This window comes from Lolium rigidum, chromosome 1 (genome assembly GCF_022539505.1).
Source record: "Lolium rigidum isolate FL_2022 chromosome 1, APGP_CSIRO_Lrig_0.1, whole genome shotgun sequence".
In the NCBI taxonomy this organism is placed as follows: domain Eukaryota; kingdom Viridiplantae; phylum Streptophyta; class Magnoliopsida; order Poales; family Poaceae; genus Lolium; species Lolium rigidum.
The window spans coordinates 288,804,845-288,862,336 of record NC_061508.1 but is presented as its reverse complement, the minus strand read 5'-3'; the positions used below and the strand labels follow the sequence as shown (position 1 = coordinate 288,862,336).

Genomic DNA, 57,492 nt, shown 5'->3' with positions numbered 1-57,492 from the left:
TTGGAAATCAGAAGGGCGGCCAGAAAGAGGAACCTGTGAATAGAGGAGCCGGCAAAGGAAGAATTAACTGGGCTATGCGCCGTGAAGAATTAATAGGATTTATTGTGCGAGTGGTGGCCATGGATGAAGACGAACGGAGGCGGAACGTGGTGGGGGAGAGATCGATGGGGAGAGACGGAACGTACGCGAGGAAGAGGAAGACTGTCGGCCGGATCATGTCGGCCCATCTGGTCCACGCGCGGTTCTGGCGAGAAGGGCAGCAGAGATCGATGGGGAGAGGGCGATCGAGCGTGGCGTGCGTGGCGTGGCGTCTGGAGCGTGTCGGTCTCACCAGATTTTTAATCCAGTGACGTGGCTGCTTGTGAGATCAGCAAATTGGGGCCATCTATTAAGAAAGAGAAGATACTGATGTGTTGTCTCCCTGATGACGCTTTGAGAGAAGAAATATGAAGAAACAGAAACTGCAAAGGTTCTGACTCATAGTCATGCTTGTTTGTTGGAGCTTATGGAAGCAACAAAATGCATGGGTTTTTGAAAACTCAAAAGCAACAAGAGGCGTCAATTCATAGTAGATTTATGCTTGAAGAAACAAAACAATGTTAACTTGGAGGAGAGAAAAACTTAATGATTGCTTTGGTTGGGGCGAGCCAGGCCAAGTCTGCAGTGCAACGACAGAGGCGACGCTCGAGAGCCTGATAGCAAGCTACCTTGATCTCTCCCCCACAAAAAATTAATTTAATATCATGTGGACACGAGGGCCCACATATCAGATATTAAACTGATAAGAACAGATACTACACTTGATCTTAGCCAAAAGGCCGAGAAAGGTATGAGTTGTAGCGTTGCCTTGGGTCGCGGCTTCCTCGCTGGTCGATGTGGGACTAAACGAACGAAGCCAGAAACACAGGCACACCGCAGCGTATTGTGTTCGGCTGATTGGGCCTTTGATCCGTTGAGGCCCAGTATAGATGGGCTACTTCTTTTTGTCCAGCCCGGTGTATAACACTATAACTTGAAAGCTCGGCCGTTCACTGATCCACATAGCTGGATGTTGGTTTTTTTTCTTAAAAAAAAAGCTGGATGTTGGTCTTCTCTCTCAAAAAAAATCTGGATGTTGGTCTCGCTCAAACAAAAAAGATGGATGTTGGAGTGTATTTTTGGTGTGAAAAATATTTCTATCAAAATATAGATTCTTTGATGGAAAAGGAAAAAAGATTCCTACTTAAAATAAAAGGGACCCTGCTCTACAAAATTGGGATGTCAATATTGAGCCGATGTTTTCCCGAGCAACCAATTTAGACCAACCCAAAATTGCCAGGTGTAAACTTATTTTACCTTGTTTTGATGACAGTTGCCATCCACCATCCGCTAAAAAAATGGGATGGCTGGCAAGTCATCTACTTCGGGACACAAAAATCGGAAACCCACGTTATAATTTTTCAAAAATTATCCCCAAGCTTGGTATTCCTCACGTACAAGATAATGATGTTCCTTCAAGCGGACTAGTGCAACAACAAGTTTGTTCGCCCTCGATGTGATGATCACAATAGCGAGAAATCATAAATTACAGCAATACACATAGGAGAACGAATTAAGAAGGTGTAGTGAGGTGGAGCAGCACCACTGATCCAAGTGTCAAGCCCACACTTACTATTGCAAGTAGGGTTGAAAACGGAATGGGAGCGTAGGAAACATGTTTTTATCGTTTTAGTTTCCAAATGTCTGGCCGAAATCGGAAATGAAAACAAAAACCCAGAAAACAAATATGTAAGTGAAAATCACCGGAGATGAATACGAGAGAGTACGATACGAGAATGAACATTTGTCAGAACACATAGCCGTACAATACATCCGTTTGTACAACAAAAACGATACATAAAAAAGTAGACAACAAGACATAAATAGCTCACAACTTCAACAAGGTGGCAGTTGGACATAAAGTACATACCTTAGTACACCTACGTAGCGTGGCCTGGATACAAATGTGATGTAGGCCCTAGGCATGGTTGGGTTATATTTTCGGAAAGTTTCCATATTGGTTTTTTGGAATTTCTTTGCTGTTCTTGTTTTCGTCCCATCTCCCATGTTCTCTTTTCTATTTCCATTTAGAATATTCTGTTTCCGTTAGGTCTCCTCAAAATACCCTTTTGGTATCCATTTTTGCTCTGTGTTTCCCTTTTCTCCGAAAATGGTGTAGGAAGTTCCCGTTCCATTCTCAACCATAGCTGCTAGTAGGATGTTGTGAAAAAAGGAAATGGTTGGGAGAAGGGATTATGGTGAAGTTGAGGGTTCAGCCGTACCATTTTCAAGGAAACCCAAAGAAATACTGGACTAAAGATAAGAAGAAGCTCTCTCCTGTAGAAGATGATGACGACGTTTTGTTAGAGCATCTCTAACAGGCGCGCTATATAGGCCGCGCTGTAAAAAAATGGCCGGTATGCAGCGCGCGGGAGGGTTTCGGGCGCTCCAGCAGGCGCGGTAAACAGCGCGGCGCTGCAATTTTTTTTGGGCGCGCGTTGTTTTGCACAATCCGGAGCGCCATATGTGATGCGTCGGCTACAGCGCGCGGCATCGCTCGTCCACACGCGAAAAAGCCAATGGCAGGAAATTCCCCCCCCCCCGCGCCGCGCCCTCATTTCCCCACCGCCCGCCGCCGCGAAATCCAGTAGCCGCCGGTCGATTCCACCGCCGGCCCCGCTGCTGCGCGCCGCCGCGGCGTAGATCCGCCTCACCCACGCCCCCTCCCGGCAGCGGCGGACGCTCCGCCGCTCTGTGACGCCCGCGTCGCCTCCAGCGACGGGCAGTAGCCGGCGCTCCTCCTCCGCCTCCTCCTTCCCGGCGTCGTCTCGTTGTCCTCCGCGCCGTCGTCGCCATGTCGTCGTCGTCTTCGAGCTTGCTAACAACATGGCGCGACCATGGTGCTCGCCGATTTGCTCGCAAGGTATGCACCTCCGCCGGCCGGCCTCAATTAGGATGTGATTTGTACTAGCCAATTAGCTATAATAGTTTCATATGTATGTTTGTAGAGTTCATCATACGATTCATCGGACGACAAGTTCGACCAAGAGGAAGAGGAGAACATATCGCTACTATTAGCATACCACGTCGTTAAGAAGCCAAAATTTGGTGGATCGGTGTTCGATAGACAGAAGTTGTGGAGAGAAAGGATTGAAGGGCATGCGAAGTTGATGCGGTCGTATTTCAATGAGAATCCGATATTTCCCGAAAGCTATTTTCGGCGGCGTTTCCGGATGAGTCTCAACTTGTGCAAGCACATCGCAACGGAGGTGACCAAGTATGATCGCTTCTTTGAGCAAAGGAGGAATGCCGCCGGAGAACTTGGTCATAGCACATATCAAAAGGTGACCGCCGCCTTGCGTATTTTGGCATATGGTATACCGGCGGATCTTGTTGATGATCATTTGGCCATGAGAGAGAGCACTTCTATCTTGTGTGTCAAGCGCTTTGTCGTTGCAATTGTCAATGTCTTTGGCTCCACATACTTGAGAGCCCCCAATGCTCAAGACATGGCAATGCTTTTGGAGATCAACGCCAACCGGGGGTTTCCCGGCATGCTTGGTTTCATTGATTGTATGCATTGGAGTTGGAAGAATTGTTCGGCGGCATGGCATGGACAATTCAAAGGGTACAAGAAGGATGCCAACATAGTCCTTGAAGCGGTGGACGACCAAGAGACTTGGATATGGCATGCTTTTCTTTGGAATGCCCGGGTCTTGCAATGACATCAATGTTCTTCAACGGTCACCACTAATGACAAGACTTGCAATGCGGGAAGGTCCATTGGTGGAGTTTGAAGCAAATGACCACAAGTACAGCTATGGCTACTTCCTCGCCGACGGAATATATCCAAGGTGGCAAATATTTGTGAAGCCGATTATTCAACCAAGAGGTAAGAAGCAAACCCAATTCCATAATGCTCAAGCGGCGGCTAGGAAAGATGTAGAGAGAGCATTTGGGATTTTGCAAGCACAATTTGTCATTGTTAGAGGACCGGCTAGATTTTGGGATCAAGAATGCCTTTGGTATATCATGACCGCGTGTGTCATCATGCATAACATGATTATAGAGGATGATCGCGGGAAAGATGTAGATCATACCCACTACGACTTGATGGGGGTTCCCGTGCAAGTGAGGAGGTCCGCACATAGGATTGCCCGGTTCATTGCCTCATACCATGTCATTCGGTGCAACGACACACATGATGAGCTTCAAAAAGATCTCATGGAAGAATGGTGGAATTGGAATGGGCAACAGTAGTTGCATACTTGTTGTATTTGTTTGAAAACTATGTGTTGTATTGTCTCAAAACTTTGTTGTATTGTTGTATGTTGGACGTGTTGTATTTGGTGTGAACAATGTATTTTATTTGGATGATATATTTTATCTGTGAATTTATATGGTTTTTTGATCTTGTTCGAAGCATAGTTGTGTTTGTTTGTTGTTTGGGCCGCGCCCACGCGCTGCAAAATACAGCGTTCGGCGGAAGTGTTTTTTTTGCGCGCCAAGGCGCGCTGCAAAATGGACCCTCCGGCGGGAGAAAAATCGCTCCGGCCCGCGCCATCGATTTACGGCGCGGCGGCAGCGTGGTATAGCGTGCCGATTTATAACGCGCATGTTGAAGATGCTCTTAATGCAGCGGATAAGTCCCTAATGCTCCCCCACCTTAATGTCCCATCGCGAGATTGAGCAAAGAAATGCGGCTCCAGTATATTGTTTCTCCTTTGCTGTCACAGTCTCTTGTTTCTCGAAGGTCGTCTAAAAAATCTATGTGCCTCAGTCGCCCACTAAGTCGAGAGAAAAATGATTTGATGTCACAATCACATAAACAGACTTCCCCCAAAAAGAAAAACATGAGAGCGAAACATCTACACGCAATTGGGCAGACAAGTAAATTAAGCACCTATGAACAAAGACAGAGCAAACAATAAGCAAGGTGTCGCTGGAACGATGGAAAACGACTGTGCAGCCCGTTCAGTTCAGCTTCTGTGTGCCCAAATGCCAACCCCAGCCTTTTTCTTTTTTCAAAGTTACCTCATCTTTGCTTTTAAAAAGGCAAAACGGTGGAACCATAGCGTGAAGGAAACGAAGTGCTGGTGATATCCAGAGCTGTAACGTGTACGCTCGTCGGTCTCACTCATGGATTGTCACGGAGCGAAGCGCCCCGAGCCGTGCCGTCTCGTCCCTTTTCTGTTGTTTCCTTGCACAGCTTCACACCCACGGCCACGGAGAAGGGTTACACGCCATGGTCATAGAAGTCGCACACTTTTGTTTCCTTTAATTACGCGGTACAATATTTGATCCGGAATCTGGCGGTGCTATATTTGACATCTGCATTTGTTTCTCTATCTAGCTGGAAACGTAACGAAGAAGGCATGTGTATATATTTTGTACTGCATATATGCTATGTTTCATCACCAATAATAATGGATTTAAAAGTTGACGTGACCCTCACATATATGCTATTTTGTTGTATAACAAAAATACGATCATCTTTTCTAGAAGGCACACACTAATACTGTGAAGGACGGTAAGGCCATTCCTAGAATTAATGCCCCCACTAATAGGTATAAACATCTCGATTGGGCAAGCGTCTGTTTTACCTATTCTTTCCTTTGATTAAATTTGGACCTCCACAGCAGAAACAACACCGACGTGCCACACGCTGGGCCTCCAGTGACATAGACGTTGATGCCAAGGCCTGTCGTGGAGGTGGAACATGAGCTCCACCGCCGACACGAGCACATCACCATGCAATGCAAGGACAACACAATGAGCGCCAACGAGCCCGTCCTCAAACACAAAGGTGGCCGCACTCCAGCCTCACCAGTCCCTCTCCCCCACCTCGACGGGCTCCTCCTAGCGCTTCTCAGAGCGGTGGGCGTGTACGCGGTGTAGATTCACGCAGCCAATGTCGGGTTCCACCACCGTCGTTGGCGTTGCAGGAGGCCGGATAGGGCTGCCCCTCCATCCCTTCTTCACTTCTTTTGTGTCAGAGAGAGAGGCGAGAGCCGATGTGATGCCCATATAGTGTAGCGCACCACCGATATTGAACTACACCGCAATACTCTGCCTCGACCTCACATCCACAACATGATCAAGGGTAGCAGAGGAGGGTTGGGCCAACCAGATGGATGGATGGATGGACCGCGGGGTGGTTGCACATTGAGATAGATGAGTCACAAGAGAGATGATAAACAAGGGAGGAGAGAGAGAGGCTGACATGGGCCATTGGGTTAATTATGGGGCCGGTGTAAGGGAAAACCTATGTGGCACATGCATCTGGACATGTCAGCGCACACTTAGCCACCGCGGAAAGTTTGGAGCTTTTGAGAGCATCTCCACCGGCGGCCCCCAAATAGTCGCTGGCAGGGGCGCCAACACAGCTGTATGGGGCCGTCGACAGTGCATCCTCCATTTGGGGACGCTGTTCCCACACCGGCGCCTCCCAAACGGCGACCCCCAATCTTTTTTTCTTTTTACAATATTTTGAAACAACATATCAATCACATTTTATTCATACAATCACACAATTAGAATTAAATTATTCATGCAAACAAATAGTACTTAAATTATTCATACAATCAATCAAACAAATAGTACTTAAATTATTCATACAACCAAACAAACAAATAGTACCTAAATTATCATACAACCAAACAAATAGAAATAAAATCATGCATTGTTGGCGGCTCCTCTTCTCGCCCACAAATGTGCAGCTAGATCCGCCTTCAGTTGTGCATGGACATCTGCATCTCGAATTTCATTGTGCATATGAAGAAAAGCGGCAAATTCTTGGGATACATGCTCTACCTCAGCGAGTGACCCTTGATAATCAAATGGTTGAGAGTCTCTGTATATGTCGACTATGCCATCCGTATGTAGTCATTTGCTGTATCTGGAGGAGCTTCGTATGCAAGACAGCGCATTGCAGCAGTGCACTTCTGAATTGAGGTGAAGCCCCACAAACCTGTGCAATCTTTCTTGGACATGAAGTACTTGTCGTACTCCCTGACGTCGTGGACAATCTTCAAGAACAGCTCCTTGTTTATCCTAAACCGGTGCCGAAATTCCTTTGGCGAATGAGTCGCGTCGTTGTTGAAGTAGTCGACGTCAAGCAACATTGCGCCGGCTTGACGATGTCGATTGATGTTCCTCCTCTTGCCTGGCTTTGAGCCGCGGCGCCGAGGCACGACGAAGAAAGGCTGGCGAATGCGCATCATGTTCATCAGAATCAGCTGCTGCTGTTGCCACCGAACAACCTGGTCGTTCTGCTCCTCCGTGAATAGCTGCACCATCATCTCGCCGTCGCTGTCCATCGCGGCAATCGGACGAACACCTTGCGGGCAGGGCGGTTGTGCCGCGGTGGCGGCGAGCTCTGTTCCGGGCGAAACAGCGGCCGCTGGTCGAGGGGGTGGCGGCCGTGTCGATGGACGGCGGTTCCTAAACAAGCGGCGGTGTCTATTGCAAGTAGGGGCGCAGCGGCGACGACGACGGTGGCGATCTAGAGGGGTGGGGGTCGGCTCGGGCGTGGGTAGGAGGTGGGAAATCGGTGTGTCTGGCTGCCAGGCGGAGCCCACGCTCGTTTTCAAACATGCCGCGAGGCGCCGACCCGCCCGATTCGCGCCCTTGGCGAAGGAGCCGGCATAGGGTTGCCAGCGATTCTATTGGGCCCGAAAACTAGCCGGCGCCGTTTGGGGCGCACCGGTGCGATCGTATTTTTGCGGCCGGCCCCCAAAACGCTATCGGGGCCGCCGGTGGAGATGCTATGAGTGGTACCAACACTTGTTTGTCCAATCTAGCATTTTTTTCCACATACTTGACAGGCGGATGGTGGGTGTCTTTTCTGGCCTGCCTTGGAGTGGCCTAAGAGCATCTCCAGTCGCGTCCCCCAAAGCGTCCCCCAAAGGGATTTGGGGCGCGCCGGACCAAAAATGCGTTCCAGCCGCGTCCCCCAAAGCCCATTTTTGTCCGGCGCGCCCCGATACGGTGTCCGGCGCCCGAGCCCGTCCCCGTCCCACAGGGGACGCACCGGGGACGCCGGACACAACGAAAAGCGAGGCGGGGAGTGGCGGGGCCGACCCGTCAGCGGCACAATTAATTTTAACCTAACCGTCGCCTACCTCGCGACGGAAGTTATTGGCGCGCAGCGACGGTGCAGCTCCCGCAGAGCAGGGCGCAGCGACGCGTCCTGTCGCGCCTAGCTCTGCGTGCGGCGGTGAATGAGCGCCACCGCTCATCCGCCTCTCTCCGGCCTATAAAAAGGGGCGCCTCTCATCGTCCCTCTCACACACAAACCCTAGCGCCTCTCTCCCAAACCCTAGCCGCCACCATCTCTCAACAAGACTCGACGCTATGTCTGGTAGAGGCGGAGGCCGACCTCGCGGCCGTGGTCGTGGTCGTGGACGTGGCCGCGGCATAGCTGAACGCTCGCCGTCGCCTCCCACGCCGTCGTCTTCATCGTCGGAGATGGACGTGGAGCCGGGCGTGCTGTTCGAGTTTGTCCTCGTCCTCAAGGGCGACCCGCGCGGCATCCAGAGGCTGCCGGACTCCTTCGCCGAGTACGTCGGCGGCGTACGCCCGCGCAAGATGCATCTGCGGGAGCATTCGTGCGGCTACTACCGATGGATCGTCGACGCGATCTACGACGCGCGCGGCAAGATGTACCTCAACATCGAGCCGGGAGAAGTTCGCTCGCCACCACGAGCCTCCAAGCCGGCTTCATCCTCGTGTTCTCCTACTTCGGCAACAGGGACATGAGCGTCAAGGTCTTCGACGAGAGGCGCCGCCGCCCGGACTACCACGGCGACGGGGACTCCCACGACGACAGCACCGACGAGGGAGACGACTGATGAGTGTTGTTTCTTCGCAGCGAATACGTGCACGGAGGTTTCTGCCTGTTCGCCTCATCGGTAGAACCAACAAGGGCACCATCCTCCCGCTGGATTTTCCAGTTTAGGTGACTGGGTGTGCCCTCGAGTGTTCTTTCTTAGCAGCGAACACAGCAAACCTCCGATGCACGGCCTAGTTAGGTTTAGTTTATTTGCAATATTTTATATTTGTGTCCACCACAGTTCCAACTATGTATTAGTTTGTGGAAACCACGTTCCTAATTATGTATTAGTTTGTGGAAATTGAAATAAAAATGCCAAAAAAAGTATTTTAAATGTTTGGGGGCGGCGTTTGGGAGACGCGGCTGGGGAGCGACGTCCCCCAAAGGCGGCACGAACAAAACACGTCCCCCAAACGCTCAATCCGGCGCGGTTTGGGGGACGGTTTGGGGGACGCGACTGGAGATGCTCTAAGGAGGCAATGTTTTTACACAAGAGTCTCCAAAACAATTTTTGATCTTTTGAACCCACAATTTTGCAATTTTTGTGTAGCAAAAAATATTACATATTATTTAGCAAGACACTGCAAATATGTAGAGAACATGTGCATTCTCTATCCAATCAACATATTCTAGATTTTTCAGAACTTTAAAATAGATAAATCTTGAAATATCAAGTTCACTAGAGCCGAGGAGCACGAAACGCCGCACTCTTGAAATAATCTTTAGTATAATTTACGATTTACGTACTCCCTCCAATTTAAATTAATTGACTTAATTTTATTTAGATACGAACACATCTAGACATGTTTTAGCTCTAGATACATGCATATCTATACAAGTTGAGTTAGTTAATTTAAATCAGGGGAAGTACTTTTTAAAAATTCCTTGTTATTGCGAATCTCAAACAGGTCCTGGGGGTGGGCAAAACTTGTCACACAGGCCCTTGGTCCAAGCATAAAGAAATGGACGGCAGCGTCGCCCCACTCTCCGTCACGTGCTTGCCCAATGGCCCGCACGCACTCGTTGCCAATCGGGTCCCACCCGTCGCGCGACATCTCGGCCGGCCTCCCGTGCTCTCGAACCCTGTCAGAAACCGGACCCCACGACTCCTCCTCTCAATCACCTCCCACTGACATCGGTGCCCCACACGGCTGACCCCCCATGTCATAACCCACACACGGCCCACCGTCGCGTAGAAAAAGCAGAGGCGAAACCCCATCGTCTTCCCCGAGCCAGAGCCGAGAGCAAGAGAGCCTCACCCTCACGCCATTGCCGGCCGTTCCAATCCGCTCCCCAACCCAGCCCACCCGCGCGCGATTAATAATCCGAGCTCCACTATTCTATTCCCACCTCCTCGCTCTCGTCGCGCCAACGCCGCACTCCAAAGCAACCCCCAGCCCCGTCCCTGTCGCCATCGCCGGCTCGCCCTCCCCGGCAAGAAACCCCAGCTTCTATAAGACAAGCCTCCCCAATCCCCACCCATGGCGCCCGCATCATCAGCACCAACATCCCTGACCACCGTCACCCCGCGCGCCCTCGCCTCCCCGCGCGTCTCCGCCTCCATCTCCGCCGCCGGAAGGACCAAAAGCGGCGCCCTTTCCCTCTCCACCGGCCCCCGCCGCGCGCCCGGGATCTGCGCGGCCAGCTCGCAGCCGAGGAGGAGGATGGTGGCGGCGGCGGCGGCGACCGAGATGGCGCCCGCCGCGAGGGGCGAAGGAGGGGGCAAGCCCTTCGTGGAGGAGATGCGGGCCGTGGCCATGCGCCTCCACACGAAAGACCAGGCCCGGGAGGGCGAGAAGGAGCCCCAGGCGCCCCCTGTCAACCGGTGGGAGCCCACCGCCGAGGGCTACCTGCGCTTCCTCGTCGACAGCAAGCTCGTCTTCCAGACGCTCGAGGACATCGTCGACCGCGCCGCCGTGCCCTGGTGTGAGTGGACCGCTAACCCTCCCGAGTCCCGATTGGTCTTTCTTCCGTGTCCTGCTTTTTTACCAGTTGGATTTTCTGCGGCCTCTGTGCGAACGACGCTTCGTGTGTGGTGGGTAGAGGTTTCGTGATACAGTTTTACTTTCTCAAAATAATCCACACATAGTTCCTTTTGCTAAACTTAAATTGAAAGTACGGACAAAGAAGAGCCAGGATTCAGAGCCAGGCAATTGTTTTGCAGTTCCTGGTTCTTCTGATGTTTACAAAACATAGGTTATCCTAATACTAATCATGCCGTACTAATCCAGATTAAAGTTACACAAAGATTTTGAGCCCATGATTATTGCATATGCTGTCGAGATAATTCATAGGAATTTTGTAGAACCGGGTATTATACTGAATTCTCAGTAGAATGTTGTATGATATCTTTGCTGCTATAAACACGTGATGAGATGTACGTCAGTATTAGGACTGGCAGCATATCGAGGGCTTGCAATGGTGGTGATTGAGGCCACAATTTTTTTTTATAAAACGTAGGTGTTCACCTGTTGCAAAGAGACCTGCTGGATGCTGGCATAAGACTAGCCGCAGATCCAAATATATGCCCAGCAGGATATCATGTTCGATTCTTTAGGTGATTCGGCAACATTTATTTGTATCTAAAATGCTCCAGGGGAAACACTTCGCTTCAGTTTTTCACACTTTCAATTTGAATGATTTCGTCAACGAGTTATAGTGACAGATGCTCATATATCAACTAAAACGTATTTAGAACTGGTGCGTTTTCATTCGCATTTGCTTGTGATATGGGTGGTGTATTTTTAAGCTTCACATATAACCGTAGTGGTGTAGTGATTTTTTCTCTACTTGGCAAACATGTTGGATGCTATATGTGCCATCTTATTTGTGTATGGTGAAGTCTCTCCATCTGGAATGATAATTGAAGACCTATTTCCATTGGTGTCTTTCAATGCCTTTTTCGCAATGTTTATGTTTGAAAATCAGTGCTCCAAAAGGCACTAGGCACTATGACGGCGGCAGGGTGGTGCGTAGCGCATAGCCAGTGCTAGATGGCTGGCTTATTTTACATCACTGTTTGCACTGCAACCCTCGTCTCCTCATTGTGTGCTTTACTGTTCTATATAGTTCATTGTGAAACATGAAATCAGAAGTCAATATATTGTCTCTTATTTTTTACATGAATATATTGCCTCTTTGACATAAGCACATAATGTCCAAATTGCCTAAGCATGGTTCAGGGTTGTTACACAAACTATTTATTCCAGCCACTACAAAAACAGTTTTTTCCCATGCTATTGGCATCCTGCTAGTGCTATATGATGTCATGCAATGCAACATTGCTTTATTTCTGAGATGTTAGGAAAGATCAAAATAAATATGTTGAAAATGTTGGATGGCTAATTATTTACGTGATTGTGATAATAATTTCAGTTGTATCTGTCAGGAACCCTTCTCTCATACTAAATTTCAGTTTTACGATGGTGTTGTTAACTTGTTATAATGTTTCCACCAGCTATTGGTTATGGACTGGTTTCGTCTGTTCGATGTGAGAAACTTTGTTCTTGTTAATTATTATGTTTTTTGGAACAAAAATAATACTTTGCTCAAAAATAGCAAATAAACCAATGGTTTATAGATCGGTAGCAGTACCTAGTACAGTTGTAGTTTTAAATTTGAAGACATATCTGGATTGTGTATATCCATCTGGTTCGATGAACAGATATTTTACTTGCATATTTAGTTTTAATCTTGTGAAATCCATGGCTGCTTAGTTTGGCCACCTTCAGTTATGCAACAAATCTTGAACAAACAATAGACACCTTTAGTAACAACTTGTGAAATCCATGGCTGTTTACTTTGGCCACTTTCAGTTACTTTGTCCACCTTCAAGATTAGTTGGACACCAAGTTGCTTCGCATAGTTCTATTAACAGTAACACCATGTGGTCACTCAGTTGGAACTGGAAATTTCTAGCTCAATGGATTTTACTTTTTTAGTCTGTTTGGAACAATAAACATCGTAATTTACTGAAATCTTGAAGTGGTTCTATGAAAGGGCTGTTCAACTTTTCTGCCATAAATTAAAGTTCTCTAGGAAGAAGCTGGAACGCTTCTTTCATCATGTTTTACTAGATGCTGCTGTTTGACATTCTACTTATCTATACATTTCAGATGCAGAGTTTCGGAATACTGGATTGGAGAGATCAGAGGCACTGAAGAAAGATTTGGAATGGTTCAGTGAACAGGGTCACACAATTCCAGAACCATCTGCTCCTGGCACTACATATGCTTCCTATCTGGAAGAATTGTCTGAGAAGGACCCACAAGCATTTATCTGTCATTTCTATAATGTGTACTTCGCTCATACTGCTGGAGGCCGAATGATCGGCAAAAAGGTACCACTTTTCAGAACATAATCTTATACAAAAACGTTCATGTGTGTTTGAATGGCTTCCCATATGTTGTAAAGAATTTGTTGTCGATACGGGTTCTTACATCTCAATAGTCTGCTTTTGCTGATTGAAATTCAACATAGGTAGTAGTATGATATAACTGTATTCACCTCGTTGAGGGTCATCTTATACACATCTGTTTTATATCTCAAACTTCTGGCAATGTAGATATTTTTACATTCATTCTATAACTGGCATTTCGTTTTGGAATATGAATCTTGTAGTATTTTATTTATCCAAATCAGGGCATCTTGGCCACCTGTAATCTGTCTGTGTGGTGTGTGTGTGTGAGTTATTTGTTCCTCCATACTTTAACCTGGTAAGCATGCCCTCCATTCATTTCAGGTTGCTGAGAAGATTCTGAACAAGAAAGAGCTGGAATTCTACCAGTGGGAAGGTACCCTGTCCCAGCTGCTGCAGAATGTCCGCAGCAAACTTAACCAAGTTGCTTCTGTAAGTCCCAGAGCCTCGATTCTGTGTTCTTATATTCTATCTGCTTGTTTGCTCCGAGGATGAATTGTCTTAACCCGATCACATTTCTGCTCAGAACTGGTCCCGGGAAGAGAAGAATCACTGCCTGGAGGAGACTGAGAAATCATTTGCCTATTCAGGAGATCTCCTACGCCAGATATTCACCTGAGTGAAAAGTGATGTCCATTTCGTTTTATGATAAACATTGTAAATATTAAGCCATGTATGTGCACTGGGGAGGAACATGCTCTGCTGGGCTGAACTGTCTTGCAATCAAATTGTCATATACTGAATAATCCTTCATTGCATCTGTCTGGGCTTTGTTTTCTTGATCATCCATTACTCGGTTGTGCTCCCTGTATGAGGGAGTTCTGGGCTTGTGCACAATCTCTCATGGCGCTTACTTTCAGTATGGACTGATCTCGTCTCTGCCTGATTTTCTTTGACAGAGTTGCTCATTTTGTGCATAAGCTACCAAAAGCATGTTTAGTTAGGATTCTATATGGGCTTAAACTTCTTTTCAAAAAAAAATATGGGCTTAAACTTCTTGGATAAGCTTATACAGGTGCAGCTGAACTCTTGTCTCTGTTCCTCTCCTGTCAAAGTAGGGAAATCATAGTTGATGTAGCACAACAACGTGGTCGTAATCCTAGTGGCTTCTTGAACGCACGCACATTGCAGCGTGCATTATCTGCTGGGTTGGAAGATCATAACCACTTATATGCCTGGTTAGTCGCATTGCTTCAGGCATATGCACCTATGTTTCAGAGATTGGCCACTGCCAAGGTATGAGTGACCTCTTGTCACCTAGAATTGCAATGATGGAAGAAGACCCTGAGGCATTTTGTTCTGTGCGTTTCATGAAGAAAGCAAGGCACAACAACATGCTCGATGTGATTGGAATCAAACAACTGTCGTAGACTGTTTTTGGGAGTGATGTTTTGGCACATGGGAGCATATGCTCCCTTTATTTTGAAATACATGTTAAACACATTTTAAAATGTTAAAAAAATTGAAACAAAAATTTCGCGCATACATCTTCATGTGGTACGCGCTCACAAAGTTGTTTCATGAAAAATCGACCTGTCATGTGACGTGTGTAAAAAAGACAAAATTCGGCGCTGAAAAAAAGACTTGTCACAAGACAAATTTTCTCTTTTTCGCTTAGACTACAAAAAATATCATTTTTTCGTGAAACTTGACGAATACACATATATTATGGAGATGTACATGTAAATTTTTTTTTCAAAATTTTTTAACACTTGGAAATATGTTTTTATGGTAGAGGGATCATACGCACCCGGGAGCTGAATTGAGTTTCTGTTTTTATTAGGCCTTCCGTCATAAATACACACTTGATTTACAGATATTCTGCAGGTTTTGATTTTGTTGCCTATTTATTTCTATTAGTGGTGTATAGTCCCTGTACTGTATATTCCCATAGTGTGAGGGGTTCTCCTGCATATTGTACCCTTGTACATGTACTGGCCTTTGGCCCACTGTGAATACTAGTTGCTATTCTAACATGGTATCAGAGCTCATGGTCTAGCTTTTTGCACGTTGCAACTCCGTGCTCGATCCGCGCCGCCGCCGATGATTTTTCCGGCCGCCGCTGCTCCACTTTCTTCTTCCTCTCCTGCTCTTGTCGGGATCGAGTTCTTTTCCAAGTAATTTAGGCCTTTTTCGTCCAAATCGAGCTCCAAATCGAAATTCTGTTGACCGCTGTCTCCGTTCCGTCAGCCATCACGCTCGCCTGCGTCCAGCTGTCGTCGTGCTATCTCCGGCCGGCGCCGGCCCGAGCTGCTCCGGCTGCCACCGCGCTGCCCTCGACCAGCCTCGGCCCACGCAGCTCCGGTCGCTGCCGCGCTGCTCCCGGCTGGCCCCGGCCTGCGCAGCTCCGGCCGGCCCCGGCCCGCGCCGCCCCGGCCGCTGCCGCGCTGTCCCCTGGCCGGCACCCGCCTCGTCGCGGCCAGGTGCGTGCCTGCCTCGTGGCCAATCTAGCCTGGTCACGCACGGGCTGTTCTTCGTCTGGCCCGATCTAGATCCAGATCCAAAAAAAAAAATATCGTCCTCTGCATCTGGCTATGTCAGTATTCCTCGGTGCCCAGTGATATTTGATGGTACCAACTATGGGGAGTTTGCTGCCTTTATGCGCATTCACATGCGTGGTCTTCGGCTGTGGGGTGTTCTCAGTGGCGAAGGACGAAAAAAATCTAAGGTAAGGCGAACCTTGAATGATGCAAATATCAAAATAGTCATAAAATAGTAATAATATCTTAATACGATAAAAATAATAACAGATTTGATTATAAGTAAAAACATACCAATAATACTAACTCAAGGGCAAAGCTTTACATATTTTTTTAAAAATATAATGTAATTCAAACTATCAAGACATTTGATTATCCCTCGTTCGCGCAACTCGATTTTGATTATTTTTTTTGCTGGAAAATTCTTTTCAATTTTTGATGTCACAACCCAATGTCACCTTAATGGGATAATAATGTGGTCGGAGAAAGTATGACGTGCATTTCAAATATATGAAAATCTTTGAAGTCTTTAATTCTACATGTATGTACGTATAATGAACAACTCAAGCTTATCTTGTATATATTAGGGTACATTCAATGATACATCTATGTAATACAAGCAATGTTATTTACATTGAACTTAGAATACGATTCTATGATTGGAGGTAAAAATAGTCTACGTTTCTTTTGGTTTGTAATCGATTTTGCGCAGTGTTCATCGAAACACGCATAACTTTCTCATACGGAGTCTGTTTTCGACGTATGACCACTCAAAATTTTCAGAAAAAGCACGCGCATCTAAGTAAATTTACCAAAAATCAAGGTAGGGCGGGTGCCCTACCTTGCCATACTGGGAGCTTCGCCCCTGGGTGTTCTTACCGGTGAGGTCTCTTGTCCGCCGCATCCCACTGCTCCTGTGCCTCCTATCTCGCCGTCCGTGCCGCAGACCCTTGCTGCTGATGCTACTCAGGCTGATCGGGATGCAGCCAAGTCTGCCGAGGCTACAACTGATGAGACATATGAGGAGCAGGTACTTGCTTATTCAGAGGCTCTTGGCTCTTACCGTGACAGTTTGGCTACCTTTACTCAGTGGTGTGATGAGGATGCCAGGGCTGCTGCCGTTCTTTCTCAGAGTGTTCAGCCACAGTTTGCTTCTGAGTTTATGGGCCTCGCCACTGTTGCCGAGATGTGGTCTCACCTTCGCCAGCGCTATCAGCCTTCTGGGGATTCTCTGTACTTGTCTGTGTTGCGTCAAGAGCATCGTCAAATCAAACAGGAACCTCGTCAAGTCACAAACAAAAGAGGAGACATCCATCGTCTCCCCGGGAAGAGAGCCTCGCCCTCGTGGCCTTCCTGTCATCTCGCGTTAAACAAAGACAATCCCATCGTCTTCCCTGAGAGCGGAAGAGTGCCTCACCCTTAACGCCCTTACGCCATTGCCGATCGATCCGATCCACTCCCCAACGTAATGGTGGTGAATAATCAAGTACTCCCTCCCAGTATTGTATTCCCGGCCATCCCGCCGACGTTACAGCGCTCACGCTCTCTCTCCACCGCCTCCTCCGCGAGCTCGCGTCAACGCCACACTACCTCCTCCGTGTGCTCGCGTTCCAAATTCCAATGTCCTCGCTACCGTCCCGTCAGCACCGCACTTCGCTCCTCCCACGGCGTCACATGCGCTGCCTTCCCGGCACGAAACCTAGCGCTATAAGAGAAGCCTCCCTATCCGATCCCATGGCGCCCACGCACTTCCCTTTTGCCATCGTCGACTCCTCGCCAATCCGCACCCATGGCGCCCGGAGCAGCAACCAGCCCGCACACCCTCGCCTCTCCGCACACATCTTTCTCCGTTTCCGCCGCTGGGAGGAACAGCAGCGGCCTGTCCATGTCAGTCGGCGTGCGCCGTGTGCCGGCGATTTCTGTGATTCATTTTCGGTGGAGCCGGATGGTCGCGGTGGCTGCGTCGACCGAGATGCCTCCCGCGGCGAGGGAGCAGGAAGGGAAGAAGACCTTTGTGGACGAAATGAAGGCTGCCTCGGTGCGGTTGCACACCAAGGACCAGGCCAAGGGAGGGGAGAAGGAGCCCGATAAACTGCCAGTCAATGTGCGGGAGCCTACCGTTGAGGGCTACCTGCAGTTCCTCGTTGACAGCAAGCTCGTCTTCGAGATGCTCGAGACCATCGTTGATCGCGCCGTCGTCCCCTGCTGTGAGTGATTGCAAACCCTTGCAATTGGTGTTCCCTGTCTTTTTTTTGGGGTCTGCTCCAGTACGCCCCCCCTCCCCCACACCCCCAAACTCAGTTTGGGCTCCTAAGCCCAAATCCAAACCCACACCCATGTATGGGTATACCGTATATTTGACAGCCACCAACAACTTCACGATCTATATGTGCAGCCGATCTCCACTTCCACGCTCGTAGACGCCGGCCGTCGTCCAGCCGATCTCCACCTCCACGTTCGTAGACGCCGGCCGTCGTCCAGCCGATCCACACGTTCGCATCTCCAAACCCTCGCAGACCACGTCCGGCCATAGGCCGCCTAAACCAAGGCCGGCCAGACCGGCTACAAGTCCGGCGGCATTCGTTCTCAACAGCCCAGACAGTCCGGCGAGTGGGTGGCCGGACAGTCTGTCGGACCGCCGCGTCGCCGCCGCCGTTTCTGCAAACCACCACGCCACCGATAATGCACGTTGTTGTAGTTTGATCGTGCCGACCATCACCGCGCCACCATTACTACACGCAGCCGTACGACCTGATTGGGCTGGCCATCACCGCTAGTTGTGCCTACTGGTAGGCACACCGCTGCGTTGCCCTGGCTCCCGCCGGCCACGAATGCCACCGCCCGGAAAAACCACTTTGGATGAAACGACGACAGCGTACCTATACGTACCTTGCATCTTGTACAATTTATTTGGGCCATACAGGTTTTATACACCCGTTATGTTTTAATGACGAAGGGGTATCAAGCGATCTCAACCGTTCTTGTGTTTGAGTTTGCTATGAGTTTGGGGGAGGGGGGTTGTACTGGAGCAAACGCCCTTTTTTTTTCTCGAAAATTTCACTAATCTATTAATAATCATCAATACAAAGAGATCTAAAAATAACAAAAAATACAAATAGATCACTGAATCTGGCGAGAGGGACGAAACCCTAGATGAATTATGCAACAAGTAATTTGTGAACAAACAATGGGGACCTTTAGCTCCATGGTTATATTAACACGGTTTTGCTATGTCTCAGTCAACTGAGATTTTCTTAAGTTTAAGTCACTTACAAAAATGTGCTTTGAGTTGCACTTTTCTGTTAAAAAAGTGCAATTGCACTTTATCAGCAAATGTGCAACTGAACCGAGTTGCACTTTTCTGTAGTTGCACTTTTCTGAGTTGACTGAGACTTAAGAAAATCTCAGTCAACTGAGACATAGGCACACCCATATTAACAACACATTGTCGAGGGAATTGTTTATAGACTAGTGCTCGGTTGGCTAGCGATTAGTCACCCAAAGAGTTGGGATAATTAATCGGCCAGTTAATCGCTGAATCGATGGATTTTTGAATACTACAACTGTGTGACCACTCAGTTAGAACTGGAAAGTTTTAGCTCAATGGACTGTACTTTTAACAATATATGTCGTAATTATTGAAATCTCATAGTGGTTCTCTGACAGGTTATCTAACCTGTTTCTGCCGTAATTTATAGTTACCTAGGAAGGGGCTGGAACAGTTCTTTCATCGTTGCTGGCTAGATGCTGCTAAATTAACATTTTAGTTATCTATGGCTTTCAGATGCGGAGTTTCGTAATACTGGGTTAGAGAGATCAGAGGCACTGAAGAAAGATCTGAAATGGTTCAGCGAACAGGGTCACAAAATTCCAGAACCATCTGCTCCTGGCACCGCATATGCTTCCTATCTGGAAGGGTTGTCTGAGAAGGACACGCAAGCATTTATCTGTCACTTCTATAATGTGTACTTCGTGAGGTGGAGAGCTCGTCTAGCCTGAGCGCGGACGCGGAGCCTTTCACCCCCAGACGGTTGACGAGGAGTGCGGTGGTTGCTGCGGATGTGAGAGGGAAGAAGGCGCCCAAGGCCTCGGCTGCTGAGACAGTGCTTCTCAAGGCACTGGGCATCTGCCCGGAGGAGTTGACCGTCGATGAGGGCCACCTGGCTAGCTTCAACGAGATCTTCGACTCTCCGCTTGGGGAGCGACACGTGAGGGTCATGGCGTCCATCTTTGGTAAGATGGTACCCTGCGAGCTTTGAGCAGCAGGAGGGCTGCACAGTAGCGGTAGCGGCGCATTAGGCGTTTGGTAGAGTGGAGTGGAGTTGTATCAATATTTATGGATAGTAATCTTGAGATGTTGTTCTGGAACGTTCGCGGTACAAACGATCCAGCTAAAAGGAGTGCGATTAGGGAGTTTGTGGAAAGCTTGCATGTAAGCATTGTGTGTATCTCGGAGTCTAAAGTTATGGAGGTGGATGAGTTCTATGTCTCGCAGTGTTTGGGACCGTCCTTTGATAGATTTGTGTTTCTCCCAGCGATTGGGACTAGAGGAGGGGTGGTCATGGCTTGGGACTCCTCAGTAGTCCAGATTGAGCAGGTGAGCTATGACACCCATGCCATTACCGGTGAGGTGACATCTAGAGAGGGCGCCAAGTGGTGGCTTACCACGGTTTATGGGCCCCAGACAGCGGAGGAGAAAGTCTTGTTCCTGGAGGAGTTGGCGGAGAGGAGGACCCTTTGCCCGGGCCCGTGGATGGTTGCAGGTGATTTCAACATGATCCTAAATGCGTCTGAGAAGAATAATGAGAACATTGACAGAAATATGATGCAGCGATTCAGGACCTTTGTACATGAACATGAGCTCAAGGACTTGTATATGCATGGGAGGCTATATACTTGGAGTAATGAGAGGGACAGTGCAACTCTCACACGCATTGATAGGGTTCTGGTTTCAGTGGATTGGGACCTGCAGCATTTTGACGCAGTGCTGCAAGGCCTCTCATCGTCGGTGTCGGACCATGCGCCACTTCATTTGGCTCTTAATGCGGCATTCCGGCCCAAGAGGAGGTTTAGGTTCGAGAACTGTTGGTTAAAGCTGGAGGGGTTTGATGAGGCTGTCAAGGAGGCTTGGGTTTGCGACCCTGCAGTTGTGGACCCTTTCCGGAGATTGGATACTCTATTCAGGAATGCCGCGGAGCATTTGCAGGCTTGGGGTCAAAGGAGAGTTGGGAAGATCAAGCTGAATATCGCGATCGCTAATACCCTCATCCTACGCCTAGATGTGGCCCAGGAAAGGCGCGCGCTCTCACACATGGAGTTGTGGCTAAGGAGGATGCTCAAGCAAACAGTACTTGGGCTTGCTTCGCTTGAGCGAACTATGGCGAGACAGAGGTCGAGGATACGCTGGTTGAGAGAGGGAGACGCTAATACGGCGCTATTCCATGCAGTAGCCAATGGGAGAAGAGTGAAGAACTATATCGCCGCGGTCAGAAGTGGAGAGGATCTTGTCACGGATCAGGAGAGGAAGGTGGAAACTTTCACTGAGGCCTTCTCTCAGCTGCTTGGGAGGTTGCAGCCCAGAGAGCACACGATGGATCTGGAAGAGCTTGACATACCGACAGCTGATCTCCAGGACCTTGATGATATGTTTACGGAGGATGAGATCTGGGGTGTAGTCAAGGACCTACATCCAGATAGAGCGCCTGGGCCGGATGGGTTTACTGGAGCTTTTTACCAGAGAGCATGGCCTGTGATCAAGGGGGACATTGTGGCTGGGATCCTCAAACTCAGCGTTGGAGATGGTCGAGGCTTTGCCCGCCTAAATAGAGCCTTGATCACGCTGATACCTAAAAGGCCGGATGCTATGGAGGTCAAGGACTACCGCCCCATTAGTCTGGTGCATAGTTTTGCCAAACTTTTCTCCAAGTTAATGGCAAACAGGCTGCGGAGGAGGTTGGGGGAGGTGGTGAGCACCAACCAATCGGCGTTCATACGTGGACGGTCCCTACATGACAACTTCGTCTTAGTCAGACAAGTGGCAAGGAAGATCAACCTACAGAGGCAGCCAGGAGTGCTGCTGAAACTTGACCTTACTAGAGCTTTTGATTCCATCTCCTGGAGTTTCCTTTTTGAGGTGCTACGACGCATGGGGTTCGGAGAGCGTTTCCTAAAGTGGGTTTCTGTGCTTCTATACACGGCAAACACCAGAGTCCTTGTGAATGGAGTGCCAGGACGCAGATTCGTGCATGTTAGGGGGCTTAGACAAGGCGATCCCACTTCACCGATGTTATTTGTTGCGGCTATGGAGGTGTTGACAGCGGCCATTAAGAAAGCCACGGAGAGTCAGCTTTTCTCTAGGCTTGCGGGGATTACGGAGCTTCAGAGAATTTCGGTTTATGCAGATGATGTGATAATCTTCTGCAAGCCTATGAGCTTTGAGTTGGATGCGGTTAAGGCCATTCTTCGGGTGTTTGGAGAGGCCTCCGGGCTATGCGTGAACTACAGGAAGACTTCGGCCACGCTGATCCGTGGACAGATCGGAGATGCTGACAGAGTTGCGGAGATCCTGGGCTGTGAGGTTGTGGACTTCCCCATAAAGTACCTTGGCATGAAGTTAGCCTTGAGACCATTGTCGAGAGCGGAGTGGCAGCCGCTCATTGACCAAGTCACACACTGCATCCCAGCTTGGCAGAGGGGAATGATCCAGAAATCTGGGAGACTGATTCTTCTTAAGGCGGTGATAAGTGCGCGACCTATCCACCAGCTGATTGTAGCGGAGGCACCGGCCTGGGTGCATGAGGAGCTAGTCAAATGGATGAGAGCTTTTTTCTGGGCCGGGAAGAGTGAAGTGAATGGAGGTAAATGCATGGTTGCTTGGGACACTATTTGCATGCCGACTCGGCTTGGCGGACTGGGAGTGAAAGACCTGAGGCTCCAAGGTCTGGCTCTTAGGGTGAGGTGGTGTTGGCTACGCCGTACGGATCCTCGGAGGCCATGGCAAGGGATTCCTGCGTTTAATGACCCGGAAGCGAACGAGGTGTTCCAAAGCTTGGCGATTTTCATAGTGGGCAATGGTGAGAGCACGCTCTTTTGGACAGATAGATGGATCAATGGGAGAAGCGCAGGAGACATTGCCCCAGAGGTGTTGAGCTTAGTCCCTACTAGGAGGAGGAACTCTAGGAAGGTCAGTGAGGCCTTGCAGGAGGACGCCTGGATTTCAGATGTCGAGGGGGATCTGTCCATTGATGGATGGATGCAGTGCTCCCTTCTTTGGGAGGCTATTGAAGGAGTACCTAGGGCTGGTGACAGGCCGGACCAGTTTGCCTGGAGGGGCGCGGCGTCCGGTAAGTACACCACCAGGGAGACTTACGGCATGCTCTGCCAAGGGAGGATTTCTTGGGCCATGGCCAAGCCGGTTTGGAGATCGCTAGCACCGCTTAAGTGCAAATTTTTTGGGTGGCTGGCGCTTAGATACAGACTCTGGACTTCGGATAGGAGGGTTCGGCACGGTTTGCAGGATCACCCGGACCCCTGCGCTACTTGTCTACAGGAGGATGACACCGTGGATCATATTCTTGTGCAGTGCCCGTATGCTAAAATGGTCTGGTTTGGTTGTCTGAGTAGGCTGGGGTTACAACTCCAGGAGCCACAAGGTAACATCAACCTAGAGAGATGGTGGACGGAGGCAAGGAAGAGGCTTCGGAAGGAGGATAGGAGAGGTTTTGATACCCTAGTCCTACTGATTGCCTGGACGCTTTGGAAGCAGAGGAATGCTAGAGTTTTTGGCAACCTTGAGAGGCAGATGTGCACTGAGCAGATCATTGAGTCAGTTCTAGAGGAGATTGCCCTTTGGAGGTTTGCGAGAGGAGGGGAGAGGAGGGGAGCGGAGAGTCATGTTGCGAGAGTAGGTTCCTAGGCTAGAGTGGTGTGTGTGGGTTGCCGCGGGCTGATGTTCGCATCCCCCGTTGGTCTCTTGTATATCTGTTTTGCTCCCTTCTATAAAGATTTGGCACGCTTTTCGCGTGCCCGCGAAAAAAAAATAATGTGTACTTTGCTCACTTTTCTGGAGGTCGAATGATCGGCACAAAGGTACTACTTTCAGCACGTAACCTTGTACCAAAACGTTCACATGATGTCAAATAGTGTGTGTTTGAAATGGCTTCCTGTATTTTTGTTAACAAGGTGTTGGTGGCACTGGTTCTTAAATCTCAATCTTCTGATTTTACTGATTGAAATGCCAACTGAAAATAGTAATATATGTTATTACTGTATGCACTCCGTTGAGGATCACCATTATATGCACATCTGTTTTATACCAGTTCTTGTTCCATGTAAATAAATACTTTTGCATTCATTCTATAGCTGGCCATTTCGTTGTGGAACATGAATCCTTGTATTTTACTTATCCAATGCAAATAAATGTATCATGGCAGCCCGTAATCTGTCAGTGTGGTGTGAGAGAGAGTTACTAGTTCCTCCATTGATGGATATCATATAACCTAGTCATCATGTCCTCTTTTCATTTCAGATTGCTGAGAAGCTTCTGAACAAGAAAGAGCTGGAATTTTACAAGTGGGAAGGCACCCTGTCCCAACTGTTGCAGGATGTCCGCACCAAACTTAACCAAGTTGCTTCTGTAAGTCCAAGAGCTTTGTTTACGTGCCCCCATTTTCTTTTCTGCCGGTGTGTGTCTCAGTGTCTTAACCCAATCACATTTCTGCTCAGAGCTGGTCCCGGGAAGAGAAGAACCACTGCCTGGAGGAGACCGAGAAGTCGTTCACCTATTCCATGGACCTGCGCCAAGTATTCACCTGAGCGGAGCCAATAGCGATCTCCATTCCACTTTATGCTGAACATTTCAAATATTAAGCCCTGTATGTGCACTGGGGAGAAACATGTTCCTCTGGGCCTGAACTGCCTAGCAATCAAATTTTCATATTCAAATAATCCTTTCACTGCATATGCCTGGGCTTTTTGTTCTTGTCGATCAATTACTTTTCTTTGCTCCTGGTCTGCGGAAGCGTGGGCTTTTTCAGAAGCTCCGTGGGCCTTACTTTCTCCAAGGGCTGGTCTCATCTCTTCCTACTTTTCTTTGACAGAGTTGCTCATTTTGTCCATAAACTAATACAAAAGCAGGTTGGTTAGGGCATATTTGACGTGGGCAAACTTCCTGGATAAGCTTGACTAGTAAAAGTGCCCATGCGTTGCATCGGGTTGTTATTCAATAGATATTTTGTCATCGTGTGTGACACCTTGTCGCTGACAACCACGAGCGACTCCATCGTTGCTCTCGAGCAAAGCTTTCACACTTATTTTCCCTCTCTACGGCAGGTCATGCTTAAGAGCTGAAATTACCCGCTCGATAGACTTTTTATCCATTCACGGAAAATATAATTTTCATGTTCCATTGTTGGTATGCATCCCTAGACGTATCAGCCTGCCTTTCTCATCTCCTCCCTTTTCTTTTTTCCTTGTCGCCCACCTTCCCTAGTAGAGGCCCAAGACCCAGTCAGCCAAGCTCTCCCTTAACTCTAATCCTCTCTCTCCTTACCACTTTCTCCAGCATACGCATGCTGCTAGCCCGCTGCCTCTATCTGATCACCCGAATCGACCTAGCGTACCGTGTCTCATGGCCGTGCCCTTCCCCACGCAGCGCGAAGAACGCAGTCGTCGCATACCCATCTATCAATCATATTAACTAACGCGTTACAAAGGAACAAAAAAATAAAGTTTGGTGCGGCCCATGTCTTGTGCAAAATCATCAAATTTAACTCTATATATCAAGAGATAGGAGAAAATCCCTCACGGGCATATGCAACATCAGCATTATTCGATCCTGTTGTTTGCTCGCCCAAAGCACACCACCGTAATTTTTTCATTCATTTTGCACATGCCACCATATATTTGCTCATAATCGATTCCGTTCAGCTATTATCCCAACAGATGCCACGTTTATGCACAATCCCTTCTACTTTTCCCACCATCAGCACATGGGTAATTTTATTCCACCTTCGTCATTAGATTTCAGATGCGCCTTGATGATATCCTGAGAACCTTGCGAACGTATATAAACTGGTAAGACTGTGTGTAAATACACGATGTGGGACTAACCTCTCTCTATGTGATATGCATGGTATTCTTTTTTGTGACTTCCGTGCGTCGACATGCCTGTTCTGGGCCAGCCCAGATTTAAGTCATGGGCTAACGTGTGGTGGGAACGATAACTCGAAACATACTGAGCGGAAAGGCCTTTTTAGCCACCGAACAAAACAACCGAACGTAGTTAGTCTGAGTCCACCATCTCTAGATATTTCCTTTCTCCATGTACTCTGCCTTATCCGTTCGTCTTCTTCCACCAGAACTTGCCCGAGCTCCTACCCCCATCCCTGAAAATTTCTTCCAATTTTGTGTTCAATTCCAGTTTCATGATTAAAATCAACATTAAATCTTTAAATTCGAAGTCCAAATCCACCAATCCATCCATTACACAGCCGCTTTGCTCGTGTCTTTGCATCAATTGAGTTTGAGATCCCATGAAAGCTGAGAGGATGAGAGGAAGTAGTGGGACGACCTGTAACATGCCTCTACCGCCCTGCCCTCCATCGTTGTGCCGCGAGCTCCGGCTCCACCTCGTAGACCCGCTGCCTCCACGCAGCGCAGATTCGTGTCGTGGCCAAGCATGCGAGCGCCGACCACCACATCCATGGCGGCTGTCATTTTTCCCCGTCGACCACCGACCGTGACGTCCGTCTCCACCTCGTTGACCTCCCCAGTCCCCACCTCGCGCGGCTTGGTGTCGTGTCCATTCCTGCGGGCGCCGGCCGCAACATCCATGGCCTCCGTCGGTTCTTCCACGTCAACCAATGACCGTGCTGTCCGGCCAAGCCCCACGCACGCCCGAGCCGCTGATGTTTGGGATCCCAGATTTTCAGAAGAGCCAGTCCCAGGACGTGGCGATGCGAGGAAAGGGGATCAGGAAGTGCGGGGCCAGGAGCTGTGCCGGCGTCGAGCAGATCGCGGGCGACGCCGAACTTCAGCTCACGGGAAACGCGTCGCACCTGATTCCTGCCGTGTCTTTCCCGAGCAGCTCGCGGACGACGCGCCGCACATACTTCTTCTACCGCCTAGACCGACGGGACAGGTCGACGGCGGGTGCCGCGCGGCAGGGTCCTAGCCAGCGGCCTGTGAGGATGGGGTGCACAAGAAGCCAAAGCACGGCGGAAGAAGGAATTACTTCCCTTTTGTAGATGGACGGGGCGGAGGAGCTCAAATGTGGGTGGAGGAGAACTAATCGGGCGGTGGCGCAGAGGATTTCTGTTCGGAGGTTATGCCAAGGAGAGGAACGAAAAAGAAAAACGAACCGGTATCATGGCATTTTGATGTATTACGTGGTTTGGTGGGAGGACTAAACAGTCCAAAAAAAAAGTTGGACGAAAAATTTGGCAGAAACCTTAGCTCCTTTATTATTAGGTTTAGATTTAGATATAGATATGCCAGACATATGAGCTCTTGCTTGTCTTCTCCTGCTCTACCAACAATTTGTTTTTTCAAGAAGACACCCTAGAATGTGTATTAATCATATAAAAGAAAGATCAAGATAGCCGCTACAATGGCACGGATGGCTACAGCTCCACACAATGCAACGAATGGCCACAAGCCTACAACTCCATGTGGCACCACACGGTACATGGCTTACAACACAAACCCAAGACAAACGACTACGAAGGCTCGCCATGCAACGTCACCAGCCAAGAATGACGAGGGAGTGGGCCACAAAGCCACAGAACCGCGTCACGTCCGAAGATGGAGACCTCGGTAGAACAACACCAAGAACGCCTGGATCAACGCACTTCACACTCATAAGCACCTAGAGGAGGTCGGCGAGTGGACGGCATGAATGTGTTGTTTATGGTCAGGTGTTTCTGTTTATGAGAATGTATTGTTGTTTATAATATTTATTTATTTATAATTATATGTTGTTGTTTACGATGTGTTGTTTTTATAAATTATATGGTTACATGCATGTTGTTATTTACGACTATTTTTTTGTTATTTTTACCTGCGGTTACCTATTTATCCTATCAGGTATGGAGAAAACGTGTACCCGTTAATGGGCATAAATGCGGATAAAATCAAAGACGATAGGGTATGCTTATGGAATGGCTCCACTCATACACATAGTTTGTCGGGTGAATGCCACCCCTACTCACCGTGTCGTGTTAGAGCAAGTTTAATAGTACAACTTGCTGATGGCTATAAACAAGATGCTATATCTTCTATAGATAATTTATAGCCAACCAGTATAATAGCTAGCTATAGAAATGTACTAGTTGATTAATATATGGCCCACATTTCACTCTCACAAAGTGCCTAGTAGCACGTGCTAGAGCTAGTTTTTGCATGAGAGTCCACTTACATTCTCTCTCCTCTTCTCTCCTCCAACTAAATATAGATGTAAATTTTAAGTCCTTATAACATGGTGACTAAGTAGAGCTGGACTAACGAGCTACTCGACTCGTTAAGGCTCGGCTCATTAAAACTCGTGATTGTTAAGGCTTGGATCATTAAACTTGCTATCTTTATCGAGCTAAAAATGAAGTTTTGCTTGGCTCGTTATGCGCTAACGAGGGCTCACGAGTGCTCTCTATGAATCGTTAAGGAGCACACATGCTTAACATACAGAAAAAAATGCTAAGTTAGTAGGTTAAAAAATATGGCAACTTCATCACCAATTGGGAAGCCAACAAGGAGTGCACGGGGATGCAGTCAATAGATACCTAGGGGTATGCCGCTGGTGGTTCAAGAAGATGAGAACACGAGATAATGAATATACAAGTAAAAAGCAGTGGTCGTTATAGAAAATGCACTCACACCAAGGGCTTCCTTATTTGTCATAATGGGTCAAGTACTCAAGTTACCTAAGATTGGATACATGTCTTAAGACATTCATTATACTTACCAATTGTTGGTTGCTAGCGAACTTAACGAGTAGCTCACGAAACTCGTTAGCTCGATTGTTTAGCTCATTATCATTAACGAGCAAAATATGATATTTTCTCGGTTCGTTAAGAAAACGAACCAAGCTTAAACGAGTCAAGATAATGAGCGCTCATTTAGCTCACCAAGTTTCGAGCTTTATGTCCAGTCCAATGAGCCTTATTGTATTTGTCAACCCCATCATCAAAGAAATCTCCATCATCAAGTCGAACAGGAATGGACGCCCACACCCTTCTCCCTCGTTCTCCACCGCCTCCGCCCCTTGAGAGTCGTATGTGATTTCCCGGCTCGCTCCTTGATCCTCTCCGGCGGCGCTGCCGACCGGCGTGGTGAGGGATGCGTAGCGCGGGTTGTACAGAGTAGCTTTAGGTTTAGATTTAGGTTTTGTTTGTTGTTTACAGACTGGCATGACGCCATCTTGGAGCTTGATCTTGGCAATAGCGAGCGGTGTTGAGGCGCGGAAGAGCAGATCCTCTAGTCGATGTCCATGGTGGATGGTGGCGCAGACTGATTCTGGCCGGAGCTCCTCTCTGAATAAGCTCGTTTTCTGGTGTCTAGCAGATCCCTGCCGATCCCTTACTCTGGATCTCTTCCTTGCCATCAAGGTGATAGTACAGAAGATTGGAGTGGAGCGGCTTGGTGGTGGTCCGCACGATGGGGAAATCTGGCTGCTGCAATCCTTCGGAGCACATTCTCGGCGGCCCTTTATCGGCATCTCGTCGGTCTGCTGTCGACTCTTATGGCCGAAAGGCGGCCGCGCCGAGCTCTGACGTGCGCGGCTGATCTCCGGATCATTTGCCGGCGTCAACTCACATCTAACCTCCTGGCCGGAGTTCCAGAGGGGAGGCCCTTCAGCTCCTGCAGCGCGGCGTTCTTCGGCGGCTTCGTCCCAAGTGGTATGGTCCCCAGCGGCGGAGCAGCTGGTTGTGTCTGTGAGCTTTGACGCGAGCTTGGTGGTGATGGACCTGATTGCTTTCCTTTAATTTGTTGTAGGGTTCTGTTTGCACTTTCTAGGACTGCCTTGTAATTCCAAACTTTCAGAAGGTCCTCTTTGTAATATGTAAAGTCACCGCTCTAAATTAATGCAGTACCTAGGTCCTTCGGGAACTTTCCCTGTTAAAAAAAAGTCAAACATGAATCTCGTCAAGTCAAAAACAAATGGAGAGAATTCCATCGTCTTCCCGGGAAAAGAGCCTCACCCTCTCGTGTCCTTCCTGTCGTCTCGCGTTAAACAAAGATAAACCCATCGTCTTCCCCTAGAGCGAAGAGAGCCTCAATGCCGCCTTACGCCATTACCGGCCGATCCAATCTACTCCCCAACCCAACGGCGGCGAATAATCAAGTACTCCCTCCTAGTATTGTACTCCCAGCCCATTTCGAAAAAAAGTACTCCGTATTGTATTCCCAGATCCCTTTCTGCTCTAGATCCGGCCATCCCGCCGACGTTACAGTGCTCATGCTCCCTCCACCGCCTCCTCCGTGTGCTCGCGTCGCGCTCCCTCCTCCCTGTGCTCGCAGTCCAATGTCCTCGCTGCCGCCGCGTCAGCACTATGCTCTGCTCCGCCCCTCCCACGGCGTCACATGCGCTGCCTTCCCGGCACGAAACCGTAGCGCTATAAGAGTAGCTGCCCCGGTCCGCTCCAATGGCGCCTGCAGCAGTATCTCGCCACCACCCCACGCACTTCCCGTTCGCCATCGTCGACTCCTCGCCAACCCGCACCCATGGCTCCCGCAGCAGCAACCACCCCGCACACACTCGCCTCTCCGCGCGTATCTTTCTCCGTTTCCGCCGCTGGGAGGAACAGCAGCGGCCTGTCCATGTCAGTCGGCGCTCGCCGTGTGCCGGGGATTTCTGTGCTTCATTCGCAGCGGGGGAGGATGGTTGCGGCGGCAGCGGCGGCGAGCGACATTCACCACGCGGCGAGAGGGGAGGAAGCGAAGAAGACCTTCGTGGAGGAGATGAGGGCTGTCGCGATGCGGATGCACACCAAGGATCAGGCCAGGGAAGGGGAGAAGGAGGCCGACAAATATTCAGTCAATCTCGAGCGGGAGCCTACCGTTGAGGGCTACGTGCAGTTCCTCGTTGACAGCAAGCTCGTCTTCCAGACGCTCGAGGCCATCGTCGATCGCGCCGTCGTGCCCTGGTGTGAGTGACTGCAAACCCTCGATCGCGATTGGTGTTCCCTGTCTTTCTTTTTGACTTGTTAATTTTTTCGCGGCCTAGCGTGTGGTGGTTGGTATAGTAGTGATTTCCTCCTAGAGTTTATTTGGTCAGCATAATCTATTCGTAGTAGTTCTTTTAACCGCTAAACGACAATAAAGAAACCCTAACCCATGGACTGGTTTGGTCGGTTGGGTGTGATAATAAGCTTTTTTATTCTTGTTAATTATTCTGTATTTTGAGACGAAAATAATAGCTTTGCTCAAAACTAGCAAATAAATAAACGGTTTGTAATTGGTAACAGTGCGTCAGTGCCTATTACTGTTGTACTCCCTCTCTCACAGTTTATAAGGCATGCGCGTACCCCTAGGTGGTAAATTTGATCAATTTAGCATTAGTTATATGTTATAAAAATTATATCATTGGAAAGCTCAGATGTTCTATTTTCTAATGATATAATTTTTGTATTATATAATTTAAATTATATAGGTTAAATTGATGATCTAGGGGCACGCGCGCGCCTAATAAACTGTGAAGGAGGGAGTACCATGTTTTAAATTAAAATTGTCCATATCTAGATTGTCTATATTGGTTTGATGAATGGATGTTTTACTTACCTGTTTTATTTGAACTTGTGAAATCCATGATTGTTTACTTTGACCACCTTCAATTATGCAACAAGTAGTTTGTGAACAAACAATAAGGGCATTTAGCTGCATAGTTCTATTAACAATACTGTTGAGAAAATCGTTTATCGGTTACTACTCGATCGGCCGATTAGCGTCAAATTACTAATTTAGGCAAATCTGCCGATTAAATGGCCGATAAATAAGTTAATCATCTTATCGGTCACCCAACGAGTAGAGATTAATCGACCTGTTAATCGCTGAATCGGCAGATTTTTTAATATTGTAACACTGTGTGGTTACTCATTTGGAACTAAAATGTTTTAGCTCAGTTGAATATACTTTCTTTATTCTGCTTATAGAACAATAAATGTCGTAATTACTGACATCTCATGCATAGTGGTTATGTGACAGGTCATGTAACCTGTTCCTGTCGTAATTTATAGTTACCTAGGAAGGAGCTGGAACATTTCTTTCACCATTGTTGCACTGTTGGCTAGATGCTGCTGATTGACAATTTAGTTATCTATGCCTTTCAGATGCGGACTTTCGGAATACTGGGTTAGAGAGATCAGAGGCACTGAAGACAGATCTGAAATGGTTTAGCGAACAGGGTCACACAATTCCAGAACCATCTGCTCCTGGCATTACATATGCTTCATATCTGGAAGAGTTGTCAGAAAAGGACACGCAAGCATTTATCTGTCACTTCTATAATGTGTACTTTGCTCAGTCTGCCGGAGGTCGAACGATCGGCACAAAGGTAACCACTTTTCAGACCAAAACGTTCATGTGATGTCCAATCGTGCGTGTTTAAATGGCTTCCTATATTGTTGTTGACGTTGGCACTGGTTCTTTAATCTCAATCTTCTGATTTACTGATTGAAATCCCAACCAAAAATAGTAGTATGTTATTACTGTATGCACTCTGTTGAGGGCCACCTTATATACACATCTGTTTTATAACTTGTTCTTTTGTAATGTAGAAAAATATTTTTACATTACTTCTATAGCAGGTCATTTCAGTGTGGAATATTAATCCTTTTTAGTTTCAAAAAAAGAATATTAATCCTTTTATTTGACTTATGAATGCGAATCAGGGTATCATGGCAGCCTGTAATCTGTCTGTGTGGTGTGACGTAGAGTTACCTGTTCCTCCATTGATGGATATCATTTAACCAGTAACCGTGCCCTCTATTCATTTCAGATTGCTGAGAAGATTCTGAACAAGAAAGAGCTGGAATTCTACAAGTGGGAAGGTACCCTGTACGAGCTGCTGCAAGATGTCCGCACCAAACTTAACCAAGTTGCTTCTGTAAGTCCAAGAGCTTTGTTTTTGTGCTCCTATTTTCTTTTCTGCCGGTGTGTCTCAGTGTCTTAACTCGATCACATTTCTGCTCAGAGCTGGTCCCGGGAAGAGAAGAACCACTGCCTAGCTGAGACCGAGAAGTCGTTCACCTATTCAATGGATCGCCTGCGCCAAGTATTCACCTGAGCGGAGTCAATTGCGATCTTCATTTCACTTTAGATAAACATTTTTAATATTATGCCATGTATATGCACTGGGGAGAAACATGCTCCTCTGGGCCTGAACTACCTAGCAATCAAATTTTCATATTCAAATAATCCTTTTGTTGCATTTGCCCGGGCTTTTCTCTTGTTGATCCATTAGTTTTCATTTCTCTCAGTCTACGGAAGTGCTAGCTTGTGCACAAGCTCCATGCCCCTTACTTTCTCCAAGGGCATCTATGCCTACTTTTCTTTAACAAAGTTGGTCGTTTTGTATACTAATTTAAAAGTTCAAACAAATTTGGGAGACGGGTTTCTGGGAGAAGCTGAGGGAGGGTAGCTTATGGGAGAAACTCCTCTTGAAGCTGAAAAGAAGTGACCCTAAACCTCTTCTGAGCTGTTTTTTTGTAGGAAGAAGCGGGCCATCGTAGCCATGCAATAAATACTTCCAAGATATCCACACAATTCCAAATTCGCAAGAACTCTACTCTGCTGTTTTTAGGTAACTGCTCTATTTTTGTAGACAAGATAGAGTAGAGTTCCTCTAAGATGTCCACACAGTTTCCTATTTTGTTATGTGCACTACAGGCCAATTCAGAACTCGGAAGGCGATTAGAACTCGTATCATATGTGACTTGCATGTTTCAACCTGTCTTACGATACACCATACATACAAACGCTCACAAATACGTACATAAACTCACCCATAGGAGCACCTTCGAGAGAATGTATCCAAGAGACTAATCCAGCGGGTCTTGAGATTGGTGAAGTTATCACACGTGGCTCGCAATCGAGGGAATGTCGCCTCCTACTAAAAGAATATTTTGCTTTTTATGAGACATCAATGTTAAAACTCAGGTTTCATCTCTGGTGTGTTGGGGTGTCACTGACCTTCTAACCATCCAACAAACTTGAAATACGACAAAATATTTAGCAAGGCGTCATTTTAGGTGACCTTCTTGCAAGAAAAAAGATCAAGAACTTGGAATACGACAATTATTCAAAAAAATACCTTCACGAGATGAGAGCTATCTCCTACGAGGTCATATGCGTTTCAAGGAAAATGAGCTACGTCATGACCTTCGGCATGACATAGTTTGCTGGAAGCCTGGAACGAGCCCATATTGTGCACAAGCCGAGCCTTGTGACCGGAAGCAATGTTGCCTGTATTGGTTTTCATTTCCTAGCCACAAAAAAAGTACTTTTTTATTTTTCCAGGGACGAAATGAGTTTTTTTTGGAACCAACTACAAGAATTGCAATGTGCAATGATACGAAATCTACGCAAAAAATAGAAGACCACTTCCGCACGATGGTTCACATACCTGCTACTTGTGTTCTCTTTCTGGAATTCATGGTATTTTCTATGGTATTATGCTCATTTCGCTGGAAGCGGGCCAAATTTGAAATAAGTGTCAATTTTTGCTTGTTCAAGATTTTTTGCAAAAAGAAACATTTCTAGGTTCACACGTGTTGTTTTACAAGAGATATGATGTCGGTTTCGTGCAGTTCCCTCTGGTGTGCCTCACATCACCCATTCTTGCGAAAAGTCATTCCGATGGGTTCCAATTTGAGCACAATTCACTAAAAAAAATCATAAATTTGAGAACCTTCGCGAGATGTCATTGTAGGTGACATACTTGCAAGTTAAAATCATGAACTTGGAATAGGTCGGTTATTCCAAAAAAAAAAAGATCTTCACAAAATAAGCTACCTTCCTACGAGGTTCTACGTCTTTTAGGGTAAATGGGCTAGGTCATGACCTTCGACATGACATAGTTTGTTGGAACAAACCCGTATTGCGCACAGGCGTGGGGCTTGGGATGGAAACCATTGTTTTATTTATGAGTTTTCATTTCCTAACCACGAAAAACTCAATTTTTATTTTCCCACTACCGAAACAGGTTTTTTTTGTGAAGCAGCTAAAAAAAGCACAATCTGTAATGGCATGAAACCTACGCACAAAAATAGAAGATCACTTCCGCACTAAGGTACACATACCTTCTGTGCGCATTGGCTTTCTGGAAAGTCATGCCGATTGTGCTAGAAGCGGGCTAGATTTGAACTAAGCGTCAACTTTTGCTTGTTTCAAATTTTTTGCAAAAAATATTTTTTGGTTGACGACTTGTTGTCTTATGAGAGATATGATATTGTTTCGTGCGGTTCCCTCCGGTGTGCCTCGCACTGCCTGTTATTGCGGAAAGTCATTCATGTGGGTCCCAATTTAAGCACTGTTTACTCGAAAAAAAAATCAGAAAAATGGAGAAGCTTCACGAGGCGTCATTTCAGGTGACCTACTTGCAAGAAAATTTTGAACTTTGAATATGATAGGTATCAAAAAACTTCACAAAATGAGCTACCTAATAGGAGGTTCCGTCTTTTAGGGTAAATGAGCTAGGTCATAACCTTCAGCATGACATACTTTGCCGGAACAACCTCATATTGTGCAGAGGCGTGTGGGGCTTGGAACGGGAAGCAATGTTGCCTTATGTTCTTTCATTTCCTAGCCACGAAAAACTCATTTAATTTTTCTAGCGTTGGAAAGATTTTTTTTTTTTGTAAAGCAGCTACAAGAAGCGCAATCTGCAGTGGTACGAAACATAGGCACAAAAATAGAAGAGCATTTCTGCACTACATTACACATACCAGCTTCCCGCGTTCACTTTCTGGAATTTCATGGTATTTTGTAGGTTGTTGTGCTGATTTCGTTGGAAGCGGTCCAAATTTAACTAAGCATCAACTTATGCTTGTTCCATATTTTTTGCGAAAATCATTTTTAGATCCACGACGTGTTATCTTATCAAAGATACAATGTTGTTTTAGTGCAGTTCCCTCCGATGTGCCTCACACCGTCCGTTCTTGCGAAAAGTCATTCCGGTGAGTCCCAATTGAGCATAATTCACTAAAAAAATCAAAAGAGTGGAGAACCTTCGCAAGGCGTCATTTTGGGTGACCTACTTGCAAGGAAAAAATCATGAACTTGGAATACACGACATGTATTCCAAAAGAAACCTTCGCAAAATTAGCTACCTCCTATGAGATTCTAAGTCTTTTAGGGAAAATGACCTAAGTCATGACCTTTGGCATGGTATATTTGCCGAAACGAGTCCATACTGCGCACAATCAGAGGCTTGGGACTGGAAGCCATGTTGCCTTTATGGGTTTTCATTTTGTAGCCATGAAAAACTCATTTTCTCCCATTTTTCCAGCTCTGAAACGAGGTTTTTTTTTTGTGTGAACCAGCTACAAAAAGCGCAATCTGCAGTAATACGAAACCTACGCAAAAAATAGAAGACCACTTCCACACATACCTGTTGTGCGTGTTTGATTTCTGGGAATTCATAGTATTTTCTATGGTGTCCCGCCGATTTCGGTGGTAGTGAGCCAAATGTGAACTAGCCGTCAACTTTCGCTTGTTCCAACTTTTTCAAAAAATCATTTTTAGGTCTACGACGTGTTGTTATTATAGATACGATGTCGGTTTCGTGTATTCCCTACGATGTGCCTCACACCGCCAGTTCTTGCGAAAAGTCATTATGGTTGGTCCTAATTTGAGCACAATTCACTTAAACAAATCAGAAAAATAGAGAAATTTCACGAGGCATCATTTTAGATGGCCTAATTATAAGGAAAAATCACAAAGTTGGATTACGATAGTTATTTTAAAAATTCCATCCCAAAATGAGCTAGATCCTACGAGGTTCTATGTTTTTTAGGGAAAAAATGAGCTAGGTCATGACCTTCGGCATGGCATAGTATGCTAGAACGAATCCATATTGCGCACATGTGTGTCGCTTGGGATGGGAAGCAATGCTACCTTTTATGAGTTTTCATTTCCTAGCCACGAAAAACTCGTTTGTCATATTTTTCCAGCGCACAAGCAGAAGCAGCTACAAGAAACGCAATCTACAATGGTATAAAACCTACGCACGAAAATAGAAGATCACTTATGCACTACGATACACGTACCTACTGCGTGCGTTTGCTTTCCACGAATTTATGATATTTTCTACGGCATCCTTCCGATTTCGGTGGAAAGTGGGCCGAATTTTGAACTAAGCATGAAATTTTGCTTGTTCCACAACATGTTTTTATAGGCAAATCAGTGGATTTCCCAACTGTGTATATTTATAAAATTTTCAAAAGATTATATGTACAAAAAGGGAAGCATATTGTTTTAACTGAGATGTGATGTCGTTTTACGCGTTTCCCAACCGGTGCCTCACACCGCTGATTCCTTCGAAAAGAGTTGTCTTTGCCTAGTGTCTAGATTTGCCACTAGGCGAAGAGGGTCTTTGCCGAGTGACATTTGAAAATCACTGTCAAAGAGGTTCTTTGACGAGTGCCATCTAAAAAGTAGTAGGCAAAGATTTTATTTGCTGAGTGTCCGTGCTTGGCACTTGGCAAAGGCTCACGGCGTCAGTCCACCCGTCAAGCACGTGAGGAGACAACCACATGGCAGCTCCCGCTGGCTAGTGTCAAATGTTGACACTCGGCAAAGAGACCTTTTGTCGTATATTTTTGTTTGCTGAGTGTATTTTCATGATTTCACCGTGCGGGTTTCTTTTTGCCGAGTGTTGTACTCAACAAAGGTTAGCTTTGCCATATGTATTCATTTGGCACTCGGCAAAAAGACTCTTTGTCGTGTATCTGAGATTTGGTACTCGCCAAAGACCCAAACTTAGCAACGATGTGATTTCGCTTCTTGCTTGTGTGCTTTCCAGAATGCATGGTGGGCATCATATTACAGGTCAGAACCTCAACCTTCGGTCCTTCTGATTTAGGGCCGGGGGGGGGGGGGGGGGATAACCAGTCAAATACAAACATCTAAACACCACTGGGTTGCACTGCAATGCTCGATCAACTAGCTATGGTGCGATTGGCGCGTCGACTGTTCTTCCAAAATTTGGTCCCCTAGATTTTTGAAGGAAAAATCATCGGATCGACAAGAAATGTCATGGACGTGACATCGCCAAGGCAATTAAAAACAGAGCCCATCGTGACACCGTCAAGCCGAAGGAAAAGACAGCCCATTGTGACATCGTGAGCCGAAGAAAAAGAGAGCCCATCCTGACATTGTGAAGAAAAAAGAGAGCCCATCAAGACATTGTCAAGCCGAAGGAAAAGAGAACCCCATCGTGACATCGTCGAGCCTTCGCCGTGGCGAAGAGAGGCTCGCCCTCACGCCATTGCCGGCCAATCCAATCCTTCCCTCCCCGATCCAATGTAGCACTCGCTCCCAGTATTTTATTCCCAGCTCGCTTTCTACTCTAGACCCGGCCATCCCGCCGCCGTTGCAACGCTCACGTTCCAATCTCCTCGCCCCCGTCGCGTCGACACCGCACGCCCTCCTCCGCTCCGCTCCTCCCACCACGTCGCACGCGTCGCCCTCACCCTAGCGCTATAAGAGAAGCCTCCCCAATCCGCTCCCATGGCACCCACGACCCACGGCAGCATCTCGCCACCACCCCACGCACTTCCCTTTCGGCATTGTCGACTGCTCGCCAATCCGCAACCATGGCGCTCGCAGCAGCAACCAGCCTGCCCACCCTCGCCTCTCCACGCGTATCTTTCTCCGTTTCCGCCGCTGGGAAGAACAGCAACGGCCTGATCATGTCAGCCGGCGAGCGCCGTGTGCCGGGGATTTCTGTGATTCATTCGCAGCAGGGTAGGATGGTCGCGGCGGCGGCGACCAAGATGCCTCCCTCGGCGAGGGGGGAGGACCGGGAGAAGACCTTCGTGGAGGAGATGAAGGATATCGCTATGAGCCTGCACACCGAGGACCAGGCCAGGACAGTCAACCTGCGGAACGCTACCGTTGAGGGCTATCTGCGCTTCCTCGTCGACAGCAAGCTCGTCTTCGAGACGCTCGAGAACATCGTCAACCGCGCCGTCGTCCCCTTCCCCTGGTGTGAGTGACTGCAAACCCTCGCCATTGGTATTCCATGTCTTGCTTTTTTGACATGTTAATTTCTTGGAAGCTAACCCCGCGCGATTGCACGAGCACTCAAATTTTGGCATTGGAGCCATGGCAACTTGCCATCCTACACTGCAAAATCCAACGGCTGTGGATGTGTTCTCTAGGGGAGACTAATAACCTAACATAAATTTTGGATTTTCTTGCGGCCCCTTGTGCAATTGCTAGCTTCTGGTGGGTAGTAATTTTCTGCTACAGTTTATTTGGAGTATATTGCTAAATTAAAATCGAATGTACTGGCGAAGGGCAAGCCAAGCAATTCTTTTTGCCATTTCTGGTTCTTCTGTTGTTTGCACAAGATATGTTAGTATGTTACCCTAATACTAATCATGGCTTACTAATTATCCAAATAAAGATAAACAAAGATTGTAAGCCCATAATTATATGCTTTTGAGACAATATATACTTTTGTAAAATCAGATGTTGCACTGAATTTTCAATAGGATGATGCATGTTCTTTTCTAGTATTATAAACTGTGATGAGATGTACTTCAATACTAAGACTAACGGCAGATCGAGAGTTCCCAGTGGAAGCGATCTAGTTGAAGTCAAGATCGGAATCACAATTTTTAAATCACATTCAAACGTTAGTGTTTAACTGTTGAAAAGAGACATGCTGGATGTTGGCACAAACCAGTTGTGGATATGCCCTGCAGGATATCATGTTTTATTCTTTAGGTGATTTCGCAACATTTTGTGTCTAAAGTGTTATCAACTAAAACATATTTGGAACTCGTGCATTTTTTATCCGCATTTGCTTGTGATATCGATGGTGTATTTGTTTGCTTCACATAGTATATACCGTAGTGGTATAGCGCTTTTTCCTCTACTTGGCAAACATGTTGGAACCTATATTGGAAATTTATAGCTCAATGGATTTTACTCCGGACACTATAAAATAGTTTTTTCATGCTATTTCTGCTGGAGCTATATGTTGTCATGTAATGCACCATTGCATTATTTCTGAGATGTTATAAAATATTAAATAAATATGTTGAAAATCTTGGAGGGCTAATCATGTGATTGTGATAATAATTTTGTATCTGTTGGACCTTTCCCTCGTAGAAATTCAGTTTTACATTGATGTTGTTATCTTGCTATAATGTTCGACCTGTTGGTTATGGACAGGTTTGGTCGGTTGTGGGGTGATAAAATTTGTTCTTGACAAATAATTTTATTTTTTGGTACGAAAATAATAGCTTTGCTCAAAACTATCAAATAAACAAAGGGTTGTTAGATTTGTAACTATACCCATTACAGATGTATATTAAAAATTAAAATTGACCATATCTAGATTGTCTATGTCAATCTGGTTTGATGAATGGTGTTTTACTTACCTGTTTTATTTGAACTTATGACATTCATGGTTGTCTACTTTGACCACCTTCAATTATGCAACAAGTTATTTGTAAATAAACAAATAGGGACCTTTAGCTGCATAGTTCCATTAACAGTAACACTGTGTGGTCACTTACTTGGAACACTGGAAATTTTTAGATTAATGGACTTCATTTTATTTATTCGGCTTAGAACAAGAAACTTCGTTTTCGCAAAAACAAATCAATAATCATCATAATTACTGAAATCTCATAGTGGTTCTGTGACAGGTTATCTAACCTGTTTCTCCCGTAAATTATAGTTACCTAGGAACTAAGGAAGGACCTGGAACATTTCTTTTGTTATTGTTGGCTAGATGCTGCTGATTGACATTTTAGTTATCTATACCTTTTAGATGCGGAGTTTCAGAATACTGGGTTAGAGAGATCAGAGGCACTGAAGAACGATCTGAAATGGTTCAGCGAACAGGGTCACACAATTCCAGAACCATCTGCTCCTGGCACTAAACATGCTGCCTATCTGGAAGAGTTGTCTGAGAAGGACTCGCAAGCATTTCTCTGTCACTTCTATAGTGTGTACTTTGCTCAGTCTGCTGGAGGTCGAATGATCGGCGCAAAGGTACCACTTTTCAGCACAGAACCTTATACCAAAACGTTCATGTGATGTCAAATAGTGTGAGTTTGAAACTTTGAATGGATTCCCATATAGTTATTAACCATGTGTTGTTGGCACTGGTTCTTAAATCTCAATCTTCTGGTTTTACTGATTGAAATTCTAACTGAAGATAGTAGTATGTTACTGTATGCACTCTGTTGAGGGTCACCTTATATACACATCTTCGGCTATGTAAATGGAGTGCCGGAATTTTGTAGACCAATCTACATGTAGCTCTTTTTTTTGAAATTTTTCAAAAACAGCGTTGTACACTTTCAGAAAAAATAAAGAAAATTCTAGATGTAGGAAATGTTATTTTCTATCATCGTGCAAATTTCAACTCGAAATGCATTGTATTCTAGGCTGTGCAAAAATGACAAGAGTGAGGATCTGAAGTTGTGAAAAGTTTAAAATTTTCAAACCTCCAAATTCGTCAGATTTTATCATTTTTTGTGGCCCGGAATAGAAGGTGTTTGAATTGAGATTTTATGTGTTTGTAGAATACATCATTGTCAACATCTTGGATTTTTTCAGAATGTTTCGAAACCTTAAAATGTCTATTTGAAAATCTTCAAAAAACCGAGCTACATGTGACTCGAGCTACATATGCAGTTTCCGTATGTAAATACTTTTATCACATTCATTCTGTTGCTGGCCATTTCGTTGTGGAATATGAATCCTTGTATTTTACTTATCCAATGCAACTCAGGGTATCATGGCAGCCTGTAATCTGTCAGTGTGGAGTGGGCGAGAGTTACCTGTTCCTCCATTGAACATTGATGGATGTCGTTGATCCTAGTAATCGTTCCTTCTATACATTCAGATTGATGAGAAGATTCTGAACAAGAAAGAGCTCGAATTCTACAAGTGGGAAGGTTCCCTGTCCCAGCTGCTGCAGGACGTCCGCACCAAACTTAACCAAGTTGCTTCTGTAAGTTTAATAGCTTTGTTTTCGTGCTCTTATTTTTTCTTTCTTCCCGTGTGTCTCAGTGTCTTAACCCGATCACATTTTTGCTCAGACCTGGTCCCAGGAAGAGAAAAACCACTGCCTGGAGGAGGTCGAGATGGCGTTCACCTATTCAATGGATCGCCTCCGCCACATATTCACCTAAGCGGGGCCAATAACGATCTCCATTCCACTTTACGATAAACATTTTAAATAGGAGTATTAAGCCATGTATGTATGTGCACTGGGGAGGAACTGAACTGTTTTACAATCAAATTTTCATACAATAATAATAATCCTTCATCAAAGATGCATTACTTTGCTTTCCTCCCCGTCTAAGGGACTGTGGGATATCTGGATACGGGGATCTCATCTCTGCCAGCTTTTCTTTTCGTCAGAGTCGTTCGTTCTGTGTCTATATAAGCTAATCCAAAAGAGATTTGTCTAGGGCTACTTGATGTTTTTTTCGATAAAGGATGCTTTATTACTTATAATAAGCAATTACATCCAGCCTCTGCATAACCAGGATGCACACAGCCGTTTATGAGTCTTTTACGTCCAGAAAAGATGTCAAACAAAAAGCAAACTAGGCGGAATACATATCGGAACGATGAATCATATAGCGCCTAAGGTGTGGGAGGGGCTTCAATCCGTAGACTATGCTGCCACCCATGTAGGGAAAAAGTATCCCTCGCCGTATCCTCCAACCGTGTACAGACCTCCGTAAATAGGTCGCGGTTCTCCATGCGCTGAAGAGGTAACCACAAACGGAGAATACCTGTACATCTGTAGATGACCTGCAACAAAGAGCAATTTTTATTATTAAAAATCTTGTCATTCCTTCTCAGTCACGAGCGCCCGGATAAACTGCTAGCGCCCCCACCCTAAGAAGCAACTTGAACCTTGAATCTATACCATGAAGCCAATTGCCAAAGACATTGGCCACACTAGTCGGAGGATACAAGGTAGACGCTACTTGGATGACCGACCAAATAGATCTCGCGAACTGGCACTGGAAGAAGAGGTGTTTAATAGATTCATCATGATGACAAAAAACACATCGCTTACTTCCTTGCCAATTCCGCTTAACAAGATTGTCTTTGGTGAGGATGACACCTCGACGAAGATACCATCCAAATATTTTTTATTTTTAATGGTATCTTCATCTTCCAAATTTTCTTATTTATCAACTGGTACATCAGAATGAAGTATGGCATTGTATAAAGATTTGACCGAGAAAGATCCATCTACATGTAGGTTCCACCGAAATTCATCTGGACCAGGTGATAAATTAATATCGCCCAGCCTTTGAATTAAGGTATTCCATGCCAATAGCCTCTCGTCCTAGTAAAACTCGTCCGAACGTCACATTCGGTGGAGAGGTAGCCATTACTGTAGCAATGGTATCTCCTTTGCGATGAACGATATTATACAACGCAGGATACCTGTTCACTTAGAGGTGAATTGTCTAACCAAGCATCTTCCCAGAACCGTATCCGTGTTCCATTCTTAATTGAGAAAGTTCCATGACGAAAAAAGACATTTTTTGTCGCCATTAGACCAGCCCAAAAATGTGAATCCCCTGGTTTCCAAACCACTTGGGATAAAGTCTTGGAGCCGATATATTTTCTCCGAAGAATAGTTTGCCAAATCCCATCCTCGGTAAGGAGCTTAAAAAGCCATTTACCCAGCAGAGCTGAATTCTTGACCTCCAGGTCATGAACTCCAAGCCCACCTTGATCTTTGGGACTACAAACTATACTCCATTTAACCAGTCGATATTCTTTTTCTCACTGTCCCCTTGCCAAAAGAATCTGGATCGATAATAATCGAGTTTATGCAGAATTCCTTTTGGCAATAGGAAGAATGATAACATATACAGTACCATATTTGTCAGTACCGAATTAATGAGTACCAATCTTCCTCCCAGGGACAGTAATTTACCTTTCCAACTACTAAGGCGCTTCTGTAATCTTTCTTCAACTATTTTCCATTCAGTTATCGTAAGTCTCCGATAATGAATTGGAATACCCAAATAGCGGATAGGAAATTGGCCTTGCCCACAACCAAACAACTCTGTGTAAAGAGCTGTATCATCTTGGGCATCACCGAAACAGAACAATTCACTTTTATGGAAATTGATTTTCAAACCCGACAACTGCTCAAAAGCCGCCAAAATTAATTTCAGGTTGTGAGCTTTTTCGAGATCATGATCCATAAACAGAATTGTATCGTCGGCATATTGAAGGATAGATAAACCTCCATCAACCAGATGTGGAATCACACCTTCAATCTGACCATCAGACTTGGCCCGCTCAATGAGTATAGCCAAGCATATCCGCCACAATGTTGAATAACATTGGTGATAACGGATCCCCTTGGCGTAACCCTTTTCGTGTTTGGAAATAATGGCCGGTGTCATCATTAACCCGAATAGCCACACTACCTCCATACACGAAATCATTAATTAAAGCGCGCCATTCGGAGAGAAAACCTTTCATCCTGAGTGTCTGTTGAAGAAAAGACCATTTGACCTTGTCATATGCCTTTTCAAAATCTAATTTTAAAATAACCCCATTTAATTTCTTAGTATGCATCTCATGTACTGTCTCATGCAAAACCGCCACTCCATCCAGGATATTTCTTCCTTGCATGAAAGCAGTTTGTGATGGCTGAACGACATGATCCGCAACCGTATTAAGTCTAATGGTGGCCACTTTCGTGAAAATCTTGAAACTTACGTTTAAGAGGCAAATAGGTCTATATTGTTGAATCCTTTCTGCCTCATTAACTTTCGGTAACAAGATTACTTCACCAAAATTTAGACGAAATAGTTATAGTTGTCCAATATGCAGAGCACTAAACAAATCTAGAAGATCCGCTTTAATTGTATCCCAGAAAGTTTGATAAAACTCCGCTGGAAAACCATCGGGACCCGGTGCTTTGTTGCATTCCATTTGGAAAATAGCCTTCTGCACTTCTTCCTCAGAATAAGGTGCAGTTAGTAAGCCATTTTCTTCAACAGAAACTTGGGGTATATCGGCTGTTAAGTCCTCATTTAGAGAAAAAGAGCTTTCATCTGGAGGACCAAACAAGCCTTTATAATAATTAGTGATGTAAGATTTGAGTTGCTCATGGCCTTCAATCAACCCTTCATCTTGAGTAAGAGAGTGAATACGTTTTTTTCGATGTCTCCCATTGGCTATACCATGGAAATATCGCGTATTTGAGTCTCCTTCCAAAATGAATTGGGCTTTGGAACGTTGATACCATTTGAGCTCCTCTTCGCGAAGGAGACTCGCCATCCGCGCATTGGACTGATTTTTAAGTTCAATCTCATGCGGAGACAACGGTCTTACCTCAGCAAGCGCCTCTAGCTCATCAATCAAATTTGATAAGCGAGCCTTCTCTTTCTTAAGAATGCCAGTCATATGGGCAGCCCAACCAGAGAGATGTATGCGCATTGCGCGCATCTTATTATTCCATCTCAAAATGGGAGTGCTACCGCCAACTGGCCTTTCCCAAACCTTCTTAACCATCTCATGAAACCCATCTCTCTGTAGCCAGCCAAGTTCAAATTTGAAAGGCCGCTTACAAACAGGTCGGGGATTACCAGGTGGTTAGTAGGATAGGAGCATGGTCGGACAATTTTTCAATACGTTCTAGTGCACGGACGGACACCATAGGGTATTTATCTTCCCATTCGGTATCCATCAACACGCGATCTAGCTTTTCGTATGTGGGTTCAGTGCAAGCTGTTGGCCCAAGTAAACCGTCGACCGGACATAAACACCTCTCTTAAGTCAAGGCTATCAATGACAGCATTAAACAAGAAAGGCCAATGTCCATCAAAAAGACCTCTACTTTTTTCATGAGGAAATCTTAATAAATTAAAATCTCCACCGATCAAAATCGGATAGGGATTATCTTTAGCAAGATTTACCAACTCACGTAAAAAGTCAGCCTTAAAAGCGTCTTGGGCAGCACCATACACGGCAACCAGACTCCATATAAAACCGCTCGACCTTATTCCGAATGTCGAGTTTAATGTGATACTCTCCTTCGGAATTAGCTAGAACAGATCAATGTGTCTATGCGGACGCCAAGTAAAATACCACCAGACCTACCACGAGGCGGGCGAGAAAACCACCGAAAGTTAATCCCGCTCGATAAACGGTCGAGGAAACTCCGTGAGAAATTCCGCCTACCCGTCTCTGATATTGCAAGAAAATCTAAATCATAATCTCTACAACCGTCGGCAATGTGAGAATGCTTAGCCAAGTCACCAAGACCTCTGCTATTCCGAAACATGCCATTCATTGAGAAACTATTTTAGATTTAGAGCTCTTGCAATATCTACGAGACTTCTTTCCAGGAGAAGACCTAGAACCTCGTGCTGAAGCTTTTAGATCATAGACTGAACTAAGCTCCGAGTGTTCTAAGTCAACTTCTGAGATATTACCAATGATAGTCGAGAGAAGCTGACCATCTAGGATGTCATCCTCTTCATCATCGTCTATCACGGAAGTTTCAAGCCCAGTGGAGACGTTCGGAACAACCGTTAAACGGTCAAGTTCCGTCTGTCTCAACACATTAGCCGAAACCGAGATCTCATCGGATGTATTACCCAATGAGACCCCGAGACTACTCAAATTAGAAGAAATACGTGAATCCGAAAAAGAAGTAAAAGACTTGGAAGGTTGTTTCGTACCAGCCGTGTCGAGGTTTATCTCCGCCTTGCGTCGCATAGCTCGCTGCATGACGTCCTCGTCCGTCGCCCCCGACCCATCCTCCGCAAGCGCGTACCTCCCACTCCGCCTCACCGTCGGCTGAACGACAGGAGGAGGGACAGCGGGAGGAGGCTGCTGCAAGGTGGAGACCGGCGAAGGTGAAGCCGAACGCGGGGAAGAAACCGTCGAAACGGTCGCAGAGTCCGGCTCTACAGGGGAAGATGTCGGTGAAGCCCCCTGTACCGAGCCAAACCGCGGTGAGCCCCTGTCCAAAGGCGAAGCTGGCGTGGACGCAGAGGCCTCCTCCGCCCGTGGAGGCGGCGCAGGTGGCCCGAGCGGCCCGGCTTCCCGAGAGGTCAGAGCTAAAGGTGCGTGAGGCACCTCCTCGAGGTCCGCGTCAGCCCCACGCGACTCGGGCGGCTCCTGCCGTTCCGCCGCGGCCAGCTGCAGAGAAGACGTCGAAGCCGCGCGCTGCGGCGTAGCCGTCGTGGCATGCAGCTCCGTGACCACGGGCAGGTGCTGCCCCTGCGTGGACCCCGTGGCCGGCGCCGTGGAGGACTGCAGCGCGGCCCACGACGACGCCTGCTGCAGCGGTGCCATCGAGGCCGGCTGCTGCGTGGCCACCATAGCCGGCTGCTGTGCCTGCGTGGACGGCTGCGACCCAACCGGTGACACCTCGTGCCCCAACGGAGACACGGGGAAAGGCTCGCCAAAGGCGGTGGCGCGTCCCGTCCACCCTCCGGTTCCGTCTGTGTCGAGGTAGAAGACGGATCCGGCACCCCCTGTGGCGTGCGTGGCGAAGAAGGCGTAGGAGCAGAAGATGAAGCCGGCCGAGTCCGTCCCTGCATGAACGTCCGTACCCTGGACGGAGAAGAAGACCGAGAGAGCAAAGGCGGCGAAGCAACTAGGTGAGGAGACTCCGCCCTGGCACGAGCCACAATCTGACGACCTCTGTCCGGGCTACTTGATGTGGCCTTAAACTTCCTGCATAAGCTTAGAGGTCTGGGTGTACTACTGGCTTCTTATCTTCTTCTAGGAAGAAGCGAGCCATCGTAGCCTCAGCAACTATACTTCAAAAGGTAGACACGCAACTCGAATTTGTAGATGTCTCTCAGCAACATTGGCCGAATGCTTAAACTAGGTGCGAGGGGCTTACTTAGGACCATAGAGGGAGCACTAAATTTGGTAGACCATGCCATCAAGAACAGAGTACCCGGTGATGGCTAGATATAAACCTTCTCACGTAACAATGCATTCTCAGCATTAAGTTGAGAGAAGGACCAATGACGAATAGACGCGAGAACGAGGAGAGTGCGAACGGTGGAGACCACGGTAAAAAATATCCCAACATGATTGCGGTTGTGCTCTAGCTGAAAACCATGAGCCACAAGACGAGCTTTGTAGCGCTCAAAAGAGCCAACGGAGTGAGTCTTGATCTTATAGACCCAGTTATATATGCTGGGACAAACAACAAGAGGAGGGGAAACCAATCTCTGGCATTGCTAGTTGCCATTTGGGATGGGCAGCATCCCGATAAGAAGCCGGCTCATTGACGATAGAAAGTAGCGGATAGATGAATAACATTTAGGTGGGGGAACAAGGCCAAACATGAATATTATGAGTCGGTTGTGGCATAGAAGACGACACACCGGAAGTAGAAGGCATGCCAAGAGGAGCATCCACGTCATGTGGATAAAGAGAATAGTGAAACGAAAAGGGGTCATAAAGATGAATCACTAGAGGCAAGGGATAGGAGGGAGACATCACGAAACAAGGTGGATAGTCGAGCAGCAAAGGAGAAGAGAAACATGTAGGTGAAGATGGTGTGGGATTGGCAATGGGAGATTCAAAGGAGTGGGAGCCCGAGGCATAGAGGAAGAAGTATCATGGAACATGAGAAAAGAGATGTACTCCACAGAATAATTCGAGGAGGAAGGGCGCGGGTAGAATGGATGAGACTCCAAAAGTCACATCACGCGAAATGTGCACCCAACAAACCAACGGGATCCCAACACTGATAACCTTTATGCTCATCATTGTATCAAAGTAAAATACACTCAACATACTGAGCGGTCAGCTTGGTTCGTTTGCACGGGGAAAGAAAGTAATAACAAGCACAACCAAGAAGCAAACAAAGTGTAGAGTAATCAGGAGAACGACCAGAAAGACATGTGAGAGGAATGTCGCCCTGCAATATAGTGTAGGGTTGAATGTTGATGAGACAAGTGGAAACCGACACAGCATCAGCCCAAAAGTGGGGAGGAAGAGAGGTGACGATCATCATCGCATGAGTTGTCTCCAGCCACGCCATTCTGAGCATGAGCGCTAGGACAAGAGAATTAGACAAGAGTGCCTTCTCAGCATGAAAACCACATAACATCTGGGAGACATTCTTGCCAACAGAGTAAGCTCGAAAAACACGAGTAAGTTTGGAAAATGAGTGTGAACCATGGCAACAAACGCTTATAGATGGAGGGAACCTCATTGCGAGAAGTCATAAAATAAAGTCAAGTGTAGCGGGAGAAGTCATCGATAAATCAAACATCGTAGGGATGTCCCTCCTTTGAAACGAAGGGAGCCGGGGCCCATGCACCAGAATGAACCAAGTCTAAAGGATGTCGAAACACTAATCGTGATTCTGAATCGGGCAGAACCTCTATGCTAGGATCGCAAACCGTAGAATCTTCACATTAGAATCGTAAAATGTGAGATCTACTTAGTATAATTGTATAACCGTTCCACTCAATTTGGATTGTCAAGTCATAGAATCACGATTCTGACAACTAAGTAGTACGATAAGGTAACTGATTCTATTACAAAGTCCGCAACTCTGACACTATAACGAGACATCTCTTGAGACGGGTCTCAGAAGACCTCGACGGACTAAAGATGACAAGCAAGAACCAAAAAGATGACAAATTCGATGATGCCACCGCTGGAATGAGACGGAAACGGAAGCAACAAGAGCAGGGGAATCTATGATTGTGATGGTAGCGGATGAAACATGAATCCCGTTGAGCTCCTAAAGACCTTAGAGTCACGATGCAGAGGGCCAGCCCCGGCCACAGTCTGGTGCGACGATCCTGGAAAAAATAAGAGTTAACATCAAGAAAACTCAGCAACCAGAATAAGTGAGTTGAGCAGCGAAAAACACATTCATGATAAGACGAACTACATGAGAAACACCGGGAACAAAAAAACGAAGAAGTAGAAAGGGTGTCGCGACTAGCGAAAGGGGGAGAAGTACAATCATATTAGCACCGAGAACATTAATAGGAATATCAATAGATTGAAGAGAGGAGGGGGCAGAAGAATCATAAGACATATGGAAGGAAGCTCCAAATTCGGAACATTAATACAAAAATCAATAGATCAAAGAGAAGGAAGGGAGTTCCAATTTCTCTATATCTTCTTCTATCAGTACAAGATGATGTTGAATCCGCTAAAGTGCGTCTTTGGCGTACCAGCCGGAAAACTCCTTGGCTTCATTGTCTCTAACAGGGGCATTGAAGTGAACCCGGAAAAAATCAAGGCAATTTTGTGCATAAAAAGGCCAACTTGTCTCAAAGATGTGCAACGGCTCACCGGTTGTGTCGCAGCAATCAGCAGGTTTGTTAGCCGTCTTGGCGAGAAGGCACTTCCCCTGTACAAGCTATTGAAGAAAACAGACAAGTTTGTCTGGGACGAGGCAGCAGATGCAGCACTTCAAGGGTTGAAAGACATACTCACCTCCCCACCTATCCTAGCAGCTCCAGGAGAGTCAGAGCCTATGCTCCTTTACACGGCAGCCACCAACGAGGTCATCGGCCTCGTCATCGTGGTGGAACGACAGGAAGAAGGTCACGAATATGGAGTCCAAAGACCAGTCTACTACATTAGTGAGGTCCTTACGGAATCCAAACAGCGCTACCCTCACTTTCAGAAGTTAGCCTACGGAGTATTCCTGGGCAGCAGGAAGCTGAGACATTACTTCCAAGAGCATCCAATGAGCAAGGCTCCGCTGTCAACGATTCTCAACAACGCTGACGCAACAGGACGCACAGCAAAATGGGGCATTGAATTATCCGCTTTCGACATCAACTACAAAGCCAGGACCGCGGTCAAATCCCAGGTCCTGGCAGATTTTGTCGCAGATTGGACAGAAGCTCCGGATGCAAATCTGGAGCCGGAACCAGAGACATGGGTTATGCACTTCGATGGATCCAAGCAGCATCAAGGCTCAGGAGCCGGAGTCACCCTGAAGTCCCCTACCGGAGAAGAACTGCAGTACGTCTTGCAGATCCACTTCGAAGCTACAAACAACATGGCGGAGTACGAGGCTCTACTACACGGCCTGCGCATCGCTAAGGAAATAGGGATCAAGCACATCATCTGCTGCGGAGATTCCGACCTGGTGGCACAGCAAGTAGCCGGAACTTGGAACGCCAGAAATTCCGTCATGGCGGCTTACCGAGACGAAGTTGACGAGATCGCCAAATGCTTTCTAGGATACGAAGTCAAGTACGTCCGGAGAGACGACAACGCAGCGGCAGACATGCTATCCAAGCTCGGATCCAGCAGGAAACCGATTCCGCCTGGCATTTTTCTGGAGCACCTACGGATACCCTCGGTAAAGGGCGCTAACCCGGAAAACCCAGAGGTGGCAGTGTCTCCGGCTAAAGAAGTGATGGCTATCATTCCGGCTTGGACGCAGCCTTTCCTGGACTACCTCATCGATCAGAAGTTGCCAGAGGACGAGGTCCTCGCGCGACAGATCATCAGACGAGCAAGATCCTACACAATTGTTGATGGACAGCTCTACAAACGAAGCGCAACGGGGGTATTTCTCAAGTGCGTCTCTAATCAAGATGGCATTGAAATCCTCGAGAGAAATCCACGCGAGGGATTGCGGGCATCACGCCGCTCCCGGGTCACTCGTTGCAAAAGCTTTCCGGCTAGGCTTTTATTGGCTCACGGCTAAAGAAGATGTCGACAAGATAGTCAAAACCTGCCGAGGTTGTCGATACTACGCTACTCAACAAAACGCTCCAGCCCAAGAGCTGAAGACCATACCTATCACCCGGCCGTTTGCGGTGCGGGGGCTCGATATGGTTGGTAAGTTAAAAAGATCATCTCCTGGCGGTTTTGAATACCTCTTGGTCGCCGTTGACAAGTTCAGTAAATGGATCGAGGCAAAGCCAGTGAGAAAAGCCGACGGTGCTACGGCACTAAAATTTGTCTGCAGCCACGTGATGAGATTCGGCATCCCACACAGCATAATTACAGATAATGGCTCAAACTTCGCTCAGGGAGAATTGAAGGATTATTGTGAGACAATGGGGATTCGTTTGGACCTTGCATCTGTGGCTCACCCGCAATCCAATGGTCAAGTTGAAAGGGCTAACGGTATAATATTATCAGGAATCAAGCCACGCCTTGAAGAACCGCTGCGAAGAGCAGCTGGAGCTTGGGCTGACGAATTGGACGCTGTCTTGTGGAGTTTGCGAACTACCCCTAACAGGTCAACAGGGTTTACCCCATTCTTCCTGGTATACGGTTCCGAAGCCGTGATTCCCTCCGACATCATCCACGATTCGCCGCGAGTTTCCGCCTACAATGAAGAAACAGCTGATGAGGCCAGACAGCTATCTGTGGACCTGATCGAAGAAGCTCGGAATTTAGCTGATCAGCGCTCCGCCATCTACCAGCAGAAGCTCCGACGTTATCACAGTCGTCGAGTTCGGAATCGCTCTTTCATGGCGGGAGACCTGGTCCTCCGCCTTCGGCAGGTGAAAGACCATAAGCTGCAGTCTCCATGGGAAGGACCCTTCGTCGTTAGCAAAGTGCTTCATAACGGATCGTACTACCTTGTGGATTTCCGAGAGCTGAAGGACAGACCCGCTAATTGGCACCGGAAACGCAAGCGTGAGGATCCGGATGACATCTACGACGAGACGGATCGCCCCGGAACATCGCACAGCTACGTCCTTTCCACACTTAGCATATTTTTTCCGAGTTACAAACTCTGTAATAGTTATACATGATCAATGAAATAAAGCTTATGGTTCACTCTCTGAGTCTTTTACCTCCCTTACTTGTTCATTTTTTGAATCATGTATGTTTTCGACTAAAACCGCAGAGCTGGATATTTCCGCCTAGGCGCGTATAAAAGTTGTGATTTTCAAAAATCGTCCTCTAGGACGTAAGCCTAAGTTTTCTGATTAAATTGTTATCTGTTGCGAACTCGTGGATTCCTAGTAGCGATTTCCGGCACCTATGCTTGGGGGCTTGTTTCCGCGGTTATTGACGGATTGCCATTGGGCTTCGTCGCCGGCTGCGAGCGTTTCCGGCTAAGGTCTTCCGGCTCGCGGAAGGTCAAGCGGGCAAGTCGGAAAACAACGAAGTCAGCACTTGCTTTCCGTCACAAAACGAAACATGCACATAATATTAACGGATAGCAGGATAAGTGTTTCCGCCCCATGCATAGTCGTTTCGTTCCTAGCTACTTAAGAATTTAAGTATTATTACAAACCCACTTCGGGGCCAAAATGATGCAACTCTGTTTCATTGTTTAAACAGGAACTCTATTCGGAGCTCTCCTCTTCAGATTCCTGGTAGGCGGAGCCATCGCCGTCGCTGTCGCCGGAGCCGGCCTCGGAGCCATCACCAGAACTTCCTTCGGAACGCTCGATGCTTGACCCGGAGCCCTCCGCGTAATACTCCGGCTCGCCTTCTTCCTCCTCTGCATCGGAAAATCCCTTGGGCAAAGCGTGCTTGTTGTACCAGAACGAGTGATTCACTCGCCGGACAAACAACTGCTCGTACCCTTGGGTTTCCGCAAGGATGGCGCCCATGTCGGAACCCTTTGGAGCTCCGCGTGCAACATCCGCAAAGTTGAGTGCAGGGAAGTGAGCCTTGCAGGTGGCTAAGACCAGGGAGGCAACTCCGCGCGCGGAAGATTTCTGCCAATCCTTAATGAAGTCAGGCACTTGTTCCATTAGTTGGGTCATTGTGTCGATCACGGAAGTCTTGGCCTTCTTCAAAGACAGGGTCTTGGCGATTCCGCGACAGGCTTCAAACAGCCCGCCAATGGAAGTTCGCGCTTCTTCGTATGCCTCTGTCCTCTTCAGGTTAGACTCTTTTGACCACTCGAAGCCAAGGCTCGCTGTGGAAGAAGGAGGTTTAGTTCCGTTATGGAGAATAAAGCATACGAGGATAGTCGGAACAGCAACGCGGAAAAACACTTACGGAAGATAAGCTTGTCGATAGTCTCCGCCTCCGTTTCCAGAACTTTGTTTTTCGACACCAAGGAAGTCACATGACTCTGGTTCTTCTTGAGTTTTTCATTCAGATCCGCCAGGTCGCGGGCGTGCTTCTCGGAGAGCTCCTTCCTCGCCTCATTCTCCTTGTTGGAGGATTCCTTGATGAAGGTTTTGAGGGACTCGTTCTCCGCTTCAAGCACCTTGACCTTGGCGGATAGCTCATCGAACGCGGAGTGTTTGGCAGTTTCTTCTGTAGGCGGAAAGTTGCACATATTATGCATTTTGGACAATTATATCAGCACAAGAAATCAAACCCGGATCTCGTACCCTGAAGGCGGGTCTCAAGGCGCTGGATAGCCTTTTGGCTATTTTCCGCGTTCTGGCGCAGCCCCTCGATCTCCGTGATTTGCTCCAGCACGTGCACGCGCAGATCTTCGTGCAATTTCCGCGTGGTCTGCGAAGCAGCAAGGAGTTAGCCGGATATTTAAAATCTTGGGGGCTAGCGAGGAATTCAAAGTCTTTGAGATATAAAAAATTTACATTTCCGCCTAAGGTACATTTTGGGAAAGCATAGGCTAATACATGTTACACGGAAATATATCACCCAATGCTTGGGGGCTAGTATTACCTGCCGCACTTCCTTGTGTTTGGCGAAAAACACCTTCAGGCCGTCCTCCAGGTCGGCGAGCTCTCGCATCTCCTCGTCCGGCTTTCCCCACACTTTGTTCAGCATGGCGGAAACTTCCGCGTGGCGCTGTGCGAGGGTAAGTTTTTGAAGGGACGGAGTCGGTCGAGGGTCGACCCGAGTCGCGTTGGTAACTTGAAGGAGCTTTACCTTTTGCTCCTGTTCTTCTTCTGTGGGCTCCGCGAAAGCGACGCTTGGTTGATCTTGCGGAGGAAAAGGTGAGGAGGTCCCCTTGGCGGAGTCGCCATGGTCGGCGGGATCTTCAGGAAGGTCATCAAGGTTGATGACGTCTTTGGGATCCGGCTTGGAGGCGGATGAAGCCTTGGGCGGAACTTCAACCTCGGGAGTAACAGGAATAGAAGCCGGAGATGGCTTGGCCCTTTTCTTCAAGAACCTTGGAGCCTTGGGGGGCTGGCTTCCGGAGCTTCAGAAAAAACATAAAAGTATAAATAAGAGTTTGAGCGTGAAACCAGAACTTGGATCTCGGAAATAGGCGCTTACCCGGAAGGCTTGAAGAAATGCTGGATGGCAGGCTGCCCCTTGTTGCTGGTATTAATCAGTTTAAGGCGCTTCTTTTCCGCCTCCGCTTTCCGGGTAGCCGCAATGCTAAGCACTTCGCGGGCGCGTTTCGCATAGGGGCTGGAAGGAGCTGGCCTCTTCCTCTTAGCAGGGCGCGGAGCCTCCGGAGCTTCCGCCTCCGATGCTGCTTCCGGATCCGTGTTTCCGGTGGAAGGAACCCAGAGGATAGTTCCGAGTTCGTTTTCTTCAAGCGCCTCGAGCTAATGCAAAGTTAAACACTTAGACAAAAAGTTTGAATGCGAAGAGAAACAATAGACTAAAGTCAAGACGACGTACCGCGGTTCCGGAACCATTCGTGTGAATGTCTTTGTTGCACACGTGAACGTGAAGTTCACGTGGGATCTTGATGAGGAGCCGGATCCTCTTGTCGTTGGCGTCGGCGGAAAGATTGTCTTTTGTGGCGCGCATTGGGTCGTCGCGCCCTGTGTATTGGAACATCAGGCGGTCCCTGTGTTGGAGCGGCTGGATCCGCTTGGTGAACCAGGGAAAGGGTTAAGTCCTTCCCCGTCAGCCCCTCCTCCGTCGGCTTACGAGATCCGCCGACGGCGCGTGTGAGCTGGAGCGATCTCGGAAAGGTGGGGGCGGTGCGACCATGCCGGAAGCTCGGTGGCGGGGCAGTTCTTGAACGGCGGCAGTTTTCTTTCGCTCGCGGGGTCGGAGACGTCCTTCAAGTAGAAGAAACCCCCAGACCAGTACCGCGCGGATTCGTGGCGGTCGGTGTGGGGGTAGACGTGGCCCGGGCGGATCATGAAGGTGATGGATCCGCATGTTGCTAGCTCGGTGGATTGCCGGATCCTCTCCTTCTTGACAGTAAAGTAATATTGGAACAGAGAGAGCTCGGGGGTTACCCGGAGATGGCCTTCGCAGACGGTGACGTGGTTGCAGATCGCAAGCACGCTGTTCGGAGAAATGTTGTGGGGTTGGAGCCCATAGGCCTTCAGAATTTCTAGGAAGAAGTCTGAAGACGGAAATGAAAAACCGCGCTCCACCAGTGCTTTGGTCAGCACCATCTCGTTGTCCTCCGGAGCTGGAGCTAGTTCATTCGGAACTGACCTCCAGCTTCCGTGTTGCAGGAAGCCCTCCGCCTCGAGGTTCTTCAGCTCCATGTCGGTGGTGGTGCAGGGCCACCATTTTCCCTTGGCTTCGGAGTCTCGTTGGCGAGCTTTTGACTTTTTGACGACCTCTTCCGCCTGGTGCTCCGTTTGATCCGCCCCGGAGGCTTTCTCCGGGTGAGCAGAAGTCCCTTCAGCCTCCTTGCCGGAATCCTTTGAAGGATCCAGCCTGACTGGGACAAAGGGTGGAGGGGCGGAGGAGATGGGGGTCACCATGATAGGTTCCGAGGTTGGAGGCGGAGTCGTTGAAGACATCTGAGGAAAAGATTTTGGCGGAAACATTCTTTAGTCGGATCCGGCATCGTCAACCTAGCGTTCATCCCTACCAACTACGGCGCAAGAACAAGGCTTGAGAGCTCACCGTGATGGAGTCTACGGTGGTCGGAGTCGCCGGCGACGAGTTTTCTGCGCGGTGGCTCGCTGAAGTTAAGAACAGGACGAACACCGTGCGGCGGCGAAGCGACTCCGGCGAAGTTCCGGCGAGATTCCGGCACGGCGGGGAAGAAGCTCGGGGCGGCGCTGTGCAGAGAGGCTGAGAAGGGGGTGAATGAGGGTTAAGCGGTCGACGGCGGATATTTATAGGCCGGAGGGACGAGATTCGTGCTCCGCATCCTGTGGTCGGAACGCAAGCGTCGCACCGTTGGATGCGTGACACGTGTCCCAAACCCTAAACGGTAAAAATGGCTAGAGATAAGTTACCGCACAAATCGCGCGAAAATGGCGCCAGAATTGGCGGAACCGTTTGAGTCTTTTAAAAGATTCCGGGTAATTGCGCGAGGGTAAGTTGGTTTTCATTTGACGCAGGGGCAACCCGGAAACGTATTCAAAACGTCGATGGATGAAGTCCCGCGGAATGGGAGCATTTTCCGACTAAAAGTTGGGAAAAGAAGAAAATGTAAAGTTGGAGTTCTTCAAGTTTCTCCGCGTTACTGACATTGTCGGAGACCATGATGGACTAGCAAGGCGGAAATAGCAGGCGAAACTCGGAGAACTCTGGGGGCTACTGTTGTGGGTATACTTCATGGGTGTACCATCGACAGTGCCTAGATCCGGCAAGCCCGGGTGGCTCACAGATGGTGATGAGGCATGTGGCCCATCGGGCGGCCCAGTTGCTGTTGCTCATGAAGGAAGAAGTCCGGCCCAGGATCAGTAAGCCGGATCCGTACCGACATTAGGAGGAACCCGGATCCG

At 47.4% G+C, this 57,492-nt stretch overlaps 4 protein-coding genes and 1 non-coding gene across 5 annotated transcripts; 4 read left to right on the top strand and 1 right to left on the bottom strand.

Moving 5' to 3' along the window:
- Nucleotides 1-637: 637 nt before the first annotated feature.
- LOC124685609 lies at nucleotides 638-831 on the bottom strand. The gene has a single exon (XR_006997586.1). It is a non-coding gene; the product is annotated as a U2 spliceosomal RNA (small nuclear RNA).
- Nucleotides 832-10,247: 9,416 nt separating this feature from the next.
- LOC124695628 (heme oxygenase 1, chloroplastic-like) lies at nucleotides 10,248-14,026 on the top strand. Its single transcript, XM_047228457.1, has 4 exons — nucleotides 10,248-10,777; nucleotides 12,967-13,190; nucleotides 13,593-13,700; nucleotides 13,795-14,026. Exons 1-4 carry the CDS (start codon nucleotides 10,333-10,335, stop codon nucleotides 13,885-13,887), a joined length of 870 nt encoding a protein of 289 aa, XP_047084413.1. The 5' UTR covers nucleotides 10,248-10,332; the 3' UTR covers nucleotides 13,888-14,026.
- A 3,592-nt stretch (nucleotides 14,027-17,618) lies between these two features.
- On the top strand, nucleotides 17,619-24,562 carry LOC124683882 (heme oxygenase 1, chloroplastic-like). Its single transcript, XM_047218311.1, has 5 exons — nucleotides 17,619-17,955; nucleotides 19,533-19,706; nucleotides 23,787-23,836; nucleotides 24,276-24,383; nucleotides 24,473-24,562. Exons 1-5 carry the CDS (start codon nucleotides 17,634-17,636, stop codon nucleotides 24,560-24,562), a joined length of 744 nt encoding a protein of 247 aa, XP_047074267.1. The 5' UTR covers nucleotides 17,619-17,633.
- Nucleotides 24,563-30,466: 5,904 nt separating this feature from the next.
- On the top strand, nucleotides 30,467-33,026 carry LOC124683881 (heme oxygenase 1, chloroplastic-like). Its single transcript, XM_047218310.1, has 4 exons — nucleotides 30,467-30,890; nucleotides 32,071-32,294; nucleotides 32,739-32,846; nucleotides 32,934-33,026. Exons 1-4 carry the CDS (start codon nucleotides 30,467-30,469, stop codon nucleotides 33,024-33,026), a joined length of 849 nt encoding a protein of 282 aa, XP_047074266.1.
- A 5,530-nt stretch (nucleotides 33,027-38,556) lies between these two features.
- On the top strand, nucleotides 38,557-42,120 carry LOC124683880 (heme oxygenase 1, chloroplastic-like). Its single transcript, XM_047218309.1, has 4 exons — nucleotides 38,557-38,950; nucleotides 40,749-40,972; nucleotides 41,832-41,939; nucleotides 42,028-42,120. Exons 1-4 carry the CDS (start codon nucleotides 38,557-38,559, stop codon nucleotides 42,118-42,120), a joined length of 819 nt encoding a protein of 272 aa, XP_047074265.1.
- The last annotated feature ends 15,372 nt before the right edge of the window (nucleotides 42,121-57,492 follow it).

What these genes read in the sequence shown, in the direction of transcription:
- LOC124683880 (XM_047218309.1), top strand. Translation starts at nt 38,557, where the DNA reads ATGGCGCTCGCAGCAGCAACCAGCCTGCCCACCCTCGCCTCTCCACGC. An exon ending in CGTCGTCCCCTTCCCCTGGT is followed by an intron (nt 38,951 to 40,748) that starts GTGAGTGACTGC and finishes TATACCTTTTAG; the next exon opens with ATGCGGAGTTTCAGAATACT. An exon ending in AACTTAACCAAGTTGCTTCT is followed by an intron (nt 41,940 to 42,027) that starts GTAAGTTTAATA and finishes ATTTTTGCTCAG; the next exon opens with ACCTGGTCCCAGGAAGAGAA.
- LOC124683881 (XM_047218310.1), top strand. Translation starts at nt 30,467, where the DNA reads ATGGCTCCCGCAGCAGCAACCACCCCGCACACACTCGCCTCTCCGCGC. An exon ending in GTCGAACGATCGGCACAAAG is followed by an intron (nt 32,295 to 32,738) that starts GTAACCACTTTT and finishes TATTCATTTCAG; the next exon opens with ATTGCTGAGAAGATTCTGAA. An exon ending in AACTTAACCAAGTTGCTTCT is followed by an intron (nt 32,847 to 32,933) that starts GTAAGTCCAAGA and finishes ATTTCTGCTCAG; the next exon opens with AGCTGGTCCCGGGAAGAGAA.
- LOC124683882 (XM_047218311.1), top strand. Translation starts at nt 17,634, where the DNA reads ATGTCAGTCGGCGTGCGCCGTGTGCCGGCGATTTCTGTGATTCATTTT. An exon ending in TCGCGCCGTCGTCCCCTGCT is followed by an intron (nt 17,956 to 19,532) that starts GTGAGTGATTGC and finishes TATGGCTTTCAG; the next exon opens with ATGCGGAGTTTCGTAATACT. An exon ending in AGCATTTATCTGTCACTTCT is followed by an intron (nt 19,707 to 23,786) that starts ATAATGTGTACT and finishes CGCGAAAAAAAA; the next exon opens with ATAATGTGTACTTTGCTCAC.
- LOC124695628 (XM_047228457.1), top strand. Translation starts at nt 10,333, where the DNA reads ATGGCGCCCGCATCATCAGCACCAACATCCCTGACCACCGTCACCCCG. An exon ending in CCGCGCCGCCGTGCCCTGGT is followed by an intron (nt 10,778 to 12,966) that starts GTGAGTGGACCG and finishes TATACATTTCAG; the next exon opens with ATGCAGAGTTTCGGAATACT. An exon ending in GCCGAATGATCGGCAAAAAG is followed by an intron (nt 13,191 to 13,592) that starts GTACCACTTTTC and finishes CATTCATTTCAG; the next exon opens with GTTGCTGAGAAGATTCTGAA.